General features: G+C 39.7%; 1 protein-coding gene across 4 annotated transcripts; it reads right to left on the bottom strand.

Moving 5' to 3' along the window:
- Positions 1–19,712: 19,712 nt before the first annotated feature.
- On the bottom strand, positions 19,713–46,686 carry kita (KIT proto-oncogene, receptor tyrosine kinase a). Of its 4 annotated transcripts, none has more exons than XM_036581473.1 (21): positions 46,475–46,686; positions 41,267–41,527; positions 39,323–39,622; positions 38,428–38,567; positions 37,444–37,612; positions 36,021–36,210; positions 35,682–35,797; positions 35,036–35,150; positions 31,948–32,132; positions 29,367–29,473; positions 28,570–28,696; positions 27,888–27,992; positions 27,138–27,248; positions 26,822–26,954; positions 26,653–26,735; positions 26,282–26,409; positions 24,816–24,938; positions 24,058–24,169; positions 23,824–23,923; positions 23,490–23,595; positions 19,713–23,386 (listed from the first exon to the last, which is right to left on the bottom strand). In XM_036581473.1, exons 1-21 carry the CDS (start codon positions 46,533–46,535, stop codon positions 23,210–23,212), a joined length of 2,949 nt encoding a protein of 982 aa, XP_036437366.1. In that variant the 5' UTR covers positions 46,536–46,686; the 3' UTR covers positions 19,713–23,209. The 4 variants fall into 4 exon arrangements, with proteins under 4 accessions (XP_036437366.1, XP_036437367.1, XP_036437368.1 ...); XM_036581474.1 differs by having other exon boundaries at positions 39,323–39,610; XM_036581475.1 differs by having other exon boundaries at positions 39,323–39,607.
- Positions 46,687–72,089: the final 25,403 nt, after the last annotated feature.

Raw genomic sequence — 72,089 nt, 5'->3', positions numbered from 1 at the left:
CTGTCAGCTTGCAAATCACTCCACATGCTGATGCCTGTCAGTGCGAGGAGAGCACACTAACCCACATAGAATAATGGTGCAGCTCTCAGAATTTTAATTTCTTCAGGCTAACTGCTTGAGACTGTTATTTCCCCCTAGTTTGTCAGATTGTTTAGAGTGTTCTCAGAATATTGGGTCTCCCGTGTGTAACTGCAACCTGCAAAGACTTCTGGGGTCACTGCTTTGAGCTTGTAATTGCTTGGGTTACAGTGGTTGTGTCACATTTACTGAAATCGGAGTTGCCAGTGGCTACAGCACAACAAATAAAGGCACACTGTAAGATACACAAAGAAAGGTTCTTTGAAGTGATGGAATAATACAGAGGTTTCAAACTACTGGCCCACAAGACAGCTTCATACAGCTCGTCTCATATTTACAATTTATCCCAGCATGCAAAAAAAAGCTATATAAATCAGACTAATGCTTATGTTTTTGAGTAACCGTTTAAACCAAAACCTGGCATAGCATGAATGCTACACTTTAAGTAGGCATGGTTGTATTTTAGCTAGTTTAACTATCTTAGCTATTAATCTAATTTATAACTTTAAAGAAACTATTTTTTTTTCTTTGTGGGTTCATTCTGGTTATGAAATATTGGTAGAAATAAGTCCTATGCCAACACTTCACTTGTGTTCAAGGAATACAGATGCTACCACAATAAAAGTCCCATAAAACTGTACTGTTAAGTATATGTTTCTTTAATTTAACACTAAAAGATGTATTAAACACTTGATATATTTATAGTACTACAGTGTAAAAATCTTGAGTTATTTGAACTTCAAATAATAAACTGACAGAGTGTAAGACGATAACGAATAATAAACCCTCTTTTGGAGTAAATTAGATTTTTTTCTTTTTCTTTTTGCCATCCAGTGGCATAACTAAGCGGTGGCTAGAAGGGTGGCCAGGCTTTAAGATATATAGTGACGCTGGCTCACCTCTGGTCACCCCTTGGCCATGCCACTGGATGGCAAAATTAAAAAAAGGTGGCCAGCCTCTGCCTTTCTGGTCATCCCAGTTATGCAAAATGAAACAGTTAGCCATCATTAATGAAGCAATGACCAGAGAAAGGTTCTCATACCTGTTTGTGTGTAGGTTTAATAGTTATGTTTACAGTGAACATCTGTAATCAGAACAGTTATTAATCAGCTGTAAGAGTCTGATCAATGGTCAGGACCCCACAGGACCACCACAGAGCAGGTATTATTTGGGTGGTGGATCATTCTCAGCACTGCAGTGACACTGATGTAGTGGTGATGTGTTAGTGTGTGTTGTGCTGGTCTGAGTGGATCAGACACAGCAGTGCTGCTGGAGTTTTTAAACACCTCAGTGTCACTGCTGGACTGAGAATAGTCCACCAACCAAAAATATCCAGACAACAGCATCCTGTGGGCAGCAACCTGTGACCTGTCTCTGACTTTATATCTACAAGGTGGATCAACAATGTAGGAGTGTCTAATAGAGTGGACAGTGAGTGGACACTGTGTAAAAACTCCAGCAGCACTGTCTTTCAGTCTGCTTTCCGCAGTAATTGTGTTGAGTAAATTCCATCCATCCATCCATCATCTAAACCACTTATTCTTCTGGGTCGCAGTGGGGTGCTGGAGCCTATCCCAGCTGTCATTGGGCGAAAGGCAGGATACACCCTGGACAGGTCGCCAGTCCATCGCAGGGCAGACAGACAGACATACATATACAATCACACACACATTCACACCTAGGGGCAATTCAGCATGTCCAATTGGCCTGACTGCATGTCTTTGGATCGTGGGAGGAAACCGGAGTACCCGGAGGAAACCCACGCAGACACGGGGAGAACATGCAAACTCCACACAGTGTTGAGTAAATTCAATTATTTTAATTTTTCCTTTGCCAGTGCAGTAAACTCACAGGGACTAACCTGGCCACCCCTTTGTAAAAGTTCTTCCTATGCCACTGTGTCCATCTTGATCCAAAACCAAGGTCAGCCATCCTGCTCAGCTTTTTGTACAGACCACAGAAAATGGTAGAATATTAATTGCTTAAATGTACCATGTCTAAAAGCATCAACACTCTTTATGCTTCTCCACTTATTTTTGGTATTTGTCCTGCAATTCTGTGGTGTGTTTTGATACATAGGATCTACAGGAAAACTAAAGCATATTAAAAAGATGCAGCTCTAACCCACAGCTGAGATAATATTATTGTTACTTTGGTGCAGCTCATGGTGTTCTGCAGACATGCCTGAGGTATGAAGCGCTATGTGATATGTGTTCTCTGCACACCTGTGATATGACTAATGATAGCTTTCCCATCGTCTGTCTTTCAGCCGCTGATGTATGGCATGATGGCAGGAAGAGAGGTGAACGAGGTGGAGAAAGATATGAGGATGTAATGTATGAGAGGAATGACATAAGGGTATGTGACCTTCACCATCTACATTCATCCTGTTGCAAAACACTACGGTATTAACTGTCACAGCGTTCATCTGTCGTATATACAGTATTAAAGGGGAATTCCATAGAATTTTCAAAACTTCGGCAAAATTAAATGGTTAAGATGCAAACAATGTGATTCAAAATGGCTTGACGTGAAACACTCCGTTCTAGAGAAACTTACCAAGTCAGAATTGCTCACGGTGGTGGTGATAGGAACCAGACGTTTGAAGAGTTCATAGCCTCTTAAAGCTCCCACAAAACTATTGCATGAAATGGTTCCAAATGTTTTATAATATTTTTGAGATAATATTCATGGCAAAGAGGGACATGCAACTCAGAAGATATTTATGGGTTCACTGGTGAGTTTGGATAGTAAATTAAGTTTGCATTGTAGACATTGTGACCCCTGGTTCCCATCACCACCACTGTAAAGATATCCGAGATGGTAAATTTCTCTAGAATGGAGCATTTCATATCAAACCACTCTGAAAAAGTTTGCTTACAATCTACTACTGAATTAAGCTGAAATTTTCAAAATTTGATGTAATTCTCCTTTAAGCCAGAGACTTGTTCTGCCCTCTCTAGCAGCAGCTTGCATTGCAGCTATTTGCATTGGGTTATATGGTAGACCGCCTGGTCGTATAAACGGATGGTTTCAGTTTACTGCGATTACAATCGTATTAGTATGTAAATCTATCAGCACAAGATTAAAGTAGGTAACTAGGCATAGACACTGTAATGTTTGTGTAATAATAATAATACCCTGCACATTATAATAACTGTTAAATCTATCCATCAGAGCAAAAATGTCAGTGTTCGAGAAGGCCTATTGATATTATTATGACACAGTAAAGGTAGGCCTCGCCTTGAATTGCTCCATTTTTAACACTCATAAACCCCACTTATCACATCGTGATTCATTCCTCCCTCCACTCCACACCTTAATGACCCTCTTTCACAATTCACCATCACTTCATGTATGAATTATTCACCATTTAAAACAAAAGCATGAATGGTCTCCATAAGGTCAGTATCGGCGTGCTGGAGTAATGGACGTGAGTTTGGCCTCGGAACATTCCGGGCGCGGAACTATCAGCTGTCTCCTCATTAAAGATGCAGCAGCGCGAGTGAGGGGGTCACAAAGGGCAGTGTTTCAAGTTTCATTTTTGTTGTCATTGTCTGTTTCCTCCACTGGGGTGTCCAGTGTTTGACCGATCCCCGTTGAAACTTGCATGTGACGGCTACATGGCTGTACTGCTTTAATATTCTGTACTTCATTCAGCTTCAGCCACGTGTCCCAACTACATTTACAGTCTTGCTGCAGTGAAGAATGTGGGTTTTTTTTCCAGTCAGTCTTTTCCTGGTTAGGCGTAACATGATATATCGCAATGATGACAGTAATTCACTTCATCCTGTCATCCTTAACTATGTGTTGATTCTGTATTTGCGGAATGTGTATTTTTACAAGCCTCTTTAGGCTCATATTAAAGTCATACCTATTGGATTAGTTCACTGTGTATATGAAGTTACCCATTTATCAAGGGGAATCTTTCACTTTGAAGTCTCAAATACAGCAACAACTCTTTGTCAAGGCCCTTTACTGAAAAAATGACTGATACATATGAGGCAAAATATGTTACGTTATAGCCGTTACAAGCTACAAAAAGGAATGTTTTTCACAAGCTTTAAATGTCCATGTTTAATCTAACAGACAATAAATGCATAAAAGGGTTTTTTGTTCTTCTTTTTGATCAACTTTTGACATTTACGACCTGAGCTAAAGGCCTAGCTTTGGGAGTCATGGTTTGCCACGGTATTTTATGAAAGTGAGCATTATGAATTCACTACTGTGGTTAAGTAGGCCACCACTCACTCAAAGCCGAGAGTCTTTTCTCAGTGAGCCACAAAGATTATTTTGGTGAGCCCTCTAACCCTTTAATGCAGAGACAAAGAAGCTGATTGATCGTACTCCTTTTTAATCCACTATTCTCTTTAAAAATGTGATTCCCTAATGAACTTGTTGTATTTGCTTCCAGGTAAAGAACATTTTCCAACAAAGCCGAAAATGGCAACATTTTACAATAAGCGTACATCTATTAACGGTACTTAAAAGCAATGAGCGTTACTAAATGATAAAGTAATGGCACATCTAATCATTATCTAGAGATAGAAATATAACTACCAGTATTTTAGATTTCATGAAGTAGTTTATAATTATTACAGATGGTTAGGTAATGTCTCAGTTAATCATTAGCTAATGAAAGTAATGATAAGTAACACATTGTTTAAGATTTTCTTAAGTACTTTATTAATGTGTTAATTAATGTGACTTGAGACAGTAACAACTAGGCACTAATGAACATTTGGCATATCCCAGGCTCCGCCCACCTCCTCTCTCCAGCATTCAGCGTCGCTGGTCTTCTGATTACCGGCCCGCCTGGTTTTGAACTCTGCTGTACTCTTTGGATTCATGAGTCTAAAGCATTTGCATCCAGTCTCCCTCATCTCTCACAACAGTTTATTGAAGTCTATGATGATGTCAAATAAAGTCTTAATTAATACTTTATAACTAAATCATTCAAACAAAACACATTAGAAATAAACCGTCATGTAGCCATTAAAAAAAGTCTCATGTTAACCTTTAGTAATGGTCTAAATATTTATTAAGGTAACAACTGAAATGCATGAAATTAATTAAGACATTATTAATAACATTTAATAACATGTAAAATAATGATAGTTATTATTACTAGCATTAGTTCATTATTACTTGACATTACATAATCATTTAGTAATGACTACAAACTTCATAATAAAACTAAAATAGTTCTTACGTCTCTCATTGGTTAATGATGTTGCTACATTGCTTAATCTTTTAGTAACGCTTATTACTTTCTGAACTACTGTTGTTGTATGTACTGTTATTGTAAGGCCCAAAAAATTACAGATTTATACATATTTTGTTGTGTCTGTCCACCTAGATCTCATGGGGAAGTGTGAGATCTGTGAAATTTGGTAAAAATCACAAGCCTCCAACAACCCCCATGACCCAGGCTCTTTGCTCTCATTATGTATATAAATACACTTACTTTACTTTTTGCCTTTCATCGACATTTCATTAATGTCAAACACCTGCGACCCCCACGAAACTTCAGTACATCACAGCCTGTCTACACACTTTAAAAAGTCCATATTGTTCTCAAATTTCTTTAGGCAGATTTTCTGTTTCAAAGGACAATTTAGATGTTGGTTGATCTTACTTAAGATCCATTTAAGTAGCCTTTTTAAAGGCAGCCCACAAAATCTGGTCTTTATTTGCTGGGGCTCTACAGTATTGGCCAACAGCACTGGGTGGTGCACTGAGTGTGGTTATTGTGATGACAGTGCACAGCACACTGAATTTTGTGAAATTATGTGAAAGCCACGGGACAATGCAAAAGAACTGTTTCATTTGTAATGGGCTATGTTTGTGTCTAATTATAATTTTTAACAAGCAAACATGATCTATTTTTCCACTTCATTCACTTTTTATTGTTACTCTGCTCTGAGTTACATCCTGAATGTGTGCATTGACTCACTCAGAAACAGCATCCAACAATAAAGGCAGCACGATACTTCTTTTACATGGTGATGGCAGACAGCAGCACACAGAAAGCTCCAGTCCTACATGCTGAATCTTTTACTGTGTCCGATGTGAACACGCACACAGCCCGTTTACGAGGTAAAGTCTGTGAATGTAGTGTCAGTGACACATTTGGTAAGACTTTGAAAGGCGTGACTTTAGGAAACACTTCTACACTTGTGTTGACTTTGTTCTCCAACTTATTCTTTGCAGTTTCTGTAGTGTCTTCTCCATCTCTGCTAAAAATGCCTTTGAAGTATATAAACATATATAGACAGAACTAATACAAGAGTAAGACGCCACACAAGTATTATAAAGATTCATAAGGGAGAAAACAACACACTTTGGCCTCTATTTGACCATTAGGATTGACCCTTACTTATATATGTACAATGTAAATGAGGCTTAGTTATTAATCTTAAGACTCGTAATCTTAATACTATTCAGTAACTAGTGTAAATTATTTGATATAAGAAAGATTTAGCAGAAGTTCTGCAAGGAAGACTCTAATGCTACGTCATTACTCCTGACCAGTCACGGGCCTACACCTGTCTTTAAAATGACTCGACTTACCTATTCTGCTGCTTTCAGTTGTCTATGTTTTGACATTCCCCTCTTTCCTCTCCATTGCCACCAGTCAGGTCCCCGTCTGGTTGTCCGGGGGTAGGCTCTGCCCCACCATCTCTATCCGGCAGGACCTGGACCGAGGACGGGGCCTACGCCAAAGACTCTTTCCTTGTCAGAAATAAGAGTGAATACCTAAACGACCTAAAGGGACTTTTAAAAAAGACACCGTTTCAGAAGATGTAGATTTTTAAGAGTAATGAACACAAGTGGTGCAGTGAACCAACTGCTGTGCTCAGACAATTTGTTCCATCTGGGCCTCCAAACCTCCACAGATGGTGAAATAAAGTGCGGATTGCCCATGCTAGAAGAGGCAGAACTGGGCCTGAGCACTACCATCCGTGCAGAGATGCAGAAGCCAAAAAGTCAAAGTCAAGGTCCATGCATGAATAACCAACTAGGGCTAAAAATGTGCTGTGTTCCCTCCAGGCAAACTGGCTTCATCTATCAAATGTGGAATCAATTCAGACAACGTGGAAGGAGTGATGGTATGTGGGTTTAGGTTTAAATTTGTACAGAGCCATGACGGTTATTCATTTCTATTTTCAAATTTCAATGGTGTTGTTTGTTAGGCAAGTTTCCAGCTGTATCATAAGGCCAAAAAGAGTTTGTATTTGCAGTGAAAGAAGGTCCGTAGGGTTTGGATTCAGTTTAACAACAGCATTGTCAATAGGATGGATAAATCAAATCCTCACAGCAATGTTCCAACATCTAGTGGAAAGCCTTCACAGACGAGTAGAGGCTGCTTCTGAAGAAATAGGGGAACAAACGCCATATTAATACTCTTAATTTCAGAAGAAATGTTCGATGAGCAGGTGTCTGCAAACTTCTGGACAGGTAGTGTAATAATTAATAAGTAATTAAATAAAATCATGATGAATTTGTGATTTCCTGAGTATTTTTAAATCATAATAGTGCTATTTATAGTATATTATCAAGCATAGTTGTGAGTAGACCTTACACCTGCTTTTACTTGAGTGGTAACTTCTTTGAAGTTACTGGTTTTAGGCTACTTCACCCACAACTCTGCATCATCACCCAAAGATGAATGTGATTCATAAATCTGTATGTAGGAACAGAGAGAGCAAGACATTTATTGGATGAACTGAACAAATAAATAAGGTCAAGGTGTGGATGAAAGGGCAAACTAGTTGCTGGCAACAGTCACAGAACAACAGAACACATAATTCTCACATATTATGATCATCAGTCAATATACTGCTGCGGTTGGAACAAAACCTTGTGTCCCTAAAAAAGGCAAATTTACAGGAGAAGGACAAAGGTTCTTAACTTTTAATGGAAGTAAATAGGGAAATATTTTTTCCAAGTAATTTGGACCATTTATGTTGGTCCATTCATAATTAAATTTTGACACAAAATAAAAGGCAACTGCTTTTTTCACATTATGTCAAAAGAATTGATAGAAATGGAGATATGAGGTTTTGTCCCCACAACGATATGTCATTCTTTTTATTATGAGAAAGTGTAATACTCATAATAACGTAGTGAGTAGGCATGACTTTAAACATAACCTTGATGTTGATATTAGGGGAGATTTTAGAAATGGGATGTTGCTTTGTGTGTGTGTGTGTGTGTGTGTGTGTGTGTGTGTGTGTGTGTGTGTGTTTGAGAAGAGGCCTACATTCTGATCAGTGTCCGTGCTGACCTCAGCGTCTACGGTATCTGTTTGGAGGATTTGTGTTACTGCCTAAATGAAACACATGAAATATATTTCAAACATGTTTTTAAAACATGTTTTGAGGGAAATGTGAAAGTATTACTGTCCCTGCACACTGAAGCGACTGCTGAAGATCAGAGCTTGATGAGGAGCTGAACTTTAGCATGTAAAGTAAAACCTCTCTAAGAATGTGAAAACATTCTCGAGGCATTCTTTGCAAGTCAAAGCTGTTCACCTGATCCTGCAGCGTTACAGCACGTTCTGTTAACACACGGTTTGTTAAGTGCGTGTGAGTGTGTGTGTGTGTGTGTGTGTGTGTGTGTGTGTGTGTGTGTATGTGTGCTCAAGTGAACATGTGGACGTGTGTTTGTGTGCATGTGTTTCTGTTCTTGCAAAACTCCTGTGGTAGTGCCAGAGGAAGTGCAGTGTGTCTAAGATAAACGAAGCACTCGTTTCACCACTCCTCCTCCCTCTCATCCCTCTATCCTCCATACCTCTCCTCTGTGGTTTCACTCACACATCTCCTCATTGCCCTGAGAAAGGAGAAGACAAGGAGAAGGAGGGAGAGAGAGAGAGAGAGAGAGAGAGAGAGAGAGAGAGAGGACAGCAAGAGAGACAGGACAAGAGAGTGAGGGGAGGGAGAGAGAGTGTGTGAGAGAGAGAGAGAGGAGAGATAGAGGTCAACAAGGTCGAGAAAGACAAGCACTGAGAGAGATAACACGAGAGAGAAAGAGGCCGAGAGATGGAGAGCGAGGAGAGAGAGAATGTAAGTCAAATGTAATTGTAATTTCATATGTAACTGTAATTAATTATGTAAATGTACCTCTTTGTACCTTTTAACAATTTATGTAATACATAAAAACGTATTAAAATCCAAAACTCTACAGCCCGAAAATAACAGTTATAACTTCTAAGGTTCAGCCAAAACATTATGAAGAGACAGATAGAGAGAGAGAGAGAGAGAGAGAGAGAGAGAGAGAGAGAGAGAGAGAGAGAGAGAAGGAACATGTGGCATTTATATATGTGTGTATGATCCCAGTCTAGGTTGACCTTGTGGTGCCCCTGTGACACCCGCTCCTCCCAGCCATCCACACACACCTCAGGCACACACACTCACACACTTCCTCAGCAGCTGGGAGAAAGCAGGAAGTGGCAGCAACCTGAGTGGACCCCCTGTACATAACACACACAAACACACACACACACACACATGTAAAGGCCCACAAACGCCCCTAATATCTCTATCTCCCTTTCCTTCCCCCCCTCTATCTCTCTTTCTATCTCTCACTTTCTTTCACACACAAAACCACTCACTTATGCTGACATTGACACCACACAGCCCACCCCACTGCCCACCCCCCTCCACACTCCAAGTTTTCAGCACTGTTAAAAGTTCTCGAAAAACAGCCCGAGGCGGTAGAAGACAATAACGGCCCCTAATAAGTCAACATCACATGGTGACCCATCCTGCTCACCGCAGGCTGGTTCTGTTGTGCTGCAGTCACTTCCCAGACTGGCCTGTGAACATGCACCCATACTGGAGTACAACTGCATACACAGTTTACTGTGAAGCGTTAGGAGACGTTCAGAGATACCCTTATGACCATGTCATAAATGTTATATCACATACACCGATCAGGCATAACATTATGACCACCTCCTTGTTTCTACACTCATTGTCCATTTTATCAGCTCCACTTACTATATAGGTGCACTTTGTAGTTCTACAATTACAGACTGTAGTCCATCTGTTTCTCTGCATACTTTGTTAGCCCCCTTTTACCCTGTTCTTCAGTGTCAGGACCCCCATGGACTCTCACAGAGCAGGTATTATTTATCATTCTCAGCATTGCAGTAACACTGACGTGGTGGTGGTGTGTTAGTGTGTGTTGCGCTGGTCTGAGTGGATCAGACACAGCAGTGTTGCTGGAGTTTTTAAACACCTCAGTCTCACCGCTGGACTAGAATAGTCCACCAACCGAAAATATCCAGCCAACATCGTCCTGTGACCACTGATGAAGAGTAACAGGGTAAAAGGGGGCTAACAAAGTATGCAGAGAAACAGATGGACTACAGTCTGTAATTGTAGAACTACAAAGTGCACCTATATAGTAAGTGGAGCTGATAAAATGGCCAATGAGCGTAGAAACAAGGAGGTGGTCATAATGTCATGCCTGATTGGTGTATATTGTGATTTGATAAAAAGTAGCACATGTCGTTTTTAAATGTAAACAAATCAGATCAGCAGTGACATCAGCTGATACTTAAGGTCTCCAAAACATTATCAGAAAAGAAAAAGTGGTATCATGCCATCTCTTTCCAAACTGTCACTCTGGAATTCATACTAGAAAAAAAATGGATAAACACCCAAAGGAGGGGCACTGAGAACATGAGAATTTAACCGCAACTGTGTGCCAAAATAATTATGTTTGCACCATTTGACAATTTATGTAATACAAGACCTGTTTCTGTTTATTTCCTGTTGAAATAAGTGTGGAGTGTCATCATTAATGAGGATTTTTGAGGGTTCTTGTGCTGTAAGATTTGCTTCGCTTGGTTTAACAGTGACGATACAGGAGTGGCTAAAAGGTCATTGTGGTTTCTTAGTAATTTACCGTCACTAGCTCTGCCAAAGGCCTAACAGGAATGTAGTGCGTTGCCAAAAATACCAACTCCTTGCTCTCGCATTTTACACCTTACCATAGCCAAGACCTTCTTCCAAGTGTCAGGGGGTCATATAGTCAGGCAATACCACACTATCCAATCTTAATGCCTGATGACTTTTTATAAATGTTTCTATAGTTGTAGACAGCAAAAGCAACTAAGTTTGTGCGTGCTGCTGCTCCTTGCTGCACACATCCGATAACATAGGAGGTTTTGCATGCATCATGTTGTATAGGCCGCATTTTAAAGATGCACTGTATGTTGAAGGAAGCTAATCAGCTGGGCCCTGTTTCCCAAAAGCATTTTAGTGTTAAAACTCCATCGATTTTGCAAAATGAGTCAGTTGTTTAAAGGTTTAGATGTAAAGAAAATCATTCAGAGTGGTTTGGTGTGAAATGTGCCTTTCTAGAGAAATTTATAGTCAGAATTGTTCACCATTATACTAGGAACCAGACGTGTGAAGCATTAAACGGCTCTGAAAGCTACATCCCATTAAGACATTACACAAAATGGTTATGAATGTGTTGCTTTGTGAGGGTTTTGTTATGAAGTTTTGGCCTAAAATGTATTTTTAGCAAAAACTATTACTCCAGGATCTCTCCTGTGTTTCCTCTCAAAACCGCATTCTCAACTGAGATCAATGCACACAAACTAATGTGCTTTTGTAGTTACTAGCCTGTAGCTACAGCCGTTCAACATGGCTAACGCTAGCAGCAGCTTTAATTTACAGTTATTTTATTGTGTGGCCAACTCTAGACAGTCTGTAAGCTAACAGCTAACAGTGATATATGAACAGTGGCTAACGATGACTAATTTATTTCACTCACCAATGTTTTTTGCCTTGATTCTTGTTTCTGTGGTGGAAAATACAACAGAGGGAACAGCAGGTTTCTTTAGCAGCTGGCATCTGAAGAAGTCTGCTGTGCATTTTTTCACTGGTCTTGAGTAAGTTAGTGTTTGTAGGTGAAGTTATTGGACTTTGGTATTTGTGTGTAGCTTCAAAACAATTAGCCACAACTTCAGGATTGCTGGTACCTGTAATGACAACTGAAAAAAAATGTATTGTGTTGTCTCCATTTATTTTTGCATCCTGGCATAGTGCAATTGTGCTCTGAACAATTAACCAGAAAGGCACAAATGTGATCCATCGCATCTCCTCTCATTAATAAATTACTCACATAAGCTATGAGTATTGATGACACTATGTGACGTAACAGTGTCAACCCAAATAACACAAAAGGTATGCAGGCCGGAGAGGTACATACAGGGCGCTGTAAGGAAAAAATAGTATCCAAAGAAGATGTATTTTTCTGAATTTAGCAATATTTTACTATTATCAGCATGACATAAAACCTTATAAGACACATCTAAGTTCACTGGACATTTTGTTTAGCAGATAAAATGTAATATTTGTAGTGTAGACATAATGACGTCTACTACTAAGTACTACAGTGGTGAGCAATTTTGACTCAGTAAATTCCTCTGAAAAGGCACATTTCACACCAAACCACTCTGAATGATATTGTTTACATCTATACCATTGAATAATTAAGCAATTTTGCAAAATCAGTGGAGCTTCCCTGTAGGATAATCCTAACTGGTAGAGAGAGTGTTCCGTGTGATGCTTGCTCTAGCATTTATGGTGCATTTAAGAATCATCTTTGTGCTAAGCTGCGTTCAGGAGCACCCCAGATTTTCTAAATGAGTAGACCTTTGACAATTTTCCATAATTGTGGCTCTGTTGTTGATTTACGTCTGAATGTGTAGCTCTAGAACTTCCATACATTTATTGTCCATATTTTTATTCGGCTTTTTGTTATGCCAGCAATGCCAACCTCTCTGTACCTCTCCGAAAGGCTCATGTTGTGAAAGTGTCATGGCACCCAGAGCAGGCAACTGCTTAGAAAAGTGTGTTACCTATTAGACTGATAAAACACACTGTACTAATAGATGTGGCCAGCTTAGCTTACTGTAGATATCTGGCACCCTGAGTATGTGTGGACAGAGCAATCGAGGCTGAGACTACGACACCCTAACTCTGAAAGTAGGCCCTTCACAGAAGACGTCACTTGCATTTCATGGAATAGAACAACCAAACATAGCTAACAACCAATGGAAGCTAGTAGTCACCAGTGAGCAGGACCCTGCGTGCAGAATGCCCATAAGTAGCTACTGATTTTCAATTATTATTAGCTATTTTGAAACCCATGACTGACTTTGTATTGAAGTTACAAACCATAGAGATTAGACATTCATGCAATGATGTTATCTGTTATCTGGAAGTGAGTCACTGTCCTGTCTTGTGTGAGCACAACGAAGTGGAAAAGAACCGACTGTTACATAAGTGCAGTTAATGTAGATTAGGTAAAGCTAGAATAGCTTGCGATTTCTTGTGAAACCCGCCCAATTGGTGTGCACTCCTGCACATCAGCTTTCTTAATCTCATCACTCCATCTTGCTTCACTGCTGTTCTCCTTTCCCCTCCCTCTAACCTCCGTCCATCTCTCTTCTCCTCTGCTCTGTACCCAACTCGGAGGTCAAACTGTCAGCGAAGCCACAGAAACCACGAGAAGGTGACATACTCATTACAGGAGACCACTCTTTCTCTCTCCCTCTCTCTCCCTCACATACACACACATGCAGTATCTAACCTTTAACAGCCACCGCTGAAACTGCCTTTACCACACATATAATGCCCTCTAACCCTCCTCGCTCTCACTTTTCGACACACATGCACACACAAATGTAAAGTTTGGTTTTAAGGGGGTCACTCTTTATAGGACATCACATGCAGTCGGACTGCCCCCAGTGCACTGTCACTTGCTGGAGAGTACACAAGTAACATTTGTACTTCTGCACCTTTTCCAGCCTGCAGCCTGCGTGAGCAATACATGCTACCAATGGAACTATTGTAGCAAGCAGGATCGGCTGACTCCCAGCAATTCCTGCCAAAATTAAGTACTGGAAAGTGGAGAGAATGAGTCTGTATTTGGGTCTGTGAGAACTTGAGGGGAACTGAACAAATAGATTTGGAGAGATGAATATCATTACTGTGCAAAAAATAAAAGAAAAATCAGAAAGAATGCACATCTTCAAAATGGTAACCTACAAAAGAAGGCAAAAACGTTCTTAACTTTTAATGTAGGTTCAGGTAACAGCATTTTATTTCAAGTAAATTTAGATCATTCCAGTTGTAAAGAGCAGCAGCTGTTTTCAAATGATGCAAAAAAATTAAACTAAAAAAAAATAGAGATACGTTTTTTGTTTGGACAGTGATGATACACTTTATGGATAAATTCATTGGGACACAGCCTTTTTCATCATTGAATTAAAGTGTTTCACTCAGTCCCGTTGCTACAGGTGTATAAAACCAAGCACATATCCATGCAGCCTTTACAAACATTTGTAAAAGAAGGGGTCATTCTAAAGAGCTCACTGAATTCAAGCATAGTACGGGAAATAGGATGCCACCGTTGTGGCAAGTCAGTTTGCGAAATTTCTTCCCTCCTAGAAATTCCATGATCAACTGTGAGTCATATTATTGAAAAGAGGAAGTGTTCAGGAACCACAGCAACTCAGCCATGAAGTGTCAAACCACGTAAAGTTACAGAGCGGGTCACCGAGTGCTGAGGAGCATAGCGCTTAAAAGTCGCCAATGCAATGCTCTTCCAAAATTCCTGTCATTTTCAGCACAAAAATTGTGTGCCAGGAGTTTCATGGCATGGGTTTCCATGGTCGAGCAGCTGCATGCAAACCTTACATCACCAAGCACAATGCCAAGATTCGGATGGCGTAAGGCACACCACCACTGGCCCCAGCGGTGGAAATACATACTGTGGAGTGATGAATCACGCTTGTCTATCTGTCAGTCTGATGGATGAGTCTGGGTTTGGCGAATGCAAGGAAGACATTACCTGCCTGACTGCACTGTGCCAACTGTAAAGTTTGGTGGAGGAGAGATAATGATATGGGTTTGTTTTCAGGCCCCTTAGTTCCAATGAAGGGAAATCTTAATGCTTCAGCAGACCAAGACATTTTGGACAATTGTATCCTTCCAACTTTGTGGGAACAGTTTGGGCAAGGCCCTTTTCTGTTCCAGCATGACTGAGCCCCAGTGCACAAAGCAAGGTCCATAAAAGCATATCTGGTGAGTTTGGTGTGGAAGAACTTGACTGGCCCTCACAGAGCCCCGACCTCAACCCCATCAAACAGCTTTGGGATGAACTAGAACAGAGATTGCAAGCCAGGCCCTCTCGTCCATCATCAGCGTGTGAGCTCACAAATGCTCTTCTGGATGAATGGACGAAAATTCACACAGACATGCTCCAAAATCTTGTAGAAAGCTTCCCAGAAGAACGGAAGTTGCTATAGCTGCAAAGGTGGGACCAACTCCATATTAATACCTAGGGATTTAAAATGGGATGTCATAAAAGCTCCTGTAGGTGTAACGTGTAGGTGTCCCAATACTTTTGTCCACATAGTTTATATATTGTGGCTTATAAAAGAAATAACCCACTCAATACTGTCTGTTACAGTGGTTCTACAACAGGTAAAGGGGGATTCCACTGATCTTTTCGAAAGCCATTTAGAGTGGGTTTGATGTGAAATGGTGCATTGTAGAGAAGCTTCTTTACACTGGTGGTGACAAGAACCAGGGGTCACGATGTCTACAACACAAATATAGCCATTTTTTTTATCATACACTATAAGTAAGATGGTTCTTCAAGGGCTTTTCAGTAAAGACAGTGGTTTTATTCAGAACCATGAGTCTATATGGAACCATTTCCATTCACTTAAATGGTTTCTTTGCATGGTGAAATGGTTTCTCAGATTGATGGAGAAGGAGGGTTGTAAATGGTTTTATGTAGAAGCTTTTTGAAAATGGTTCTATAAAGCACCAAAAAGGTTTCTTCTACTGTTATGATGTCAAGCTTTTAACAATAGAAAAGCCCTTTTTGTGCTATATAGAACCATTTTCAAAATGGTGCTATGTAGAACCATATACAACACATTCTCCATCAATCTGAAGAACCATTTCACCATGCATAGAAATAGAACCATTCCCTTTACTAAAGAACCCTTGAAGAACCATCTTTTTAAAAAGTGCATCCAAAAACAACCAGTGAACCTACACATATCTTCTGAGTTTTATATGTAATGTTGATAATGTGGGAAATGTGGTAAATATGAAAGTTTTATTTGGCTACTAATTTGCAAAAGATTGCCTAGTCTTGCAAGGCCAGATGTGACCTCTTAACAAGAATGTCTGAGGACAACCATGAGAAATTTGTGACAAAATGTGGGTGGGAACATAGATTTATTACAGTGGGAACAAACTGCCTGTGACATTTCTAAACAAATCCAACACCTCTTGAAGGCGGAGCTCAAAGTAAGGGGTGCTCATTAACACTTTCAGACAAACAACAAGCTTGCCGTTAGCACAGGCATGGAATGAAAGTTAGCGTGCTTGAAAGTTTCCCCAAAAAACATTTTCATTAGCTTTCGATATCGTTTTGCTTGTGTTGCTCTGGAAACTAAAAACATGGACTAGAGAAATCTGTGGGTTGGTTTCAAAGGGCAACGTATCCTTGTTTACAGTGGCTTTTGTCATAATCCAGCAATAAAGGTTTAACAAGTTGTCCCTAGATTTGACCTCATAACACAAAGACCACAAAATGTCCTGCATGTAGGTCGACCTCTCTGCCATGAATATGTTTAAAAATATTACATTTCAACCCCCAAATATGTGGTATAACAATATATGAGGCATCAGGCAACATATTTGTAACCATTTCACGTAATAGCTTTCTGTCTGTTAGCTTTCAGACATTTAACTCTTCAGACGTCTGGTTCCCATCACCATCACTGTGAATAATTCTGGGTAAGTTTCTCTGGAATGCAACTTTTTACATCAAACTACTCTGATTGACTTTGTTTAAATCTCAACCATTTAATTGCGCAGAATTGAAAAATGAAAAATTCCCTTCTAAAATTCAAAAATTTAGAATATTAAAATTTCCTTCAAAGTGGTTTTGTTAGATATGAAATGCGTACAATCCTCTTATTGGCTTATTGTTTTCATAAAATGGAGATAAAACACAATATAGTGAAGTACACGAGTGTTCAATTAATGATTTATTTTGCTATTATTAACAATACAGTACACAGTTCCTGTAGTTTGTTAACAAAAAGCTACCAGTGCTACCAATAACAGTCAAACATCGTTCAATGAGAAGCACAATGGATTTAATAATGCAGCATTCAAACGGATGCATTCAGTGTCTATGAAGCTTCAAATGTGGCTTAATTTCAATTCCGTACATATTACTTTAATAGTAGTTAACAAATAGTTTATAGCAGTTTCAGAATTAAGTTTAATTACCGAACAATGAATCTGCACTTTAAAGTCATTTAAGTAATCCTGTATTATAGCTCCAGTCAACTCGTTTATCTAGTCCGACACGTTTGTCAAATGACTCACTGGAAGAAGAGGAACTCTGTCATATGAGTCATATTTGTCAAACAGTGCTGATCTAGAATCAGTCTTTGCCTTTCATGGCTTTTCTGATTTATGACCAGGCAGCAGATCCTAGATGAACCTAGATCAGTGTTCTAGTTTGGAGACTGTTTGCAACCAGTGATTCCTTGTACAAATTTCCATGATTGCATTTTCCTGCCCTTCCTGGGAACAATAAAGTTCTTAAAAGCATGAATATTTTGCTTTTTCCTGTTGGCACAGGTACTGACCTTGTTAATCTCTGGGGGTTTTCTTATCCAACTCCAAATACGAAGTAACCCTCAATAGAAAATGATCAGTGAAAGGCTGGTGGTCCTGGTTCAGACGTCTGGCGTCTGAAAAAGAACCAGAGGTTTATGCAGGTGTTTCTAAACCACAAACAAACACAACTAGCGCTGGTGAATTCAGCCACTCTCAGCTGGTTGTTGAGTTAAGCGGGATCCTCAGGTGCTGCTTACTCACTGTGTGTTTTCAGCAGGTTTCAATAGTGGGAAATCCTTCTCGTCTTATCAGATGGATGAGCAAACAATGAGCTCGGACTGCGCTGGGAGACTCATAAGGACCGGATATGGAGCAGCAGAGATGGGACTTTTCAGCAAACATTTCTTCTGCCAAAGAAGACCACATACAAAAGCAGAGAGCCCAATCAAGGCCTATAGCTTAAATCGAGTACTGAAAATGCAACACAGTAAGGCTCAATGGAAGGAAAAGAGCATCTGTTTGGTACGTTTTCATTATCTTGTGAAAACAGAACATTCTTACATTAACAAATTGGTAAATGTATCACATGAATGATTTGCATGCCAGCTCGGTCTGCTGTTCGCATTGAATCAGAGGATCTTCTGTGTGGTGATGCGTCACATCTCATAAACTTGGGTAGCATGGAATTGCCAAGTTTACCACTTGTGTTTAGGACTTTGTCAACCATTCAAGTGCAGCTTCATTGTTTTACATTCGCAAATGTATGAATTTATGAGTTTACGAGGACCATCTGATTGACGTTAATGTGTTATCAGACAACACACTGGCTAGTGATACTCCAGCTTGTTTTGAACATGGGAACATGGGATGGAGCTTTCAAATGAACTCATGAATTTCCGAGTTCACCTCAAGGACGTTGCACTCGGGCCAGCTAACAAAGACACATTTGTAAGAGGTAAAGTCGTTCACGTTCATGTTTATGAGTTGTGACGTGTCACCAGTCAGTACTTCTGAGTACTTCTACACTCTGAGTTTGTTACTTTATACCAAAGTAGAACAGCTTGGCAAAAAGTTCAGATTAAGAGACCCTTATTAGTCCAATAACGGGGAAATCTGACCCACCCATGCAGTGAAACACCACATACACGCTACTGAACACATACACTAAGGGGCAGTGAGCACACTTGCCAGGAGTGGTGGGCAGCCCTATCCACAGCACCTGAATGTGAACCGGTAGTTACTATTTGGTGCAACCTGGTAATGATTGCGAGTTGACGATGACTGTCACCAGATTTTACCATGAGTTTTGTTGGCTATTTTGAGCCCAACATTTTTAGCAAACTTGGAAAGTTTATGAGGACCATCTGAGTGCACCATTAGTGGCAAGTGTGATCAAAACATGAGCTGTCTCTGCTGTGCCTGTTAGGAACAGATGTCCAGTCTTGGTTTAGATCCAGCAGCCACTTGACTCAGGAAATATGGCTGTACAATACATGACCCACTGGGCATAAGGACGATCAAAATCCAGTGTTTTTACACAGACGGCCTTCTCTTCTGAACAGGGCCACTGCTGAAACAAATCTCCACGCATCCAACTGCTCAACACTGGGCCACAGATGGCCAGCAATATGCCACAAAACCACCCACAAAAATACACCAGAAACACTGAGGATAGAGTCCGAGACATTGTCCTGAACGAATGTGGTGACGGGGTACAGAACACGTACGGCGTATGGGTAAGCCTCAGGAAGAGTTTACAGAACCACAAAATGGGAAGAAAGTTTCATAAACACTGACAAAAATGGTTGGAGTTGCACTAAAACTTCATAAACAGAACACAAGAACTAATAGTGACAAGAAGAGGCTGTTTATAGGCTCAACATTTGGTTACATTTGCATTAGAAAAACTTTTTTTTTCCTGTTTTGCTTCACGACCAAGGACAAAAACGGTTACATTTCAGTTGTTTATTTACAGTGTATAGTAATAAGACATGACAGACACACAAGACAGGTTTTACACAATACAACTTTTCAAATGTTTTTTGTAAAATATAAATTGTAAAATAAATATACAATAATGAAATGCACAGAACGAACCTTCTCTTCAAGGGGCAAAAATACCTCTATTGTCATTAGTCCGAAAACAGACCTAGTGAGATAATCCATGCATGAGAATACGGTTTCATTATCAAGCTTCATGACCATATGTCCAAGTTACATAGGTGTACATGTGATAAGATGTAAAATATATACCAGCTGTACCAGATGTGTACTGAAGTATACTTGCTACAGGCAATTAAACTCTTAAGTAAGAACCATGACAAAGACGAAGAACTGGTAGAGTAACTTCTATGCGATGGATAAAGTGAGTATGAAAGAGTATGAAAACTTCCACAATGAAAAAAAAAGAGCCGCACTTAAAGTTTACAGCATAAGCCAGAACGTACCACATTGCCCTAAAAAAAACAAAACAAAAAAAGACGAATGACGGTATCATTTACAAATATTATCTACATAGAGCAAGTGAAGGTGTGAGGGGAGTGCCGTTATACCCACAAACCGGTGGCTGAACGTCAGTTTGTGGCGTACAGTGTGTTTGACAAAGCGGTCGTTAAAGGATAGCGGCTCTATTGGAGGAACCATCAGTGCTCTTATCACCAAAAATGACCTGCATTTAGGCTACACCGACCACACGCACAAGGACACATGCGCACACACAAGCACAGACAGCAGCTTCAGCCAGATGCCCCCTCTGAACAATGTCGCAGTATGGGAAGAGGGAGAGAGAGGGAAGTGTGGGAGAGAGAGAGAGCGAGGCTGGGACTCCCCAGATCAGCCGCCCTGGAGGTGACACTTCCGCCGGAGGAAGCAGCTGGACACAAAGAACAGAGAAGGAGAGAAAGAGAGAGAGAGCTGGGAAACTGGCTACTGACCAGGTGTCCTGACTACTGATGTAACGGTTGTCAGGACATAGTCTGAATCACTCAGTCTGTAGCTCATTATCTTAAGTGAATACTTCAGCGCTTGTCAACCTAATCTCGCTCTGCTGCATCTTTCTCATACACTCAGTTCCCACTGATAAGAATTTAGGCATTTCCCTGTAGTGAGAAAAACCTCTTAAAACAGAAGCTAATGGGCAGCTGCTTTATCACCTGCCCACAGGCCTCTATTACACGAGTCAACACATTCTTCTGTTCTTTTTCTAAGTACAGGGAAACAAAATTACAGCCTGTGTTAACTGCTTGTGTAACGAACAGGTGCAGCAGAAAATGTTGGTGTATTCCTTTAAGATTCCTTTGACCCTCAGTCTCTAATGTGAGTCTGCTCTTTGCCCATTGGAAGGTCAACAAGGAATGAGAATCCCATTAGCTACACCTTCGCCAAGAAATCCTCTCATTGGCTCTCTTTCAGAACAGCTACCCATACGTTGACACATCCACTGAGATGTCTCCCACTGGACGTCTCCAACGGAAAGCACGCACTCCATTGGCACCCGATTCTAAAGCAGCAGTAGCTTTCTATTGGCTCCTTCTTCAACAGCTCGATTCTCATTGGCAAAAGAGCAAAGTTCTACACTAAGGTTTAACTGTGAGGCACAATAGTTGGTGTTTTATGAAAAAAAAGTGTAAAAGGTCTGAACATTGATTGCTGAGAACTGTGAAAAAAAGTTCAACTTTGCTTTTGTCAAACGCCCAGGAACATCTCTAACTCTAAGCCTAACCCTAATGTCCTGACCTTAATAATTAATCTTGAGCGAAGATTCTCGAGACACTTGTTCATGATGACAAAAAAACTGAGACTGCTTTATGTACAAACAGATAGCATAAGATACAATACAATACCTTACAGCAACAAGCTTTAGCAAAAAAATAGAATTGTACAAATGTACAAAAACATATTATTCCAGCTCTTCATCACTCTCTCAACTGTCTGCTGTTGACAAAATGACTACTGCTACAAAAGCTACTTCGCTCCTCAACTAAGACTGAAGTTGACGCAGAGCTACCTAAATGTATCCGAAGGTGTATAAGATTCATATGCACAGTAGGGTTTTGACCATTCAGCCACCTCTACACACAGGTAAGTGGATGAGAACTTGATATGTTTCAAGTAGAATGTGAACTGATCTTTCAAACACAAGCCTACTTAGAACCCTATTTAGAGTCTGATGACTCCTCCAGTTTGCGACTACTACGTTGTCTTTGGGTGGCCCAAAGAACCGTGTCGAATTTGGTTTATAAAATACTTGACAAAATCCTTCAATAAAACAAACCAAGCATAATACTGAATTTAAAGCTGAAATGTTATTCAACATAGAGAATTCTTAAAGTAAACAAAGGGCAAAAGACCTTTAGCGTATCTTGCACTTCAGCACACTGAGATGCACCTCATACTGGTTGAATGAAAGTAATATTGAGAATAAGAAATAGAAGTTAATGGTAACAGACACCAGAAGTAGCAGACATAAAGTCCAGAGTAAAAAGAAAACATTGTCATTACATTATAACTACAGGAACAACAGAAGAATTAGCTAACAAACGAATGACTACTTGATAAATGAAGGAATTATGTGAGTGAAATGAGCCATTAATATTTGGTTTATGTAGCTATTGTGTCTTTGTAAAGCTATTAATAACAGCCACCGAAACTGTAGATAGGCTTAAGAGAGGAAAATAACATCTACTTCACCTTGCTATTTGAATATCGGCCAAGAACAATAACAAAACTGTACTGATAATAGTCAAATACATGTAGCTGACTAATACTGAGACAGTGTGCTAAAGCTGCCCACAGCCATTATACTGAACACAGCGCAAACATGTCTTTTTGAAAAGGTAAAGCAAAAGTCCAGTTTGAAGCTAAAAGAAAACATCTTGAAAATACATAGTGATGGTTGAGAACATACCTCAAAACCACGGATCATCTTTCAATGTGCCTCTCTGACCAAGTCCTAATAATCAAGAATAAAGTCATACAATCCATAACTTAAAATTCTGACTGCACAAAATTTTACACATGAAAATCTCTGTTACCCAGTACCTTTATGAAGTTAAGAACCGTACCATGAAAGACCAGGTTAAGTCCATGGAGCAGAAGTGAAGGTGCCACAGTGTTAGCTCTAGCAGAATATCAAAGAACATAGGAAAATGTAAAACTCTCTCTAAAACTCCAAGTCCCATGATCCTGCTGCGTCAAAGGAATGGGAAAAAGGTCGAAAGCTGTCCACCCCCTTTCTGGCGGGGGGCACTATGTACACTGGTTAGAGAAGAGAGTGTGAAGATGATGTGACTGCTTTCTGCCCTAAAAACTGAGTCAGGGTTTCAGTCGTTCCACTCGAGTCCTTGCATGCTCCCTGGGTCTGACTGAAGGCTGTGAAGTCTCAGTGGGTGACCAATACAGATCTGGACACATCAGCATGCACTGGAGGAGGGTTTCGGTGGGGTTCTTCAGACTCGTTGCTGCGTGGAAGCTGTCCCCTCTAGGTAGACATCGTCACTGGTCAGTAGAGGCTGGGTGGGAGCACTGTGGCTACTTCCAGCTGAGTTGACGAGCGGGTGTTGAGAGCTGATGTCCTCATGGGGCCCTGTCATTATGGGCAACCTGGAGCTGAAGTTCAGATAGATCTGGAAGAAGCATAAGGACAAAAGTCATTGGACCTGCGAATGAAGAATAATGGAACTATGAACATGTGCGGTCAGGGTGTATGTGTGTCTGTAAATGACATACATGTTTGGTGCTGTCTGAGATTTGCTGTTCAATCTTCTCCACTATCTTGCCAAAAGACGGCCTCTTGAAGGGTTCTGCATCCCAACACGATTGCATGATTTCATACCTGAATAAGATGTGGCACAAGACCTTGTAAACACACACGAAATATTCACCTTCTCAACTACATATTTCTAATATGAGATCAGATTTGTGTTTTATAAACCAGCATTATCTAATCCTGTCATGTCTTGCCACTGGAAAATATGTTCCATGTCCTGTAAATACAACTCCTCAGCAGAACAACAAGCCAAGCAAAGCACACAAACAGAAGCAAACAGACACAGAAACTTACATTTCACTTGGGGCAAACTCGGGCGAATCCATTCGGTAGCCTTCCTTGATCATTTTGTAGAATCTGGAGTCCACAGGCATACCTGGATAAGGACTGCTCCCTAAAAAGCCCCAGCATTTAAACAAGGTTAGGCTTTGTGCCAAGTCTATAAAAAGTCTTCTTGTCTCTTAAGGTATTTTGATTGCTCCCTTGAAAAAGTTTGATATACTTTTGCAGTGGATATTTAAGACATACCCAGAGAGAAAATCTCCCACAGTAAGATGCCGTAAGACCAGACGTCACTCTCGAACGTGTACACACACTCAAAGATGCTCTCGGGAGACATCCACTTCACTGGGAGACGGGCCTGCACAAGACAGATCCAAACCAGCCTCTTAACGCATTTTATGCATGAAAGTCTGAAAATGCTTTTAAAGGACTAACTGCCTTGTTAGAGGAATCTCCCTGCTTAAATACCACTGGTGGGTATTTGTAAAACAGGCATCTGCCTGCACCACATGGTTTTAATGAAGCCTGCCCAAACACGTAAGGAGAATAGTAGTCCAAAGTGTCTGCTGTAGCACTTGTGAAAAAGCATGCTCATACACAAATATATACACACAAGCAGAGATGCGCAGGCATGCGAGGATGCACACACTCATTATTTCTTGCAACACACATATATTACCCTACCAGTAACACACACACTTTAACCTACCAGAAGGGTGTATTAAACTAATTTGGTCATACAAGTATGTTTTGACTTGCTGAGAATGTCTAGCCAACGTTCCACATTCTTAAAGGGGAATGTTGTAGTATACAGCTTCATGCCACGCCAGTTACATCACCTTAAAGATTAATTATTCATTCCAGTCAAGCTCTTGCACAATCTGTATCTAAATTTACCATGGTGATATAGTAAATAAATAATTTTCAACATACATTTGAATGAGATATATATCTGAATAACGACTTTTCGTTTTTAATCTCTTTCGGAAATGACAAACACTTACATTGCCCTTTACCACATAGTTGGAGTCGGTAGTGATGTCACGGGCAAGTCCAAAGTCGCAGATCTTGGCCACTCTACCTTGGGTGAGGAGAATATTTCTGGCTGCCAGGTCTCTGTGGATACACTGACACACAAACATACAAAAAAACGAGAATGTCAACACAGACTGAACAGACATGTTATGAAGGCCATGAAACAATCTGTCAGGCAGAGACAAACTCATTAGCACAGAACTGCTAGGCAGACTCTTTACACGGTCATGCTAAAATACTCAGATGAATGCTGAATTTGATCTTAAACCATAGCCAAAGTAAGCAATGCCTCTTAAACATATAACACAACAATGCATTACAGTATTCCTTAAAGCTGTAATAAAACTATGCACGTTTTTCTTATTTATATGCAACCCCATAATTTGATCTCTCTGATACATCTTTTAACCTTTTAGAACTTCAAGATATATCATTAAACATTTCTGAATTCCAAATCTTTAGACAAGTTAAACTTAACAGAAACCATTTTTATCTTACAAAACTAGACATCAAAAAGAAGAATCTCCATCCAGATGATGGAACAGTATTAGCAGAAAAAAGACAGCTGTTAAAGAGTCAGATACCACTAACAGTAATGGAGGTCACTGTAGCACTAAAATACAAGCTGCTTGTCTAAACCACAACCAACCAAGCACTCCAATGCTAACCCAAAAACCATTTAACAAATGACAGGCAAGCAAGAAGAGCTCTTGTGCAGCAAAAACAAAGATGATCAGATGATGATCAGATGATCCTGAAAAACGTATTGCACTGCAGGACATACAAGGGACATAAAATCTCTAATACAAAGAACAGGCTGTTTTCAAAAGTACATGCTGTTTTCAGCAGTAAAAGTTTAAAAACCTTAAAAACCTGAGCTCATTAAAGATTTCATGTCAAATATTTCATGTACTTTTAGCAGACAGTTTTAAAGCAGTTTATACAGTCATTAAGAGAGTTTCAGGTTCTAAACCAAGCGTTGCATAAATCATTCAGAAGGCTGAGGGGATATTCAAGGCCAAATGTGTGGCTTTGAGAAATAACAACCGAGTTGTTTTTAACCTGCAACTGCCGTTTGAGAAACTGTACATAACGGCAACTGACAAGAAGTGTTTCATAGGCTACCTGATGATGGAGTTGAGAAGTGCGATACAGGACTCTGCAAATGTCTTTTGACATACTTGTAAGTGTGCTTGTGAACATGTGTGTTTGTGTGTGACCTGCAAGCTCTGTAAACTAAACCATGACTGGAAAGTCAGAAGGGAAAATATGATCCCAGAGCTTTGTGCACAATGACTAAGAGGAGTCAGGGTATCATATTGCTATCACAGGAGAGGGGGTGATAGAGGAGAGAAGGAAATGACAGAAGAGAAGAAAAGAGAAGAGAAGAGAAGAGAAGAGAAGAGAAGAGAAGAGAAGAGAAGAGGTGTCCTACGTTTTTGGATGCCAGGAAGTCCATCCCTTTGGCGACTTGATAGGAGAAGCTTAGGAGGTCTTCAGTGTCCAGAGCCAAACCATCTTCCTGCAGGACCTCACTGACCACATCACAGTCACTGTATGAGCCTAACATAGAAAAGGAGACAGAGAGAGAGAGCAGAAAGATATGAGATTCTACACCACAGAAATGTTTTCTCAATAAACAAAGAGAAGAGAACAGATGAGAAGAGACAAGAAGAGATGAAAAGAAAAGAAAGGAGAGGAGAAGTGACAAGAGGAGAAAAGACGAGAAGAGAAGACAAGAGAAGAGAAGAGAGGAAAAGAGAAGACAAGAGAACATCAGGAGGAGTTTACTACATCATACCACACCTTTATGGGTTGAACGCTGTTTCTCAGCAGACAGAACTCCCATAACTGAAGGTCTCATGGTCATATAACCATTTCTACCTTCACTGCAAGCAAAACAAAAAGCTTCAGCATGACTCACTCATCATCCTTCTACAAACTCAAAATATTTGCACATATGTCTCACACTGACTCTGGCTGTAGCATGATGTTTCTATAGTAACAGTCCTCTCCCAGTCCGGAGCAGTAGAAGGACTCGCGCTTTCTGCGCAGGAAGTTCAGCAGGTCACCAAAGCAACAGTATTCAGTTATCACCAGAGTTGGACCTGAGGAACAGTCCAGAGTCAAGTCAGCATCATTTACACATAGACATGCATACGTATCACGTCATGCACATTAAGCAGAACAAGGAACCCCAGTCAAGTAGTGACATCTGTGTTTATTTTTATCTCCTCCCCTTTTGTGAACCTTCCACCTCTCTTTATGCACCACCCCATATTCTCACTCACCTCCAACAGTGCAGGCCCCCAGTAAGTTGACAATGTTTATGTGGTTGCCAAGGTAACTGAGCACCTTCAGTTCTGACATCAGAGCCTCTTTCTCAGTGGCATGGGCACTCGCTGCAGTGAAGAATGACAGTAAACAGACAAACATAAAATTAAATGTATTTTTGAAAAATACAGAAACATGCATACATTTATATCTGCATCATTATACGTAGAGCAGTTATAAAACAGTTGAATCTTTACACATTAGTCTTTCAATTTATTCATGGACGCAGCTAATGTAAGTGACCAGCAATAAACTTAAGTGTATCTGAATATGAAAGATGCACAACAATGTGTTATTGATCTATAACACTGCTATTCTACCCTTTTTCTATTCTATTTTACTGTTATTACTATTCTTCCTAAATCTATCACTAACAGAGTTTGTTACTGATGTCTCTCCAACATTTGCAGCAATAATGTAACCTGATTATTGTGCTCTTGAAAGCAGGAGAATGCACTAAAGCTTGCTATTAACAGGCTAAAGACAGCTTTGTTAGGGCCTATGTGGATCAGCAATAGCATTTCCCAATAATACTCTACAGCATATCCTCTAATATTTAGATCTGCTGACAAATTATTTGGCATGTTCTGCGTTCATCATAAAAAAATAACTAAAAACTAGACCCAAAATGCACTAAACATCTACATTTGTTTTACATCTATATTTACATTTTCTCTTTAACTATCTTCTTTATTCTCCACACTCACGTTTCAGCATTTTGACAGCCACGGTCATCACTGTGTCTGCCTTGGACATTCCGTAGGCTGTGGCCTCCACCACCTTTCCAAATGCTCCCGAGCCCAGAGTTTTCCCTATGGACACAGAACAGGAACAAAATTCTGAGTGACTTTTCTTACTTGCACACTTGTTCTAACAGAGGCTTCCTTTCATCACAGATCAGTGCATATTGACCTGAAAACAGATATACTGTGTTATTTTGGCTATGGTGTGCTGTTGATGTCTTGTTGGCATATTTTGCACGGCCTTGGCAAAAATTCAAAAGCTATCAGCGAAGTATGGATAAATGGTATGTTGAGAAATCCTCGGTGGTGCGGTTAAAGTAGCAGTATGTGTCTACTCTCTGTGTCTGTTGCCTATAGCGGACTACTTAATTTGCCTCTCAAATTGGAGCTGTGTTCCTAAGTGTAGCTGTAACTGTCCCAACTAATTCTAACAGGCATAGGCAGACATTGTGCTCTTTGTATGCCTGGGAGTTAACAATCACATAAATAAAGAAAACAATACTGTACAGTACACAAATATGACAGGTTCACAAACAGTCTTTTTGGTGCTAGTAAAAAAACACAAGGAAGTGGAGTGGACAACCACATAACGTAGTATTGACCACTGATACCAGCTATAGTGACGGTAAACAGAAACCCAATGTACCGAATCGCAGCTTGTCTCTGGGAAACTCCCACTGGTGGTCATATGGAAGCTGGGTAGGATCAATATACACATAATTGTTGCCATGGATTCCCTCAATGACTTTCCACTGAATCTGGTACTTAGGTTTCTGAAGGAAAAAAGAGGGTTGCATTTTGGGGAGGGCAGAGAGAGAGAGATAAATTAGAGACAAAATGAAGAAAATTTAGAGAAACAGTTCATAGCCTGGACAGTTATGACAACACTGAAAAAAACATGGGACTTCTGCTTTTTGCCATAGTACAACTGATTAGCAGTTCTAATCTCACACTGAGATAGGAGCCATTAACAAATGACTTATTTTGTTGGTAAAATAAGTTCTCCTTAAATAGAAATAGACTCAAAAAGTCTGCTCTGAGGGCTGCTCTATAGTGTCTGGTGTTTGTGTGTGAGTGTGTTTACGCAGTAGCAGTGTTTGCATACGAAAAGCAACGTATGTAGCAGCTACACCCACTGAGTACAAGAGCAAAGCAGTACAGCCTTAGGTCTATTGACCCGGTAAATAAAGTGTGTGTGTGTACACTGCTCCTGTGCGTAGTGGGAGGGCAGTCACCTATAACAAATACAGTACAGCTGAAGTCTGATAAGGAGTATAGGTCACAGAAATACATTTAAATATCTTCAAGAGTTGCTTTATGGCACCTTTAACAGAACCACAGTTAGATCTGACTTAATTTATATGACTGACATTCATATACAGTGTTAATATAACCACATATTTTTTATAAAGCCAGTACTTTTTGCAAAATGTAATGCATTACCTGCAAGTACTTGTAGGTGAGAACGAACAGGATGAGGCAGAGGATTGCTGCTGCTGCAACAAAACCAATGAGCAAAGGAGTGAAGAGTTCTTGATGAACAGAGCGCTCTGGAAAAAACATACCCAACATACATATTAGAATCCCAGACAGAAGACACATTTCCAAAGTCTCATCCATATGTCTGATGTATTAAGACAGAGGAATTTTTAGAACACTTTTACATAAATATTCCCATATTTAAAATATATGTCATATATATATATATCTCCATAGAAAAGCATCACCAGTTATATGGAGCACTCTGGTGCAGCCACACATAAGTCTTTGAGATGAGTTGGAGTGGCATTTGTGATCATAAGGTGACCTCACTACTGCTCTTGTGGCTGAATGCAATCAAATCCTCACAGCAATTAAAAGGAAAGCCTTTCCAGAGGAGCAGCGAACTTCAGCAAGAAGGGGCAAACCCCATATTAATATCCTTGATTTCAGAAGAAACACTAAATGAGCCTGCAGTGACAAACATTTAGACATGTAGCGTAAACTGTAAATATATTTAGAGATATTTAAGTTGTAGCGCTCATCTAAAAACATACTGGCTGGTCATGTTTTTGTATTTGAAAGAAAATAAAGTGGTTATTTATGAAACAAAGAAGATTTTCTATATTATTCATATATATGTATAGTAAGTGGTCACATGCAAAAGAGTTAAATGCATTAAAGTGTCCACATTCAAATAAAAACAGCACGTGATTTGGATCATGTGTTAGATACGGTAAGCATACTATACAGATTACACATAAACTCCTGCCTGTGGTGGCTTTGCGTGACAATGGCCTGTTGACTTTTTACACGTTTCCTAATAGTGGCGCTATTTCTAGGCGCTGTGCTCTGTGTGTGTGTGTGTGTTATTGTTTTTCTGCTTTGTACTCTGAGGTGTAATAAGCTCTTTAGCCATAAGGAGCTTTCTCTCCATTTCAAATCAGAGAATGCAGACTCGGCAGGAAGTAATCCCCTGTAAACCTGTCACTGGCTTTTTACCACCCTCCTCTGCATCCCTCCCCCCTCCTCTCTCTCTCTCTTTCTCTCTCTCTTTCTCTCCCTCTATTGTCCCACTGTGTCCAAAACAGGGATCTCTACAGATCATCCCCCCTCTCCTAACACATGCAATCATCCACACACACGCCGTGAGCTGCTCCACTGCATAGGCCAGCTAGAGCCTCACAGCACCAATCATTCTCCTGGCATGGCAACTTCAACCACTGGAGTTTAAATGAGTTAGTCTTGCCTCACTTAACATGCTTTTCTGCTAGCAAAAGGCACTCAGACAGCCCCCTCTACACCAATCCCCCAATCCTCCATGTCCCAGAAGCTCTCCATATCAAAAGAGCTCCAGGTCGCCAGGTAGTCCATCATCTCAGAAAAGTTTGTTTTCTTGACATTTGGCTAACAAAAACGTCAAATGCTGCAAGAAAATCTAGCTAAACAAGCTGACAGTGAACTTTGTTTCTCCCTGCAGTATATGCACACAACAACAGTGCTTGGTGAACCTTTAAGTTCACTCCTGCCACAAAAAAGCTGGAGGATAATCCCTTACAGTTAGCTAGTGATGCTGAGTTTACAAAAAACACAAGATTACAGATAATGCACCCCTGTATCTCTATTTATATAACACACTGATTTAATCCAATGGTTCTGCCCTGCTAATCCTGTAAAGGTCCACTGCAAGCAGAGCAAATGTTTTGCCAACAGAGGTATGGGGGGGTGGAGTGGTGCCCTACAACAGCCAGATGATTTAGATTATCTGTAGCAACCCTGGAAATACATGGCAGAAAAAACAGGTAAGGGAAGAGAGCAGGAGATCTGGGACATTTCTTCTGCTGAGATGCTCAACAATTATTGGGAAACCAAGAGCAGATGGGGCCAAGAACTCTTTGGCAGCCATGGCCAGGCCAGATCAGGCACGCAGATAGACAGACAGAGTGGGATAGAGAAAGCTGAGAAAAATCCAATGAAGTGTGACTCCAGAAGTAAAAGACAAAACAAACAAATCCTACATGGAAAAATAACACACTCTGAGATGAAGAACTAACAGGGATTGCAGTTCTGTAGACAGTTTGTAACATAGCCAGCTGCCTCACATGGGAATCTAAAAAGTGGCTAAAACAGCTTCTGTCAATACTGGACAAAGAGACTACAAAAGCATTAAGCCTCAAGGAAAATCTTAAAAAAAGCCACAGATTTTTTTTTCAATTAGCATGATATCAGGTGCATAACGGTCACTGACTCCTGCTAGCTCTTAGTTAATGCAACAGTGACAGGGGTAGTATTCTTTTACCAGTTAAATGCATGAAGTTCTTTGTCAAACGCGCTCTAGAGTGAGCATGCATTCAAATAAATCTTTAAACAAAGAAACCTGAGATTGTCAAACAGCATTACCAACCGGTTTCCTGGATACAGTCTGGGTCTTGTCACCCTTAGTGGGGATCATCTAAAATCTGTATTCCAACAGATTTTACGTCCAGAACTAGGGGTAAAACCAGGTGTGTATTTTGAGTGTGCGTTAATTAGTGCGTGTACTCACCACTGATGGAGAACAATGTGTAGACGATTTCGCCGTCAGCTGAAGCCACGCACTCCAGGGTGGGGTAATTGCTCTTGGTGATGTTTAGCCGACTCTCCACTGCTCCCTTCCCAAAGGGCGGGTTGTTCATGGTTACTGTGACGACATCCTCCTCCTCTTGGGTGGCGTTCAACAAATTGGAACACCTGAGGTTTCACATGACAAATCCCCATTCAGTGACTTGCTCAGTGATACTCCTGTTTTTTTACACAACATTATTCGGATTTGGCAGTTAAGATTTCCAAAACGTTAAATGGTAACTGAGCATGTTAAGTTAACTTTAGCTTGCTAACATTAGCTAAATGCTAATGCAAGTCAAATTCAGTAATGTGAGATTAAGTGCAGTAATTTGTTGTTTCTGTTTAGTGCAAAATATTAATGATTGATCTGAGGTGATACTGAAATACATAATGAAAGTCCATGCTTTTAGATCCATGCTTTTAGATCAAACTTTCTTCCCTCTGGGCCACAATACAACATTTTGCCTTGTTAAACATGACGTATCAGCCAATTACACTGATAAAGATACTGATAAAGAAAAGGAATTTGTGTTCAATACATATTTTCACATGCTAAATTCAAATATGTAATCATTCTTGATCTATTACTCACAGTTTTGTATGAGGTTTTACCTTTTTAAATATAAAATGTTAAGTAGCAAATCAATATACGTAATCCACCCAAATTTGGACAGATGAAGAATTTCATCAAGGTGATTGACCCAAATGGTGCTGGATTTATATCCAGTGTATCTGAAGAACACATTTTCTCAGATAAATGATGTCAAGATCAAAGAAGGGATTTTTGTAGATCCTCAAATGAGAGAGGTGACACAAAATGTGGAGGTGGAAAATTAATTGAATCTTTCAGCTGCATGGCTGTCATTCAAGAACATTACAAAGATTTTTAGGGACCCGTAATGCAGAAAAAAGCAACAAAATATTGAGTGACCTATTGACATCACACATAAACATCACCATCATCAACAGAGAGATCTTTCAAAAGCAAAATACAACAGAAGATCTTGTTTTTTTTGACATTTTTACATAAAACCAGATACAGATTTGAAAAAGCTATTAGAATTACCCTTTAGTTCATGTGACAAAATATTAATTTTTGTCACCCAGTGTTATTAAAGTCTACCTGAGTTGAATTCAGAGTTTTAAAAGAGGGAAAACACAAACCGGGTGCCCAGAAAAAACCCAGGCTGGACATCCTTGCCTTAACCTTAGATTAGGGGTGCACAACTCCAGTCCTGGGGGGCCAGTGTCCAGCACAGTTTGGTTATTTACTTTCTTCAACACACATGATTACACTCATTGGTTAATTGCTGGGTTGGCTGGGTTTATTTGAGTAGGGGAACTGCTAAACTGTGCTGGACGCCGGCCCTCCAGGACCAGAGATGTGTACCCCTGCCTTGATACTATCATATACAACAACACAGCATGGCAGTCTTAGGGCACAGATCACAGATTTTTTATAGAATCAAAGAATATCCAACTCCTACATACATACCAAGGAACTGCATCACAAAAAACAGGTACGATGTAAATGGAAGATGTTTATGGAAAAAGCTAGATATGTGATAAGGGTCTTGCGCTGCTGTCGTCTGTTGCAGCACAGTCAACAAGCTCATTTTCAATATGGCGCTCTAAATCTAACAATCCTACTCCATCTTTGGTTTAATGAGTTACAAAACTCCACAAAACACTGTTCCATAAACATGACTGCACTTCCGCTCATGATAAAATAGTCAATTCAAAATTCACATTTATGCATCATACAGATTTCAGTCACACAGTAATGATAATAAAGCTTAAAGCGAAGAATTTTCTCATTATAGTCTCATAAGCAACAGAACTATGTTGACTTCATCTGTATAAATGATCAGATTGTCAGTCTGGTGCCAAACACTAGTGTTTTTTGAACCAGCAGGTTCAAAAAAGTATCGGGTTCAAAAAGAGGTATTCGGAAGGCTAGAAGAACGTTTGTGTTTTGAAAAACCAAAATGGTCAGGAAGCTGCATAACAGCCTGAGGCACAACATTCCACACTTGTGGCATACCAAACGACAATGAGCTTTAACGTCAGTCAAGCAACAGCATGTGTCAGTCTCAGCACAGAGGTTTCTGCCAGGCTTTTCTTCTTAAACTGTGCATGAATCTTTATTTGATAAGGAAACGCTTTCTGGCATGCATCTATTTAAAAGTATAAAAGCATGAAAATATGAATCATGCCTAAATCACTCAATGGGATCCAAAAAGATCCAGAGCAGAGATGTGGATGAGTAGGTTATCCTGGATGCACATAATCATGCTTAAGAAGTGATTGGACAATAGTCGATGACTCACTATCTGCTAAGATATGCATAGGTGTTTCCACGGGCACCAGGTGTTCACTCTGTATTGTGTCATCCAAGAATAACCACCCCTTTAAGAACCCACTGTTCCCATGTCATCACATGGCTGTTAGTAACCAATCATAAGTTCACTGCTCCAATCACGATAGAGTCAAATTACTTCATTCCACCAATGGCAGAGTTAATCCGCTCTGCCCAATCGTCAAACATCATGTTAGCCGATTAACTAATCTGAGCAACGTCATGATGTGGCCTCACCACGGCTATATAAAGAACATGTAAAATGTCACTGCTAGTGGACTTACGTTAGGAAGAATATAACTTGACAAAAAGAAATCAAAATATCAAAAAAAGTTACAGCTAACACAGTCAAACTCCACTTTAACTGAAATCAGCATCCACCAAATTCAAAAAAGGATAATAATATTTATGGTGTTTACACTGATGGAAAAAAAACTTTGGGACATCTACAAAATATTTAAACCTGACCTGAGGAAGGGAAACAAAACAAACTGTCTGAAAACACTGTGGAGATTTTTAGATTGTGATCTGGATTTTTAAGATCTAGATTATTCCCATGTTTTGACTTCCATCTTATTTTTTCAAGCTTGAGGATTTTCTACAGAGGAGAAGAGCTGATTATAGTGTTCCAAAGGCTAGAACTGCTGTTGACTCTGGTTTTGGTGCCTACCTGGCATACGGTTGGTCACAGTAATACCATGTGATCTGAGGCGTGGGATAACCCTCGGCCACACACCGCACTTGTCCATCAACCGGTCCTTCATGAGACACAATTGCTGGCTTACCTAGCAATCAAAACCATGTACAATTGTCAGCTGTTTATATCTAGTAAAACCAAGATTTTAAGGTTAACAACTAGTCAAGTCAAGTCAAATTTATTTATATAGCCCCTTTTACAACAGATGTTGTCACAAAGCAGCTTTACAAAGCTTTAACTATTTGGTAGCTTCTGAATTTCCACACGAGTCATAGTCATAGTAACAGTATCAAGTGCCAGATACTTTTATAATACTGACTTTGCCTAATACTCCTCATAATAGTGAATGGTTTGGCAAAAAATCACATGTTTGCCTAAATATTATTCTCTCTCACCTGTCATTGTTTGCTCAGTACTGCATTGTACAATAATGAACAGGCTTACGGTTTGAAAATGACTAAGAACTAATGGGGTTCTTTTAGACAATGCAATGGCAAATAAAGCAACACAATGCTGAGAAATCATTTGACTAACTGAAGCAGAACAAATATGCCCACTGCTTTCTTTCACACAATGGAAAAGTCAAATATTTATTCCTTAGAATAAGTAAACAACTTACTTATGACATGAACTTCAAACATTTGGTGGACTGTTGCGTCGCCATTTGCGGACATAAAGGTGTAGACTCCGCTCTCTGATACTTTTAAACGCACCAGCTTCAATTCACAGCTATAACTGATTAGAAAAAAAACAAAAAAAAAACAGTACAATCACTGTATTCATATTTAAACACTGGTGAATAAAACAAGACAAATACAGCACAATGATGAAATTTAATGAATCAGCATTACTTCACTCTTCTGAACCCAGCATTATTAGCATCAGCTGTTATTGTTCAGGTTTGCTATTGATTCACTAACCCAGACTCAATATGGATAATGTGCATGCGTGTGTGTACCTGTGGTGTGCGTGTGAGTGTGTGGTGATGACGTGGTCAGTTGTGTTGGTAAGACGTTGTCTGTTGTAGCTCCAGGAGAAGGTGTGTGGTTTGGGGTAGGCCTCCATGCCCACACGCAGTGATAGACTCTCTCCTTCTCGCACCCTCCATGTCCCATTTACAACACGGGTCAGGTTAATGAATCCTTTACCTAACACACAAACACACAATTTGAAATGTTTTGTTTTCTAGTGCTGTGTCTCCCAGTTGTGGTCCTGCAGTATTGTGCAGTTTGGTATTCCCAGCTCTTAATTATTTTAATTCACATTTTTTTCTGGCCATAGCAAAAGCATTGTTCAATTCCATGTCAGTTATTTATCAGTCATAGTTTTAAGCATTTCTCGACATCAAAGTAAATGGCAAAAAGTCAAAACCTGTTCGTAGAGGCACTTATAGAAAAGTTACCAGAATTTCACATGTGGTTTTCGCACATTTCTCACGTAAAAATGTGTTACAACACATGAAAAAAATGTGTGATCACATGTGTTTCCTTGCTTGTAACATCTTATCACTTATTATTCAGTAACTACATGTTCTGTGATGCAGACTGGCAAACTAAGTCATTCTTAAGTGGCAGAAGTATGTAATAGAAGTTTCGACCTGCCGGTCTTGGCCATTTAAGGGTTAAATGTGTAATTACATTTGAATAGTGCAGTGAAATGAAAGTAATAATTCTCAACTTTGAAGGGATAAGAAAAAATTGCAGATAGAAATCCTCACACGCATAGTTCCAATATGAACGTAGATTTCCTGAAAGCTCTGAATGCCAGTGACTTGAGATTAGTGCATACACATATTCAGTGAAGTGTAATCTTAAACTCCAGCACTTGCATGAAATTTTAGCAGATGATTAATTGCCATGTTATTGGTCATTTTGCTTCCCAGCTATGTTTACTAGGTAGCTAACACTGGTTGTACTGTCAAACCGGCACACTACCCTGTGCATACACATGCTAACACAAACATCTCCATTACACAGAATCATGTGTAGAGTACGAACAAAGCTTTTTTTCTTAAGAGTGAAAATATAAGCAAATAAACCCGTGTCCTGCTAGCATGCATGATAAACACATTGGAATTAGGTACATTGCTATGACATTAACAAACATTACTTGCACTGCCCTCTAAACATGCTACAGCGCCAAGTTAGAGGTTTTTTTTGAGTTCCATGATGTCTCAATGAATGCATTTACTGCTTCCTTTAGTTTACATTCATTTTCCCAAAGAACCCAATTCATAATATGTTTGTTGCAGCTTAATATTATAGTAGAATCTGACTGCAGAAAACAACTCCAGTGAGATCCAATAATTGTGATCATTTCAAATAATTGTGATCATGTTGTGAGCATGTTATGTGTATATGCTCTAAGGTAGGCAGTCTTACTGAAGACATTGACCCAGACTGTCTCGTTGCTGATCCCCCTGTAGTTTTGAGCTTCACAGCGGTAGCTTCCAGAGTCATGCAATGTCACAGCCCCTATTTGAAGGGTGGCTGTGCGTTCATGTGAGATGGGCTCCGTCAAAAGACGAGACGTTTGCTGCATCAACGGAACCTGGGCAGATACAAAGGCGAAATGCATGTGTCAAAATAGGGCTGGATGATTTGAGGAAAACAGCTAATTCAGATTTTTCAATGTGATTGTTAATGCAATTTAATTGTGATTATTTTCTGTAAATTAAGGTCCTGTCCTTTTTTGTAGTGTGTCAAGGCTGCTGGTTCTCAAGCTCTGCATTGGTAGGTGAAGTTTCTCCACTTAAAACTCCACTAATTTAAACTGCAGTATGAAAACAACGAATCTTTCAGCCCTACGTCAGAGTCAAAATGTGTGTATGTGTGTCCCAGTCTGGCTGCATTGTACAGCTGCCAACATAGGAAAATGCTGGTACTCTATCATGGTCTCTACATCAATGTGGACTTTATAAACAAGCAAATAGAGTGAGTCATACAGAGATATGATTCTGTACTTGCAGATATAAGTGTGTAAATTTCAATAACTAGTACATGAAGTACAAAAGTACATGAGCTATGTTCACTATATATCAGTGGATGCGCTATAATTGACTGTGTTGTAGCAGCTTAAGTCACAATGTATTGCAGAACACAAAGATTTACATGCCTCGGATGAGATCCTGGTCAAATTACTCTATATTTACATACCCAGCCCACAAGAATGTTGAATTATGTTCAAGCTCTTTTAACCACACACTGCTACAAAGAAAAAGTAAATAAAAACCTGTAACTAAGCTCTTTCAAGTCATAATTAAGTATATATTACATTGAGTACAAATGGGTCATTTCATTAAAGATAGGGGTGTGTAAGAGTTTGGACGTTACAGGCGTACAAAGGAGAAAATAAACGGTTCTTACCACTCCGGTTGGCGGGATCCAGCTGATCTTGATGTCACTATTGACGTTGGAGGTGGAGCAGGTGAGGCTGAGTTTCTGGCCCTGGGTCAGAAGCACTCTGCTGGGCTCATGGAGTGTAATATGTGGGGGTGCGTCTGGAACTGACAAGACGAAACAGAGCATTACCATCAAGGCAGAGAAAGGACTGCATAACTACCAGCAGGTCATAATGCCCATAAATATTAATAAATCATGAACTAAGAGCAGGGGTGACCAGTTCCAGTTCTGCAGAGTCAGAGTGCAAACCATTTTGGTGATTTCTCTACTCGAACTGCTCAGAAAGCTTTGCAGAAAGTTGGCAAAAGGCCTATTAAGCCTAAAGGAAGCATGACACAGTTTTAAGTCATTTCAGGTTTTAAAATGATGTTTTGTTGTAGCTAATAAAAACTAGCCAGTTTGACAATAGCACAGAAAATGTACATGAAAACTACCACCATACTAATGTTAGCTTGATTACACAATAAAAAAATACATATAGACATAGGGTATAGATCTATACTAACAGTATGGCTTGCCATAAAAATTATATATGATTGAAGTACTAATCCATTCCAAATGTAGGTATTTTGACAGGCACTGAATTGTGTTTGTAATTCTCATTAGGTTGAACGTTCTGAACAGCGTGTCCAACTTCGGCAGACTTTGTATGAAAGAGGGCACTTGTGGCCAGAACATGCACAGGTCAATTAACTGATTAATTGAAACAGGTGTGTCTGAGCAGGAAAGATCACCAAACTGTGCTCCATTAAGGCCTTCAGGAACAGAACTGCTGACTCCTGTTATAGACAATCTGCTATGTAGAAGAGAGTAAAACTATTGCAAGACTATTAAAGAGGCAAAACTTCTTCACACTCACCCAATCGCACATTAAGTTGATATCTCACAGATCTGACTGCCTCTCCTTTTAGGGATCCTAGGCATACATAGCATCCTTCGTAGGCAGGCTGGACGTCCCTCAGGGTGATGCCCGTCTCAGTGCTGGCAGTGTACCTCATCCCAGCAGGCAGGGGCTTCCCATCACAAGTTTCCAATTTCAAGTCAATCATGCTGGGGTCTGTAGCCAGGCACGGGATGGAAGCGGTGTCACCTGCCCCCGCCATAATGTCTGGTATAATGGACTTCCTGAAGGGGTTGTCAGGATCTGCTGAGAGGAAGGCTAAATCAAAAACCAATGAAACACAACCAGGGGGCTTAGATTAAGAAATGACAGTGCATGAGAAAGAGAGAGAAAAAAGGAAAGGCAAAGAGAGAGACAGATAGAAAGAGAATGTGGACGGAGCACAGGAACACAGGATAGACCAAAAGAGTGAGAGCAGATACCCTCAAACACAATACACAGCATACAGCAGCCTACATGTGATGGCACATACACCTTCCTTTATACACTCCACAATGTGTAAACTATATACCAGCTATTATATTTTCTACTATATGCTCAGCAGAGTCTACTTATGATGTCTACTCAAGGGCCTATTAGGTTGGACCCCTACGTGGAACTACGGCTAACCCTGAGAGAACAATGGGCAAAAAAGGGTCTGTTGAATTCTTTACAGAAATACTGTAGCAAAGTCCAAACTGCAGCACTTTGCTAAAAGATCTGTATGCAGTTCAACAGTGTAGCTCATTTCAGCACTATTTCATGTGATTAAATAAATTTTACTCCATAAGTGGGAGTAGATGTGTGTGTGTGTGAGCTCCAGGTGTGTTTCAGCTCACTGGACTAGGCAGCTGGTCAATGCCTTCAGAGTTTATACATGTTGAGACTCATACTACCTAATGGTGCATACATATAAATAACACACACAGACATACAGACACGCACTCACACATATGGACACATAAGCACTATTCAGAAGGGATTAGTTTCACATGGTGAGATTGGGTAATATAATTATTACTGGTGTTTCTCAGTGATTTTAGTCCCATCTGAATCAGTCAGTATTTTTATAGACTGGTTACTCCCACATCAATAAATACTCTGCTGGATTTTACCTTCTATAAGACAAAAAGCAAAAATCACCCCAATTTACATTAATGTACATTTCCATTTTGGTATATACTCCATCATGTCTTGTTGATAAGACGTTTTCACAGTTTTTCTTAAATATAGATTTGGGGATTTTTTTTCTGACCAATATTGTGACTGCAATTTAAACTGTGATTTTTAAAATAATTTTATAACAGTTCCAGGCCTGTTATTTTGGCCAAGAACACCAGAAAATCAACATTTTTCTGGTTTGAGGTTTGAAAACTGCAATTTACTGCCAATTATTTGTGGTTTTGTTTCACAGCAGACGGGTGTTGCTTCTGATTAGTCTAACTCATCTACAGGCAGCTCATAAGCTCCATGTTATTATGCCTTCTTTTATGCATAGATGGCGATTGCTGGCTGTAAATTTCCAAGCTAATGACAATACTAATGACACACTGCATTTATCCAAGACAAATAGGTCGATTAGTGGTTCCCAACCTACTCTTCAGGGCCCCCCATGGTCCCCATTTTTACTTCATCCCTTCCATCTGTTATTCATACTGAGTTCCTTTCAGACATTGTCTGGTAAAATAACTACCTCCCATTGTAAACGTCATCCAGTCCAAATAGCACTACACACAGGCACAACTTCGGACATAGACTCATAGGCATTAGATGGCATGACTTACTACGCACATTTGAGAATTTCTAATATTTTGCTACAAATATTTTGCTTTCTCTCTCTCTCTCTCTCTCTCTCTCTCTCTCTCTCTCTCACAGACACACACACAAAAATTCAGCCCTCATACACTTCTGAGCTCTACTTACCTTGAACAAACACATAGATGGAGCTCTTCTCTCCTGAATGCTCCTCCTGGCACACATATCTGCCCATGTTGATTAACCTTGCTCTGGTCACATGGATGACTGACATGTTGCCCTCCCTATGCTCCTCTTTCAGAGTCCGTCCTGGACGATCCTCTCGTTGCCACCGCACTGGCCCGTCGCTCTGGCAGCTCAGGTCAAATCTGCCGTTCAACGGCACAGCGAGCTCGGGCCCGTCCGGGAAGATCGTGAGACTGGTACTGCCTGAATGAAAATAATGACAAATTGGACCACCAATCAAGAACCATCGCTAGAAGTTCTGTTTCTGACTATTCCTGTAGAAACAACCTAAACAGTACAAAACAGATCCAGAGTGATTTAAGACAACTTCTGCAAATCACCATGTCAAACCCACGATGATATCCTCTGTGAAATGTTATTAAAGGTTGAAAAGGTGAATTAACTTTTGCAGTACCGGCCCAATTCAACAATGTAACAGGTAAAGCCATTTGCGACCACAGAATGGACAGGTTCAGAGTAACAGACCACGGCAACTCCCCAAAGGCAGACACACCCAAACTGAGTCGAGGAACAGATATATTTGCATATTTGGTTGGTTTTTCCCCCAAGAACTCCCTACAGCACTTCTAATCTAACAATTCTCCCATATCATTCCTCAACCGTTCAACACACAATGACATTCATTTTTTCCTCTTCTTACTTAAGTAAAGATGATAAAAGCTTTTACTTCTAACCACTAATATGGGTAAATGTATGCACTTCTTGCACATTTTAATAAATTTCACTATCACAACTAACACTTGTGGAATAGGTTATCTTACATGTTGAACTCGGTAGCCTACACACAAGGAAAGAAAAAGAGCAACTGAAAGTGTGGTCCTAACACGGATACGAATGTTTGCACAGAAGGATGAGGAAGCACACCGTGCACAGCGCAAGGTAAAAATGTGGAACTTTTTTTTTTTTATATGACACAAAAGCAAACAAAGCCTTTTGCAGCAGCCTTTGCGTACACAGCAAATAGTCTACAGTAGAGAAGCAGTTAAGACTGCACTCTTTTCCTAACACACTTAATGTTCAAAATTCGAGGAAACAAGTCAAACAGGTGACTTTCAAGGAAATCTGAGGCAGCCCCCAGGAGGGCATCTACTCAGAATCTACTGTGCGGTGCACACAGCAGGAGAACAACTAGCCAAAAAAATGACCATTGAAAATTACGAGCTGTCAGGCAACTTCCTTAAACAGTATTTGCGAGAAGATTTAGAAAGCATCAGCCGAAGGCCATGGTACCCTTTCCTTTGCTAAGTCATTGTAGTGTTTACATACTCTTCAAGCACATCATCACTAGTCTGACAGGAAGAGGGAAAAGAGAAGGGTAAGAGGGAAAGGTGAAGCTGTGGGTAAAAGGGACAACTGTCTCTGAGGGAAAAAGTCAACATCAGGTATGTTCAGTGTGTGCATGCACTAGGATTACCTGCTGCTGGCATGTTTACTCTGGTTCACAAGTTCCTGGTTTTCAGTAAATGTTCTATTGTGAGTTTTGACTGGTTCCTGTGGGCTGCTGTTGTTCTAAATGGATATATGGCCCTGTGATGGTTTTCAGTAAACAATGGAGAGTGAAACCCCCTGAAGCTGGGAAAAGCACCTCCACTAGAGGTCCTGCACCATTTACCAGTTCACTTATGGACCACATGCTGCTACTGCTGCTGCCTTTTTGAGGTCAAATGTGCCGACAGCTAAGGTGGATGTAGAACATGGAGTGATAAAAACAACCTCATTATAGAACAGTTATTTATGGTCATGTTAAAAAAAAAAAACTAGCACACACCAGCTGTAACGGAAAGCAATGATGAAACACACTGAAACAAGTAATGTACTGAATTGATTCAAATGTGTACATTATTTCGACATGAATACAATACATCAACACAATCATTGCTTAAAGTAAATTAACTAAAAGACAAAACTGTATTGTGTGATGTATTCTGTAATATATATGTATACCATGTGGTACATTTTATTACTGTGTAAATAGTGTGCACATTTGAATTAAGTCAATTTACTTTTGTCAGTGCAGGTTCACATGATGATTAGGCCTTTTGGCAGTTAAAACCTTAGTAAAACTGTGAGTAACCACTGAAAATAATTCCTGGAAACAATTCCCCATAGTATTTAACCCTGAATTAGGATCTGATAACAGAAATGATTATTGGCTTTGTTCTCTCTGATAATCACTATGATTATGATGATGTGTATTGCTAATGTTAATGGAAATTCTCACAAATTCATTGGGCTGGTCCCAGGCACCTATTTCCCAGGCATTGACTGTTTTCTCTCATTTCTTGTGTGCAAACAAACAAACAAATAAAGGTTTAGTCTTTATCCAAAACATCAACATAAATGATTCCCCCTGCTCAGAATGGATGGATGAACAATGAGACGAGTGTGAAGACCTGCAGAGATCAGCAATCCCTAGAGAAAGAGAGGGAGAAAAAGAGAGAAACAGAAAGCAACAACCCCGAGAGGTGATATTGCTATGAGAGCTCACTCGTCTGCTTTTCCGAAAAAGACTTCAGGCAACCACACTGAACCATGGAGAGTAGGAACACACACAAACACACACAGGTGCAGAGGTTTGTTGGTGTGAGCTCATGTTCTTCTTTCATAATGATGTCCCTTTGACTTTTGGCAGCAAAAACATGTTTGAACAAGACATTCAGTTGCCTGAAGGAAACAAAACAAGATAACATCACGAAAAGTGTGCCGCCTTTTGATGTAGAAAGACTGATAGGGAGCTGGGCCAGGTAGCCATCTCTGAACCTTCATCCAATACAACGATGAAAGGCATTGGCTTCAAAACAACATGACGCAGAACTACAGCTTTCAAAACCAGTGTTTCTGAGCCATAGTCTCGGAGTAGCCCTACCCTGCACATTTTAGAGTACTTCCTGCTGCCAATACACCTGTTCACCTCATCTGCTATAAGAAGCCCATCCTGTAGTATATATGAAGCACAGCTGTAAAGGAAAGACAAAGACAAAATTCCTTGACTGCAGAAGAGAATACAAGTGACCCATGTACACACACTTAAGCACCACACATACACACATATATACACACAAAGATATTCTTAATATTTAAAGCAGGAAGGGAGGGAACAGATCAGACGTTAATTAAACCAGCACATCTAGGGTATCAAATCTTCAAGGTTATCAAAAACCTGTGACATTCGCTGCATCCCAATGCATATAAATGTATATGTAGATAAACTAACTTTCATTGAACAAATGCCATTAAACTTTTTTGCACATGGTAGTTTATTTACTGTTAATTTCACAAAAGAGACACAGGAAGGAAAAGTCCATAAAAAACAGGCGTTAATGAGGAAAAGTCTCACTTTTAAATAGGCCCATTTCATTTTCTTTAAATAACAGGCAATACTCGTTATTTCCCTTTTAACTGAACGAATAAAAAGTCCATCTACTTCCCTCAGCGCCAGCTACGCGGCCTACAACAAGCACGCTGTAGGTAAAGCGGCTCGCGCGTCATTATGCGCAAACACCACGTCTGTATTCCTATCTTTATGGGGTATCTCCATAGACTTCTGTATTACTGAAACTTATGAGGCCCTGCCTCACCTTACCACCTAAACCAAATCCTCCGAAATCGTTTTAAAATAAGCCTTAATTTTACCTCTCCTCCTGCCAAAACTAAAAAAAAACTCGTAGGGACCAGCCAAACAGGCGCGTTTTCCGTCATCCCCCGAGTCCCCACAAAGTTTTAAATACGTGACCACGCACACACAGAAGCGCGCGCCACCCCTCAAAATTTCTGGCAACGGCGCTGCCATTCAGCAGATGCAGCGCAGCTTATTAGCGTCATGTCTGTTATCTTTTGTGTCCGCGAGGACTTCGGCGAAGTCCTTTGGATATGAAAACGCTCCACCGAGTTCCAGACTGAAATGACCGCTGTATGCAAAACCGCGCTCCCGCTCTCATTTGCGTGCTTCCACAGAAACTCTTAAGCTATCGGGAAAATGATTGAGTGTCGACGACCCACGACTTCAAAGACACATTCAGAGCGAAAACGAGCCTCAGGCGTGTCCGTGCGTGTCGAGATACACGAGCTTCAATCCGACCAGGTTAATAATAAATTGTGAGAGCGTTACCTCACAGTTATCCGCTCACCGTCCGGCACCAACGGCTGAGCTCGCTCGGTTAGCTTCACATTACGCCCCACAAAAACTCGGACAATCAGCTCGCTCACACTTATTATAACCAGAATTAAAGGGGGAAATCGCTGTTTTTACGACGTCTGTTTATCCGCTCTGTTTTATGAATTATTGAGAGAGGCGCTCGAGCCTCTCCGTTACCGTCCTCAGCAGCGGCTCCGCGCGCAGATCCGGTTTCTCTCGGCGGCTTCCAGTAACAAGAAAAAAAGCAGCACTAGAGCTCACACACACTCTGACAAGTGGTGCGTTAAATAACAACACACTTATTTGTGTTAGCCGTTTCAACACTTTTTGTGTCATATTAGGCATATTAAGTCTCCAACTAAACACAGAATGTGTTGTTTTTAACACGTCTCGGCGACCCCTTCTCGCTTCGGGGTCAGCGATGAGACTTCCGAAGCAACAAGTTGTTACAAGTTTCCTCTGAGCTAAGTGAGCTAGCCCGGAGACCCCAGTCAGCGCCCACGCGCGCACAAACTCACGAACGTACACACACGCAACAGTTCAACGGCTGAGGAGAGGAAAACAACCTGCCGCTCTGAGCTAAACGAAGACCACCACAGTGTCCCGAGGAGCAGTTTCACAGAGCTCATCACCGCCTCGCACTGCAGGAGGGTGAAAGTCTGTCTAAGATGGGCAAATAAACGGCTAACGCGGACCGACCTGCGCTAACGCGCTGCTAATCACGCACAAGAAGATCGAGCGGGCTAATCTAACGTCTATGAACCCGCAGAACCGGGTCGGAGCGGCTGAGGTTCTCCTGCAGGAACTTAAACGAGCCCGGTTTGGAGAAATGTGTTGGCTCAGCGCTGTGCTGAGGGTAAAGGGGGATCGCAAGTGCAGTCCCACCATCCTCTCTCACTCCTGAAGTTTTCAACAGCCACAGCGGCAGAATCTCTCACTCCCTCACTCACTCTCTCACTCTCTCACCCCTCACTGAACTCACTGAATGAACTCACCTGGTCGGAAGACAAACTGCAACAGGACACTCAGCAGTACCCAGCGGTATTCCATAGTCATAATTCCATCTATTTCGCCTGTGTGGGGGTCTGCAGGCGCGCGCGCGCGTATGTGTGTATGTGTGTGTATGTGTAAGACAGTCCACTCGGTAACCTCGCGCTCGCTAATGCAGCTGAAGAGTAAGCAGTGGCGCGAGGCTGCTTCTCCTGATGCAGACGTGCTGGTCTTAAAGGGCCAGCGCTGTTTTTACCCGAATCAGTCATGTGTTAGTGGGCGCAGAGGCAGAGCGTCGATTAAATGGGCGGGGCTTTGGCACTTGTTTTCTTTTCTTTTCTTTTTTTGTAAATTTTATTTATTTATTTATTTAGTTAGTTATTTATTTACTTCGTACTGTACATATTTGACTCCTGACACGCATCACAATTACAAGGTGTCAACAGCGCGACTCGATGAAAGTCGGTTGAGTTGATGATTAAATCCCTATTAAGTCCCTATAATGTGGACTGATAGGACTATGATCCTAGCATAAAAAGCTTTTACTAGAGCCAAATGAAAGTAAGCCTATGGTTTTATAACTGAAAGCGGCTGCAGGATTGTTTTGGCCTTGATAATAAAACCTAGTAATGAGGTTTTAGAAATGCAGTTAAAGTGACTACAGGGTAATAAATCAGAGGTGTCTGCTAAACTACTTTGGTTTTTATTCCAAGCAGGCAGGAGCACACCCGATTCAGCTTGTTCAATTGGTCTCTGTCTGTACTCTCTGAAGACTTTAAACATCTATACTTTTTTGATTTGACATGTATTTAAACCTTTTATATTTGATTTTTTATTCATTTTTTTTAAATTTGCGTATAAAAATGTACAAACCTGTACTGTTCTCCTGAAAAAGTGAATGTTGGGCACCTTTAAAATCCATTTAAAGTACAGAATTGGACCTTGGGGGACAGAAATGTACCTATAAGTGTGCTCCTGCTTTATTGGAATGAAAATCTGCACACTGACCCTTGGCAGATAAGAACAGTACATAACATACCGTATATGTTGTATTTATAGTGATATGTGTATATATACATGAATATATGTCTTCATATATTCATAGATATATTTGAAATTGTGTATATATTGTTCATATAGTTATATATTTCATAGATACATCATATTTATGCTTTTAATTGCACATTTGCACTCTTCGTTTTGCACTATTGCTACTGTTTGCACTTCTGGTAGATGCTAACTGCATTTCATTGCCTTGTACTTGTACTGAGCAATGACAATAAAGTTGAATCCATCTATGTATCTATCTATATTAGACACCCCTATTCTCATTTAAGGCTGAGAAACTGCTTTTAGGACACACAGAAGGATGGCATGGCATTGGAATTTCTAATGCGTAACAAATTCCATCTTTTGTTTATTTTACATAAACATAATCTACAGCAAGCAACAACATCTAACCTTATTCAACATTCATCTTTCTTGGATGTTAGTGTTGGAAAAAGAACTGCCAAAACAAAATATAACAGACCTCTGAGGTTGTCATTCTGTAGTCAGTGTTAGGAACTCTGGGTCTAAGCAGATTTGTCTATAAGGAAAATAAATGGCGTTTTCAAAAATCACTGCTGTCCACATCCTGTTGTAAACAAAAACATTCCAAGGATGAGAGATACAAACGTATGTACACTTTTCCTCTTTATGTTACTCGATCTTCTGAAATGTGAGGTCGGTACAAATATGGCTATATGCAGCTAACATTGCTGCATATTGAACGGACATCATAAGACATCATAAGGCAACCTCACCAAAACCCCCACACTGATCATCAAGCTTTGTCAAATGTGATAATTAGGTTGGTAGCCTATAGTTTGAGTAGCTGGTATTGATATATAATAGTGTTCAAGTGCATCACACATCATTTCAGTGCACAGGAGTACTACCTTATGTGTAGCATGCATGTAGCATTATTCATATTTCGACTACTAAACAACCCTATAATGTATAGGGATTGGGACATTTTTATCACATGGCACTGACTACAGAAAGATGAACCTGATGAATTTCAGAGGTCTGTTGCCCCACAGACACTGAGATTTCCACAAAATCTTAAACTGACTGCTAAAAAAATATGCTGAACATTGCACTGAATATTATAATATATAATAATAATATTATAAAAATATTATAAGTGGGTACTACTGTTGATTTTCTCAGTGAAACTGAAAATAAGTTAATACATCCTTTACAGAGAACACACTTCTGTACGTTTTAATGCAGGCATTTTAATCCCAGTTTATTTGCTGAATTTAACACATTTTAAATAAATAAATAAATAAATAAAATGGGGTCTGTTTAAACATTGTGGCACATTTTACATTTTATTTAATTTTTTCCAATGTATTAAAGTCAGCAAATAAATAGAGTCTGTGTACTAAAAGGTGCAGAAAAAATGCCATATTGTTCCCTATTTCCCAGTTTGTTCCCTATAATGGATGTTAACCTATTTTCACATAGAAAATCAACTAAACGTATCATTTAACTCTGGGTGTTTGAACTTTTGAATACCACTGTATACATAATCAATATGCAAACAAGAGACATCTCATAAACCTCAACTGGGGTACATTTCCTGTAACACATTTGCTTATTGAGTTCAATAGTGATGTCATAAAAATCACAAATCATTTTTCCAAGCTATGTTTATTAACAGTAAGCTATAACACTAAGTTTTTAACAACTTGGTACAGTACAAAGTTCAACAGTTATTTGTGTGTATGTGTATATGTGCGTGTATGTGTTCATTTTATAATTCAGGATTTCGTTAGTGTTTATTTCCAGCAGTATAGATGAATGGTATTCAAGTGTTACACATCAGCTTCAGGCCTCTGTATTGAAGGCTTTTTCAGGACAACAAGGCCTTAGTCAGTTACATGGTCAGATGCTAGAAGGCCCCTGGTTCATTTTACTTCCGATCATGCTTGTCCTAGGCTCCCCCTGAGCTCTGCACTGTCTCATCCTGATTTCCATGACAGCTTGGCCTGATCATTAATCATTTCTGTGTTAAATATAGGACACAAATACAGACATTATCTAGCTAAAAGAAACTCTGCAGTGAAACTCTAAAAGAAACTCTGCAGTGCCAAGGTAAAATCTTATTCACAGTAGAACATAGAACACATATCAGATGTTGAAAGTGAGACATTTTACCATTGTGTAGCATCCCCTTGTCTTTTAACAATGGTCTGTAAACATCTGGGAAGTGAGGAGACCAATTTCTGGAGTTTTGGGAGAGGAATGCTGTCCTATTCTTGTCTGATGTAGGATTCTAGCTATTCAACAGTCCTGGGTTTTCTTTGCTGGATTTTTTTGTTTCATGATGCGGCAAATGTTTTTTATTGGTGAAAGGTCTGGACTGCAGGAAGGCCAGTTCAACACCCGGACTCTTCTTCTGCGAAGCCATGCTATTGTGATGGATGCAGTATGTGGTTTAGCATTATCTTGCTGAAATATGCAAGGCCTTCCCTGAAAGAGACATTGTCTGGATGGGAGCGTATGCTGTTCTAAAACCTCTATATACTGTTCAGCATTGATAGTGCCTTTCCAGATGTGTAAGCTACCCATGCCATAGGTGTTAATGCGAGCCCATGCCATCAGAGATGCAAGCTTTTGAACTGTGAACTGATTACAAGCTGGATGGTCCCTCTCCTCTTGAATCCGCAGGACACGGTGTCCGTGGTTTTCTAAAATAATTTCAAATTTTGATTCACCTGACCACAGAACTGTTTTCCATTTCACCTCAGTCCATTTTAAATAAGCTTTTGGCCCAGTGGCATTTCTGGATCATGTTGACATATGGCTTCTTTTTGCATGACACAGCTTTATCTTGCATTAGTGGATTGCACGGTGAACTGTGTTCAAAGACAGTGATTTCAGGAATTGTTACTGAGCCCATGTAGCGAATTCCAGGACAGAATCATGCCTGTTTTTAAAGCAGTGACGCCTGAGGGCCCGAAGATCACAAGCATCCAATATTGACCGTTGGCCTTGTCCCTTGTGTACAGGGATTTCTCTAGATTCTCTGGATCTTTTGATGAGATTATGTACTGTAAACGGTGGGATATCCAAAGTCTTCGCAATTTTAAGTTGAGGAACATTTTTCTGAGATTGTTCCATAATTTCAGTTTTTTGCAGATTGGTAACCTCTGCCCATCTTTGCTTCTGAGAGACTCTGCCTCTCTAAAATGCTCTTTTTATACCTAGTCATGTAAGTTAGTTGCAAATTACTTCTCCAGCTGTTTATTATTAGTACCGCTTACTTTTCCAGCCTTTTGTTCCCCCTGTCCCAACTTTTTTGAGATGCGTTGCTGCCATCAAGTTCTAAATGAGTTGATGTTTTTCATGAAATGGTAAAATGTCTCACTTTCAACATCTAGTATCTGTTCTATGTTCTATTGTGAACAAAATATGGGTCTATGGAATTTGCAAATCATTGCATGTTTTTATTTACATTCATTTACATTTTACACAGCGTCCCAACTTTTTTGGAATTGGTGTTTTATAATTTCAGTGGATTATGGTACAATTATGTTTCCTGACTAAAGGTACTGAGGGTACTAAAGGTATCCTTGAGGGTACAACCCCAGCGACCTTTTTCTGAGAGTGAAGGATAAAACATGAATCTTTCAAAAGATATTCCCTCAGTTAGTATTTTGATGATGGTGCTAAAGAACATTAGAGTAAAATCTTCCATAGGTGTCTAATTGGATTGAGATCTGGACACTATGAATGCCACAGCGTACGATTTACATTATTTCAAAATCATCTAACCATTCAGTGACCCCTTGTGCTCTGTTGATGAGGGCACTGTCATCCTAGAAGAGACCCCTCCTATCAGAATAGAAATGTTTCAGATAAAAAGGTGATCAGTCAGAATAATGTTCTATTGATTTGCAGTGACCCGAACTATGTCAGCTCTTCTGTGTTCTCTAATATATCACACTAATGAACGAGCAGCACCATTAAATTTTACTTTTTTTCATATTTTAGAATAGCAGTGAAGGCATTGACACTGTGAAACATCCCATGAGGAACTAGATGTTGTAGTTTAGATTCTTCACCTTGCATCAATGCAGTTTTGCATATTCTTGGTTTTCTCTCAAGCAGCTTCATGAAGAGCCGCCTGGGAAGTTTTTCCAACAAATATCAAGCACTTAAGCAAAAGCCTTTAGATCAGTCGGTCCCAATCCAATTTTTGTGTTTTCACTAATCACCTACAACACACATGAACCAGCAAATGAAGGTCTTGTTGAGTAGACACTGTTGAAGTTGAAGCAGCTATGCTCAATGAGGGAAAATGCTTAACTGTGCAGAGCATGAAGTAAGACAGGGAACCAGTAGAACACAATTCCTCTGTGTTCAGCCTTTTCACTGCTTGTCATTACTACTGATATAACTCTACATGAATGTTATAAATGCATTTTTCAATATGCGTCATTTTTCATAAAGGCTACTTAGGTTAACTTTTATTTTTTAGTAATTTTATAACTTTTTTTGTAACCCTTATAGCAAATGACGCCTATTGGAATAAGCATTTACAAACATTTATGTAGGGTTATGTCAGTTGTCATGACAAGATATATTGGTCTCATGTGGCCTTATGAACAGCACCCTACAGTGTTACCTAACCTGTGGTTTCCTAAATGAATGCAAACATAATAAATATTTTATTGGTTACTCTTAATGATTATAAAGATCAAGATATCAAGTTTTAACTGAGTAAAGCAAGGAAGGACGAGGCATCCTTCTTTGTCCAGGGAACTGCCCTTAATGTTTACTTGTTAACCTTCATCAGCAAAGCAGTTTTAATCCAGCCCCAGTGTATGCAACTCTACATATCAAATACATAAAACTATATGATTGGTCACTAATGCTGTCATCAATGACTGATTGATTGATTGGTTCATTGATTGATTGACTGGTTGGTTGTTGATTAGTTGATTGGGTAATTGCAGCTGAATAGGCTTTGTAAAAATGACATGAATCTGAAGTGATCAGGGCAATCAAATCCATGCCCCCCACCCCCCCCACACACACAGTTTGCTGCAGTCTCAACCACTATTCTTTTAAGACGCCTTACGATAGATGCTGGAACATTGCTGGGAAGATTTGATTGTATTCAGCCACACAAACCTTCAGTGAGGTCAGATACTGATGTTGGTGGTTAGTTCTGGATCACAACTGGCACTCCAGCTCATCCATGTTGGATAGAGATCCATCACTCCGGAGAATGCAGTTCCACTGCTCCACACCCCAATGCTCCTATTTAGTTGGCAACATATTTATTTAGAAAACAGTATGTTAAAATAGCTGTATTCACTAATTTGAAAGTGCATCTGGATATATTTGGGCAAAGCAATTCTGGGTGGAAACTTTTTCTCACTGATTAACATTTCACTGGGCATTTTTGGGACATTTCTGTGTACTAAAATGCAACTTACAAAACAGTATAAATGATACAAACGAATACTTACGAATTAAAGCAAACAAGCAAGTAATAACAAGAATAAAAAAGCGAAACAAAAAATACTACAGTAAGAAGAAATAAACAAACAAATAAAAGGGAGAAGTGGGAAACTTTTGCATGCCATATTTTATCTCACATCGGCATATATTAAAGCCTTCTGTAAAGACCTTGAAGGCCTTAACTGATCGCCACTACTTGGAATACTCTAAACTCTTAATTGTACAGGACATGCACACACCAACAGCTCATACAATTTCCCAGATGTTTGTGGAGAGAGCTGATCGATGGCAGGGTCAGGTGGTTAGCTTTAAGAGGAACGTGATCTCGATGTAAATTAAATCAGACCATTTCAAACGATTAACCCTGTCCTCTTACAGCCACATGAATATCCTCTCATAACAACACTCATCGATTCTCAAGCCTGGGCCAGACTAGCCTGTCCTCCAATCTATTACAAGACCTGACATTTAAGCACAACATACATGACCCATGGGAGAGCTTGCTACTGTTGAGGTAACGGAGATCCATCATATCACTATGGAGCCCTCAGGTGCACTTGCGAACACTGAATACATTGTGGATAATGTTCCATGTCTAAACAGTGCCTCCTTAGGGGACCTGTTCAAGACAACATCACAAGATAGCGAATGCTATAAAGAATTTATGAAACCACTTTGGTTCTGTGAACGCATGCGGGTGTGTGCATTTGTATTTATGTCACATTTTCTGTTCTGTTCTGTTCTTTGTGGTCAGACTCAAAACCAACCCAGCTTCGCTTTTGGGACACGGGCGAGTGTGTGCATTCACACACACATAAGGGCCACGCTGGCCGCAGACACAAGGGCCTCTGTGTGCGATTGTGCAGCCACCCAATGAAAGCCTGCAGGCAAAGCAAAGAAAGAAAAACTATTTTTGCACTATTTAATCACCCCCTATCTCAATCACATGACGCATGGCTTTGCTACAAGTGTGTATGCGAGTCCCTGTTGTGAAATGCAATAAAAGCCACAAAAAAGTGTGTATGTGCGTCGCAGCAAGTATGTGTTCTTTGCTGCATCAGTTGGATGCAAGCTAATGCACACACAGCTACACGCACCTACAGGAAGCCTGTTGGTGTGGCCAAGCCACGTATCTAACCTAACACACTACACAAAGAGACATATCTAAAAGAAGTTCATCCAATGAATAGTATTTAGAACTTGCCTATGTTGGTTTATGTTAACCCTTGTAAGGTGTTCAGGTCTGTGGGACCCATTTTCAATGTTTAAAAGTAATGCAATTTATTATTATTTCAACCTCAGATTCCTTTGCCTTTGCTCATTTTCTGTGAAGAACATACGAAATAACACATTTTCAGTGTCTTCACACTGTTCACCCCCCACACATTTATATTACACATGTGGTGTTGGGCTGAACCCGCAGAGAATAAAAGTGTGGAAGTGCTGTGTCCTTCACTCTGTTCTCTTCCTACATGGCCTGCTGTTAGTGTGTGTGTGTGTGTCTGTGTGTGTATGTGTTTGTATGTGTGTGTGTGCATGTGTCTTAGGGTGGACAACATGGACAGGTTGCTGACTGGCTACAGCTGCTAAAGGAGAACCCCATGCTGGCAACTTGTGATATTTTAAACATCTGGTATTTTTACACGAATTGTTATGGCCGTGTTGATTTAAAAACAATAATGCGGTGGGTCCAACAGACCACTGAGTAATTAACATACCAACACCACACAAGGGTTAATTTCAGGTTCATGTCCATAAATGAAGCTCCCACTGGGGATGCAGGGAAACGTTTCAAAATTCAGTTTTTGCCCACCTGCCCTCAGTGTAGAGGTTGTGGAAAATGCTGAAGAGGGTAGGTCAACTCTTTACTCAGCAGCTGTCATGTACCAGACGCAAGTAATTGAAATGATCTTACTATTACATAAGCCTCAATGTATGTGGTGTATCTGTACCACAAATGTGAGGGATGTCATATAAGAACCACTCTGGGGGGAGGGGGGATGAGTGAGGGTGGTGAGGAGTATAATGTTATCATGTCAGGTGGCCAGAGCTTAGTTATAGCTATTAAAAGTCTGAATAATGTAAAGGTTTGATACTGATTTCAGGGTTTTCTCCTAAAACCTTTATGTTGTATGGAGACTCTTATTTACAAAACAGGTTCTCTAAAGAACTATTTATTGGAAGGTTTTATAGGGAACCAAAATTAGTTCTTGCACCTTTTCTGGCATCTTTATTTTCAAGACTATGACAAATGGACCCACAGAGATGGTTGAAAAATTATATTTTGTTCAAATAATTTTCTTTAAACTTTAAGAACACTTTTTCCTTTTTATTATTTTGGAGGTTGTGGTCGAAGAGCGAACGCATGCTAAATCCTAAATAATCCCTGTACATTTGTTCATATCGTTTCTACAGTACTGTGCAAAAGTCAGAGACCACCTTTCATTTATTAAAAATGACTATTAAGTATAAGTTATTCTTTTTTCAGGTGTTACTTCTGAGGACATATAAGATGATCCGCTAGGCAAAAAAATGGAAAATTTGAAAAAAAAAGAGTTAAAAAAATTATTAAAACATAGTGAATGAGACTCCTAACAACTCCGCAAGACCCGGTAGACACCAGAACTGGCATCATCAGATAAACAGCACTTAAAGCTTTAATCTTAGAGATAGAGGAGGAAAACAAGCTTCCCTCTTGCTTTACATCTGAAAATAATTGTCTATTCTTCCACTGTGAGAAGAAAACTCAGCGCTATGGATCTGAAAGGATGTGTAGCTGCCAGCTGTTAGAAAAGCAGAAAAGAAAAAATTTACAAATCAAGCAAAAATGCTGCTGGTGTTCTGAGAACAAAGGGTCTGGACCTCAACATCACTGAATGTGTTTATGATTACTCTTATTGTGAGAAGCAGAGCAACCAACTTCTAAGACTGAACTTTGAAGGTGTGGAAAAACATCCCTGCAGATTTCTTTGAAAAGCTGAAAGTCTCCTGGGAAGAGTGGAAGCTCTAATTAAGGGAAAGGTGGACGCTGTAAATACTAAATACTTCTATATTACATTTAGCTGTTGAAGCTTTTGTTCAATTTTCTGTTAAAGGCATGTTTTCTGTTTTTTTCTGATGCTGAAAAATGAACAACTATTACTTAATGGTCATTTGACTGTTGTATTTCTAGTTCTTCGTTTTCAGTCTCTTACAGTTTTGTGTTTACATTGTATTGTTTACTTAATGTGTTGTGTATTTTATTATGTAAAATGTAGAACATGTAAATTTAACATTATACAAGTTGTTATCGTTGTTGTTATCTGATTGCTGTACAACAACTCCATGTAATAAAATAACTCCACTGGTGTTTTTTAAATGTAGCTCTTCAAACTCTGGGCCTCTCATTTTATACCTGGGATTATAACATCTCAACCAATCTCTCAACCAACCTCCTTCTCCAGTCTGGCCTTAAAGAGACAGTGTCTCGGGGGCGACAAAGTGGGCTTTGAGTTAAAGACCTCTTTTTAGAGAAATGCATGTGATTTTGTGAAGATTGCCTAAAGCTACCAGTGTCCCTTCTCCTAGACCCACGGACCATAAAGACACCCTATTGTTCACATTTGCTGTCCAAACTGTGCCTCTGTCTCTGTGTGTGTGTGTGTGTGTGTTCAGATGTTTGTCTCTCCGTCATGATGGATAGAACAGGGAAAGATGGGTAGAGAGTGAGGGAAAAAAGAGAAAAACAAGAAGACCAAGTGAGTGCTGACATCTCTTTTCAGCTGACCTTGTTTGGAAGCTTCGAGAAATGCAACACTGTGCAAATGTTTAAGAAAGGAGGTTGTTGTGGTTGTAGAGTATGACCGCTACATTTGCATGAAGCAGGCATAACTCAAATATGAGTCAGAGTATATAAGCTTGTTTATGAGCATTAAGAAACATGGACAATTGGACAAATGGACAAATACTCATAGGTCTGAGGGCAGTGTTGTTGCAAAGCGCACTAGTATACTAGTAGCTTTCCTTGTCATGTAGATCTACTCTTCTGAACATATCTTCCTGTTTTTCCCCGTAAGCATTGCAGTGTTAAGGCCATCTTGCCTATTACAATACACGCATCTAATACAATTCATCTGCATCTACAGTTGTATGAAAAAGTGAACGGAAATGTGATATGTGCAAAAGTCATGGCACATTTTATATACATTTTTTATGTTTTATTTTATCTCAGTGTTAAGCAAAAAAATAAAAATGTGCACTAAAATTTGCAGAAAAAACTTTGCTTGTTCCCTGTAGAAAATGTGTGAAATTATTAGTACTGGCAATTCAATTCAGAACCATTGACCAACTGTGTTTTGCACAAAGAGGAATTAGACCTCTGTATTTATCCCATCTGTGCAGTGAAACACCCACATACATGCACACTAGTGAACACACACACACTAGGGGGCAGTGAGCACACCTGCCTGGTGCGGTGGGCAGCCCTATCCACGGCGCCCGGGGAACAGCTGGGGGATAGGTGCCTTGCTCATGGGCACATCAGTCATGACCTGTCGGTGCAGAGGATCAAACCAGCAACCTTCCAGTCACAAGGCTGGTTCTCTAACCTCCAGCCTAATAGTATTAGTCAATAATATTTGTAGCAGTAGTACTAGTGTTTGTAGTGGTGGCAGTAGTAAAGCAATTGTAGGAGCAGTATTAGTTGTGACAGTGGTAGTAGGAGTATTTTTATTATTGTTATTGTTAGTAGTAGTAGTAATAGTAGACATGGTGGTAGTATAAATAGTAGTAGTACTGTAGTTGAGGTAGTAATAGAAGTAGTAGTGATAACAGTAGTATTAGCAAAGGTAGTGGCTGGGGTAGTAGTAGTAGCAGAAGTAGTAGCATTAGTAGTAGAAGTAGTAGAAGTAGTAGTAGTAGTAGTAGCAGTGGAAGTAGGAGTAGTAGTAGTAGTGGAAGTAGTAGGAGTAGCAGAAGTAGTAGCAGTAGTAGAAATAGTAGAAGTAATAATAGAAGTAGTAGTAGTAGGAGTAGTATTTGTAGTAGTAGTAGCAGTAGAAGTAGTAGTGGCAGTAGAAGTAGGAGGTAGCACCAAGGAGTAATAATAGAAAACATACTAGAAGTAGTAGGAGTAGTAGCAGTAGTAGTAGGAGTAGTAGTGGTTGTAGTAGTAGTAGTGGTGGTAGTAGTACTAGTAGTAGTAGAAGTAGTGGGAGTAGTAGTAGTCATAGTAGTAGTATTAGTGGTAGTAGTAGTAGGAGTAGTAGTAGTAGCAGCAGTAGTAGTAGAAATAGTAGAAGTAGTAGTGGTAGTCATAGTAATAGTAGTAGTAGAAGCAGTGGGAGTAGTAGTAGTGGTAGTGATTGTAGTAGCAGTAGTAGTAGAAGTAGTAGGAGTAGTAGTGGTAGTCATAGTAATAGTAGTAGTAGTAGACATAGTGGTAGTAGTAGAAGTAGTAGTAGTAGTAGAAGTAGTGGGAGTAGTAGTAGTCGTAGTGGTGGTAGTAGTAGAAGTAGCGGGAGTAGTAGTAGTCGTAGTAGTCATATTAGTGGTAGTAGTAGTAGGAGTAGTAGAAGTAGTGGGAGTAGTAGTGGTAGTCATTGTAGTAGCAGTAGTAGTAGAAGTAGTAGGAGTAGTAGTGGTAGTCATAGTAATAGTAGTAGTAGAAGCAGTGGGAGTAGTAGTAGTGGTAGTGATTGTAGTAGCAGTAGTAGTAGAAGTAGTAGGAGTAGTAGTGGTAGTCATAGTAATAGTAGTAGTAGTAGACATAGTGGTAGTAGTAGTAGTAGTAGTAGTAGTAGTAGTAGTAGAAGTAGTGGGAGTAGTAGTAGTCGTAGTGGTGGTAGTAGTAGAAGTAGTGGGAGTAGTAGTAGTCGTAGTAGTCATATTAGTGGTAGTAGTAGTAGGAGTAGTAGAAGTAGTGGGAGTAGTAGTAGTAGTCGTATTAGTGGTAGTAGTAGTAGGAGTAATAGTGGTAGTAGTAGCAGTAGTAGTAGAAATAGTAGGAGTAGTAGTGGTAGTCATAGTAATAGTAGTAGTAGAAGTAGTGGGAGTAGTAGTAGTAGTAGTAGTGATTGTAGTAGAAGTAGTAGGAGTAGTAGTGGTAGTCATAGTAATTGTAGTAGTAGTAGTCATAGTGGTAGTAGTAGTGGTAGTAGTAGTAGTAGCAGTAGCAGTGGTAGTATTTGTAGTACTAACAGTAGTGGGGGCATTAGTGGTAATAGTAGTATTAGTTGTAGTAGTGTTATTTTGTTTAATTAGTCTGCTGAAGCATTCATCATTGAACTTAATAATAATTTCAAACGATCAAAAATCTGTCTGAGTGTATTAATTTGTCCTGAGTGCTGCATAAAATCTTTTTTCTTTCTTATCAGTATTTTAATGTCAAACATCAAAATTTCCAGCTTGCCTACATACTTTACCTTATGTGTATTATTTCTCTGACTTTGATTTCTCAGTGTGATCTAAATATGTACTCCATTTGGGATGATTTTGGACTGTTTTGCAGCTGTTTAATGTTACATAGCATTCATTTTTGAAATCTGATTAAATGCAGCCCACAAAATCTGTTTTTTAATTGGACAGTGCTGGGTTGGTCAATAGAGCTGGGCGACACACTGCAAATAAGTAACTGAATTTGGTGTTAGCTGTTGCTGTAATGACACTGCAAGGCACACCAGAATCTTCTCCACTCTACAGTGCTTTCGTACTTGTAAGTGACCTGTGATGTCATGAATAGAACTGTACATCAATGAAACAATGTGAAGCATCTTACCAGTTATTAGCTTTTTGGCAGGACACCTCTAGACTCAACTTTCCAGCTCTCCACCTCTCCGCTACAGTGGCCATCAACAAGGTAAGCCACAAGTGCCTAAAGTTCTTGACCATGGTCTATGGCCTCTCTCTGGGCAAAGAAACTTTTCTTGTACTTTGAAAAAATATCAGGAGGTTTTCTGTTTCAGCTACTGATTAAATACTTTCCTCATTTTCCCACATTTGACTGCCAGATGTAATAAAACTGACTTCACCACAAATCCAGAAATGCAGTCGAAACATATTGTGCAAGTTTGAGGGATTTGAAAAAGTCACAAAGGCAATCAGCAGCATGCAAATAACAGAGGAACTGAAATATTTTTCTCAATTCTCAGGTTGTTTTTGGCGTGTGTGGAGCATTTCCTTCTATTTCATTTCTTTCACAATGCGGTAGCAAACAGGTCGGGTTTATTTTCGGTGAAGTAAAGCTGTCAGTGCGGCCCTAACGAGAGCAGTTAACACGTCTGACCCGGAATGAGTGGGAGAGAGAGCGTGCGCGAGAGAGAGAAACAGAGTCTCACTTTACACATACTAGCTTACCTCATTTGTGCACGCAAGATCACTGGTGTCATTAGTGCCCTATAAAACTCTACGGTTAGGTTATTTGAGCAGAGGTCAGGGTCCAGTTTTTACCCGTGTGAAAACAGAAGCAGAATGTTTGGCAATGTAAAATATTGCTGGTAAAGAGAGGCCTGAACAAGATAGCAGCTTTGAGCTCATATATTTCTCTTGTGCTTGAAGGTGGACTCAATGAGAACAGCTTAGCTGACAGAAAACCTGTATATTTGCCATCAACTGAGACAGGCTGACCTGAAATGAGAGAGCTGAATGACGGCCTAGTTGCTTAGTCCTCTCTCATTTTGGCAATTACATCTTAATCAATCAGCCATCACAGAGAAGTTTCAAGGGCACGACAGTTGCTTCCCAGAAGCAATGGAGTTTTTGAATGTGTGTAACTGCACTCCTATTACACTCCTCCTCTTATTCACACGGATAAAGACATATGAAATGCACTTTTCATGTCAACAAGTTTTCAATACTGAAAACTGACAAATTGCTCAAACGTTTGATCTGTTTTTTCATTGTGAGGCTGCTAAGATTACCCTGTATTTGTATTTATTCACTAACTTTGTAATCTTTCTAAGCTAAACACTGTTAAATTCCTTTCCACATCGATCACAATGCAGACTAGACACTCATATTGTTTCATTACAAATACAATTATGCACTTCCCACTCTCTCTCCTTCACGTCTGCATCTTGCATGCGCTGTATTTCCTGGTACACTAAAAGTATAACTGAACATGTGTGACTTTAGAACTTGTGTTGTTTTTACACATTTAAATATGCCCAAATATCTAATAAAACATAATTTGCGAATTCAAGACACTCATTACCGATACAGATGTTTAATTTCGTGCACACGGCACTGCAAACAGAATGGGACGGTCTGAAGTAGCTGCACATGAGCCTAAGTTCACCATGTCCAATGCCAAGCGTCGTGTAGAGAACCCCCATACTGTAAACCCCAATGTTGAAATTTAATAATTGGACAGAGTGAAGAAAACCTAAAATATATTCACAGTTAAACAGGATGAGTGTGTTCAACAATCTCTTCTTTTTGACTTTGTGAAATAGGTATTTTTTTTATTTATGTATTTATTTAGCCTTTAATTTAAACAGGCAATTCATTAGGAATGTATTCTTATTTAGGACTGAAGAAGAGGGAAAAACAAAATAAGAATAAAATAACTACAAAAAAGCAACAAAACCCAGTGAGAAGATAAAAAATTGACCCCTTGATTTAATGGAGTCCTATCTGCAGCTTTTTAAGTAAAAATAACTGCCCATAATTGACTTTCTGACACTTCAATGATATGAGTTTTACATCTGGTGTTATATTAGTAGACACAAAGTCAGCTGAAAGGTAGAGCTTCCCAGCATAATTAGTGTTTTGGTTTCTGTTAGCTAGCTCTTTTTTCACTTGCACTTGCTTTTTGAGTGCATTTTGCATTATATTATAATTACACAGTCAATAATTAGTAGTGGATACCCTCTGATCAGCTTCTGCTTAGACTGACACATGTACACAAAACTAGTCCAATTAATGAAATGGGTGGTTCTAGCTGTTTTGTAACTTAATGTTTGTTACTTATGGAGTAAGTATCTAAGTAAGTGGAAGAATAATTGTTCTTCATTTTTCTAGGATATAAATGTTAACTTGGTGCTTTTACCAGCCGAGTGTTTGCAGTGAAGCACAGCAGTTAATCTATCTTAAATATTTTCACCATATGCCCATGCAGATTTGAGTAGTCATGCAATTTTGAGTTTGAGTCAACTTTATCAATAATTTAAGTATCATGTAATTAAATAAATGTATGTAACTAACCTTAAACCCGTAAGTTCTACAAATGTTTGCCAACTAATTGCCTTAATTATTTTGAGTTTTACTAAGTGATGGTGATCCAGAATGAATCCTTCAACATCAGTACCTGACCTCACTAATGATCTTGTGGTTGAATGCAATCAAATCCTCACAGCAATGTTCCTACATCTAGTACAAAGCCTTCCAAAAAAGAGTAGAGGATGCTCTATTAATACTCTTGATTTCAGAAGAAAGGTGTCCACAATCTTCCATATAGTGGAGTATATGTGTTTGCATGTTGGTAGTTCAATTGCATCCACAGGCAGCAACCAATAGATCAACCATAGCCTCAAACTGACATACAGTCATCTTCAAAGGGTCAGAAGGTCACTTCCAAATCCACAGTGATGACCATGCTGACCGGAACATGCTGACACTCGTTCTAAGTTGTGAAGCTTGGTCTGAACACAGCTCTGAGATTATGCTAGTGTGGTCAGATGACTGTGTGGTCACAGTTTTGATGAATGGCACCATTACCTGACCTCTCTTGCAATAAGTGTGGCTAATGTGGGGAGGCTGGTCGATCGGTTAAAAGCCTCCATCTCATCAAAACATGGACTTACTGTCCTCACACAAAAGGGTCTATAAACAAGAATCAGCAAGGGTGACCAGAAATGCATCATGCTGTGCCCCAGGAAAACAGCAACAAACAACATATCTCTTTTTGTTTTCTTGATCCAAGCCCAGTGTAAAGCTGTATACAAGCAGGGAGAAATGCAGTGAAGCCCATAAGTAATTGGACAGTGAAACAATTGTTGTTCTCTTAGGTCTGAACTCACTTATACCTCATTGAAAAAAGTGGAGAATTATAAACTTTTAGAAGAGGAGATATTTTATTATGACGTAAAAGTGCTAAAATTTATGACTGCACTGCAAAAAAAATGTTATCTTGCCAAGTAAAATGATCTTAAATATACATTTACATACATACATCATCTAAACCGCTTATCCTTCTGGGTCGCGGTGGGGTGCTGGAGCCTATCCCAGCTGTCATTGGGCGGAAGGCAGGAAACACCCTGGACAGGTCGCCAGTCCATCGCAGGGCATCTTAAATATAGCCAAGAAATCTAATATTTCTCCTGTTGAGATTGTTTTAAGCTTACTTTAGGGTTACTGAACATTTCTAGACATTTTTACTTGTTTTGAATCTCACTATATTAAAAGATAATTGTGCTTGTTTTAGGAAATGTGCTTGAAACCAGCTGAAGTATCTGTCAGTATAGTGAGATAATTGTACTTAATAAATGTCAAGTAAAAAAATTCTGGAAATCAGCTAGATTGTGCACAACCATCTCAAAACGGGTAATGTTAGATGTATCATATGTGTGCTTAGGCAATAATATTGATATTTTACAAAAAGAAAAAATACTTCACATTCTTTTCATTTTTGACACGTGTACATACATGTTAACTGCAAGCAAATATAATTAATTGCATAACTTATTATGTAATTAATCATGTAATTTCATATGATTAGTACTGCAAAATGAGGGTTAAATTGCAAACTGTTGTCTTTAATCTGAGGATATCTACATCTATAGATAAACACAAGAATTGCTGCCTATTTAAAAGATAGCCTTATCATTTTTTGGAAAGCATAAATCATAAGTAATTGGTCAGTTGTTTGTTGTGGCATCATTCTTTCGTATACAAGAAAAATCACAGACTAAAGTGCTGGAGCATAGAGCCAGCAAAAATGGCCTCACTGTCCAGTTACTTAAGGATGTTGTAGTGTAAGAACAGTAGAAAAGAAGAGTGGAAGAGAGGGAAGCTTCACATCAGCGGGTTGTGAGATCTAAACTAGGATTTGAGCGTCGTCCAAAAAAAGCCGGCCAAACAGAATAAAGATGAGAGGATTACATACTTTCTGGTTTTCTCTCTTCCTTTCTCTCACTCCATTTCCTACCACTTCTATCATTCGACTTCAATGGTAGGAAAACAGTTCAGCCAAAAATGCTATCAGTGAGGGGAAGACCCACCAATTTGCATTTCCTTTGTTTAAGTGTCATCTGTGTGTTGACATTATGCTAATTTGTGGACATTGTCTTCTATTCATTGTCAGCTGTGTTAGCATGCATGGTTGACACCTTAAGGTCCATGAAGTCAACATTTATCTTAAGCATTATTCAAATTTACTGGCAGAGCCTTCATAATTACTGTTGAACAAAGCCAATCGGATTTCTTTGCTTTTTCACTTCAAATCGATGTGAAAAAGACACTGTTTGTGTCCTGCTTATCCAATGAGGAAAATGAGTGTGAAAATAGATTTTCCTCAAATCAGAAGGCTTTAACCACTCTGTCACAGGGCCTCAGTGGTCTTCACGCCTTAGAGAAAGCACTGGAAGAAATAAACACTCAAATCAAAAAGGACAGAAACTGCGATCCAAACATTTTCACAAACTGATTGAACTCATCAAATGAATTTAGAATGATTAATTTAACCTGGAGTTTTATTTTAACCACTCTGTTGAATGCAGCATTGAGAAGATAGGAGATGTCAGGCAGATGCAATTGTAAACGTACATTCACATTCACACAATACCACGTTCTCAAGTTTCCCACACACTTCTCTGGTTTATTTAGCCAAAGACTGACAATAATAGTACTGAATGATGAATGTCAACAAAAAGGTTGGGGGGGGGGCATAATATTCCAGAAGTAGAATTAAACACAGCACTGCGTGGGACTGGAAGTGATGCTATAAGAGTGATAGCACAACTGCTGTTTCCTTTAATTGTGTTTCCTTTCCAGTGTGTTAAAAAGCCCCCGTTTCCACAATGATGCCGTGAACACACAGCCCAGTTCTCATACAGCAGGACACGCAAAAGCATTCATTGGCTGTAAAACTGTCACAGTGATGTTTATATGCTTTCACATTTGCTCGGTACAAGTGCAGATTTCTCTCTCTGGTTTGGGGCTGGTGTATGATGCCATGCCAGAACAAGTTTGCAGGCTATTTATGGTAGTCATATCTTTATCACCTGTATCTCACGCAACCTGTAGTATATTTATAGCAGGTCTGCCAGGACTGGAGGTGCTGGCAAAGCTAAAAAATATGAAAAATGTTGGTGTTTTGACAAGTTTCAAGCTAGAATTTCCTTGAAATCTGATTAGGGTTCTAATAAATCTTGGCTAATTGCAGCGTTTCATAAAAACAGGTGCCTTTAAATGGTTAAAAAAATTTGAGTGTAGAAAAGGTCAAGGTTTTTTAGGGCCTTCTGAAAACATTTATCGTAAACAGTGACCACTTTATTGTGGTGATGTCAGTGAGTGTTCTGAAATGCTCATAGCTTATCTTCGATGACTGATTGCTTTGTTGAAGTCATTGCACTTTTACCCCTAACATTAGACTCAGATGGCTAGGAAGATAAAACATGATTAACTTTCTGTTCGAACACCACTACAATACAGCTTTTTGGCCTATCTGTTGTCCTACTTACCCCATTTGACTGCTAGATGTCTTTATTTGTTATGCTTAGGGGTGTTTTGAGGCAGCTATGTTGCTATAGCCTCTTCTGGGCTTTGGTTGGTCTCAAAGTAACCAGGAGGTGAAAGAGAAGAACCATCAGCCTCCAGCACCACAGCCAAACTTCTCCTCCTTAGATATTTACAGCCGCAGTGGAGAGTCTTCTCTGGCTTGTGCGGAGAAAAGTGGAAAAGCGTTCTTTGTGCGGAGGATGAGGAAAAAGAGGATGTGAGGAGATGAAAGCGAGCACCTGTCAGCCAAAAAACAGCTGCGTCATCCCTGCTTTGTCCTAGCAACATGCTAGAAATGCGAGCATTGTGCCTAGAAGACAGACAGTGCTTGGGTCTGTGTTTAAGCACAGAAAATGGCTTAGGAACTTCAGTGGGGTTCGGAAAATACCACGCGTTTCATTGTGAAATGGTGAACTGCTAAAGCTTTAAAAAGCTAAACAGCTAGTGAGCACTGAAGCGCTAAATCTGTTCTATGCTTGGCAGTGGCGTGTGGTGTTTGGAGCCAGCACAAGTAACAAAACAGTTTTTTCCCTTTTCAGTAGAAAGTTCTGGTAAAAGTTAGTTTTCCTGCTGTACAAATAACTTCCTGTTAAGACTGTATGAATGTCCAGATCCATAAGCTCAATTTGCTTGTCCACCATCTTGAAATCCAAAGTGAGGCTGAGGTGGGAAGATTCTTGAGGTATGAAAGGCAGCTGCTGGACAACTGATCTTGAGCTTTTGCCCAATTTTACAATAAATGATGTTCCACTTTAAATGATGCAGCAGTTACATTCTGGCAACTCCAGCAAGCGTAACTATTGAAATAACTGTAGCCGACATAACCACTGTGACTAACAGGACAAAACTGTCCTCCTGCTTCAAGGATGGATTTTTAAACTTGCAAAAAAGGGCTGACATACAATCGCTTTTGTCGTTCTGCATCTTATTTTTATTTTCAGCCCATGTCCAAGCAATAGATCATGAAGCTAGAGCAGTGTAGGCTAAGCTAAGATGTTAACATGCAGAAACAAGTCCTCAAAGCTTTGATGACAAACTGCATTAATTACAGCTCTATACATTCACACAGTCAAATAGGAGCCAAATATGTAATAATATACTTCAGGAAAAATGTTTTTCAGTAGTGAAATAGATATGATGAGGCTGAAATTGGCTTCCTATTCACCAACTTCACGTTCAAATTCTCTCGTTCTACCTTAAATGGTGCAGCAGTTTCATTCTGGATCCTCAGGTGAAAAACAGTTCATATATTTTACTTCACTGATCAGCTCTCAGGATTGGCTAAGTTAGAGAAATATCAGCTGATCACCCAATATTTGGGCTGAAAAACGGCTGATACATAGCCGATTGATCCTTCCATCTCTAGATTTTAGTTTTCGAATACTGTACAGTTTACTATCAATTGGAAATATTTCTTTTTAAACTTACTCTGTCCTTACAATCTGATACCAGAACTTTACCACCTCAGCCTCACTTTGGATTCCAAGATGGCAGTTAAGTGTATGGCCTATGTATTGCTAGCTTACAATTGAGCTATATTAAGTGATATAAATCCACATGATTATGTAGACTCAATCTAGGGTGATATATATGATAAAAATGCACCTGATTATATGTTGATAAGCCAATACCTAAATCATGGTTTTACTCTGATGAATATGCAACATAGGCTAATAGACTTAGGCTGGATTAGGCCTACTTAAAACACCTAGTTTCTACATTTAGTCATCACATCATGTGAAAAGGTTATAGGCTAAGCATGCTGTGTTAATTCCTTGAAAAGGGGAGATTTATGTGCACCCAAGTTGTTAAGACCTGTCAGGGGATCTGAGGAGATTTGGATGTAGTCAGTTGCCTTTTGCGTGTACCAAGAGATATGTGGAACATGCAAAGAGCAAAAATGGATTCTAGATCAGCACTCTTACTTGCTGAAGTATGACCCCTGGTCTTACTTAGCTTTCTTACAGAATAAGACCACAGAAATGCCTTTGGCTTTTCCCCCCACAAAATAGGCATTGTTCTTGGTCGTTTAAGGTTCTTAAAGGAATACTCCAACATTTTTTATAAAAAACAAATGTTTCTGAAATCAGAAACACACAGCTGTAATACTAACAATCAAGATAATGGGCAAATAACAATCTAAAAATCTGATGACATGATGTTGTTAAACTGTTTAGATGCTTGAAGAACAGTTTAAACCTGAATCTGATGCTGTTCTAGTAACTCTTTCTTTTATAGTTTATTGAGTTCTTAAGTACTAACCAAAGTGCTAGGTAATTATGATGGCGAGTTCAAAGACAGCACTGCAATACACTACATTACACTGAAATGCCCAACAGGTTCTAGGTGCGTGGAACAGTCTCCTAAGTGCTGTGTAATTATTATGGGTAAAATGACAATAAGTAACCAAACAGTAAAATCATATTACACTGAAATGTAATGCAAAATATCACATAATTGGATAACCCCTTCAGTAACTATAGGGGCTTCAAAGCAAATTGGCTGAGCTATTCTTAGGTTATAGAAGTCTGTATTAAAACTTTGGGCCCCCTGGTGGTCCCTGGCCATTTAAGGGGTTTAGGAAAATATTGAACTACTAATACAGATACAATGACATTTGCTAATGACAGACCATATCAACCCATACAAATAAACCCAATGTTGCCATGTAACACAAAGCAAATTCTTAGCAAAGATACAATGTAAAGTGAAACTTGAGAAAGATATCTGAAATTCTAACATGATAAACTGAAAAGAATAAAACGGATTAAACACAAATGCAGAAATACAAATATATACACATACACTCACAACTCCATCCCCTCTTATTTGCTCACAAGGGGCAAAAGACTAGCATCTTCAGGCTATAGCTGGAATTGGTGCTCACATGATATTCACACACACCCACACACTATGCATGTGGGGAGGGGAGTGGTGGTGGTGGTGGGGGGTTTCAGGTCAATGTTCCAGAATGCAACAATAAACAGCACTGTTGCTGCCCTTACAGCTGCAGATCTAACTGTAATAGCAGAGGCATCGAGGCTACAGGCCTTATTTCAACTCCCAGGGAACAAGGCTACCTGCCCTCAGTCCCACATATCTCTATAATCACCCTGTGAAGTGCTTACTGTGCTTATTCTGTAAATTACATATCATTTCTTTAACTACAGCTATAACTCCCCTTTACAAAGTATTAATATTTTATGCAAAATGATCCAACAGAAATAATCCAAAATGCAAAGGGTTTTGTTATGACAGCCACAGTATATATACAGTGCCCTCTGGAATTAATGCTAACCTTGGTGAAGATGAGATTTAAGGGGGCTGGGGAAAATGTCTGTTGTTAAAAAATACATTTTTCTTAGAAAGTCTTACAAATACAGTCTAACTGATAAATGAATGAAAAAATGAATACAGTGTAATTTCACCTTTTTCAAGCACGCATTAGTGTTTATAATCCTTTATTAATTGCTGATCCCTGATGGTGATCAATGGCCTCTTGTTTCTCTGGGTTTTAAATATTGTAGCATGTTCAAGAAATGTTTTGGCACGTTAGTTGTGGGTTATGTGTTCTTCAGTATTCAATGCACTTGGTTTGCTTAGCTTTGGACGATTGTAGACGATGGGATTCATCCTGGGGGTCAGGGAAGGTAGTTTGAGTATATGTGTGTGTTTTTGGAGAGAACGTGTGAGCTGGAGACAGAGCAAGCTGTTAGAAAAACTCCCCTTATGTAAGTACTGGCTGTGGCCGACAACAGCTGGAAAATAAAGCACCATGACCTGTGCCAAAGCAGTGTCTCTTTTAACAGCAGCGAACACTACAATATGAAGTGACACCTTTAGTCATCCATCATCTTGAGGAATATCAATGCACAACAAAATGAACAAAAAGTTGTTGACGTTCATAAATCATGGCTATCAACAACTGTTTCACAGCTAAAACTACTCGTTCTGCTTTTGGGATATTGGTGTTTTAAACAACTAGAACCATGACGCACTTGTGTGAATGAGGATGCAAGTGTAGTTAGCCTGCTCAAGTTTACTTTCAATATTACAATAATATGAATAAATACACCAAAACACAAATGAAAATGCACTCACTGAAAATCTGACATATTCAAAATGCCATTTTTCACACTGAACAGTCAAAATCCCAGCTTACCCAGCAACAATAACTGTGGTGTGTCTGCTAAGCATTGTTCCCTCCTGAGCCACCAACACACTCTCAAACACACAGTTACAGTTTTTGGTCCTGAATTTAGGCACATATAATCAGGAGAGGTATGAGTTTATCAACTCTTGCATTAGCAGTGATGATCTCAGAATTTTGGAGATAAATGTGAAGAGGATCATTAGGTGGATTTAAGAACTGAAAGCACATCACCGTGACTTGTTTTAAGCTTGGAAGTAGCCAAGCACACACTATAGGCTTATTTAAATATGGTAAATGCAGTTATCCAAATCTAAATATGGCACAATTATTAACCAGTTTATCAAACCAGAAATCACTAGAATATTGCAGCGACCCTCTACTGATGTTGGCTCTGAGAGGCTCAGGACGCATTGCTATACATACACACCAGGAGCGGAAGCTTATTGTAGGCACATGCCCTCCTAAAAAGGGAATTTAATGTGTTTAGATGTCGTTGTTTGTTAGTGTAAAGATGTGCTATGTGTTTATTATGTTACTCTGTGTCAGGGGGTTTTTTGCATGGGGGGTTGGTTTACCACCAGGGTGAAGCCTGTGACTAGTGGTGACCTCCTCCACGAGATCAATGCTTTGTACGTACCTTTCTGCCCTGGTGTTCCATAAACAGCACTTCTCATGGTGGAATCATGACCTCCCATGTGTCTTACGCTACGCTGACGCTTCAATGTTAAAGTTATGCCGGTCATGTGTTCTGGTCATCTAGAGAGTGAGCTCGTGTTTCCTACTGCAGCGTTTGAATGACACTTAGCAAAATCTCACTCACAGTCATACTCAAGGCTCGATTTGATGCAAGGGTTGGAAAGAAAAACAAAATCGCCTTACTTGTAGAACTGTCATGTCCCCTCAACACCCCCTTTTGAATTCAATCGTTATGTGGTCGATTTTAGCTTCATCTATATTTGAAACTTACACCCCACCCCAAATTGTTAGAACCTGCAGTGTGCATTGTGGAGAATTACATTCTATATATATGTGTGTGTGTGTTTGTGTGTGTTTATGTATTAGGGGTGGGAGTCTCTAGGCACCTCACGATCCGATTACGATTCAGAGGCTGCGATGCGATTATAAAATGATTATCGATGCATCTCGATGCATCTTTTTTTTTTTCTATACAGCGTTTCTATTTTCTCACTGTGTGAGGACTTGGTAGTTTTAAAGCAAAGTATTTGTAATGATCCATAATGAATTTACTTCCAATATCTTTTATTAATAAGTCAAATGGAAGTGATGTGGCAAGTGAACTGGAAGGCTCTCATTCACTGCCTTTGGAGCACATGAGGCGCTGCTGCCACTCATCTGAGATAAAATGCGCAGTTACGGTGAAATAAGATCCAGTGGTGATGGATGACCGCGCAGCGCGTTACTGCCGTCCTGCCTGTTTTTAGTGACTTTATAACTTTGGTTTTGGTCTCGTTGTAGAGAAAGGGGCGGTGATCGCTGTGTCAGTAAAATATCTTTGAGACGTTACGTGTGCAACATTGCGCGAAAGCCCTGTTTCGCAATGACTGAGAATTGCCGTGCAGCCTGCAGGTCACACAGCAGCGATGCGTTATTCGCATTTATAAGCAGCGCAGTTGGTTTCCTGGTACGTTAAATCTACAACGAGAGACTGTCAAACACTAAAAAGTTGCGAAGATGAAGTCGCTTCTCTTCCGAATGTTCTCGTTCCACCTTAAATGGTGCCGCATTTACATTCGGGGCCTCAGCCAGAATTTAAGGTGGAACGGGAAAATTCAAGCAAGAAGCTGGAGAAGAAGCGACTTCAGCCTCGTAAGACAGCCGAATGTTGAGAGACATTTTACAAGAAACTCTTCTAGTTTTTAATAAAGGTTTTCTGGCGGAGATGGGAGGAAAGCGGCTGTAGGCGAAGCTTAAAGCAGAGCAGAGTAAATCTGCGCTCTCGTTTATATTGTTTAGTCTATACTAGGACATCATCACATACTGAGACATACTGGACATTAAATGTTGTGGCTCCCAAGGTGGTTCGCAATGCATCTAAGGATCGATTTTTTCCCGCACCCCTAATATATACATATATATATATATTGTTAGTGTGTGTTGCGCTGGTCTGAGTGGATCAGACACAGCAGTGCCAACAGCGTCCTGTGGTCAGCGTCCTGTGACCATTGATGAAGGACTAGAGGATGACCATCACGAACTGTGCAGCAGCCGATGAGCTATCGTCTCTGACTTTA

Source organism: Colossoma macropomum, unplaced genomic scaffold, assembly GCF_904425465.1.
Source record: "Colossoma macropomum unplaced genomic scaffold, Colossoma_macropomum, whole genome shotgun sequence".
NCBI lineage: Eukaryota > Metazoa > Chordata > Actinopteri > Characiformes > Serrasalmidae > Colossoma > Colossoma macropomum.
This window is presented reverse-complemented; position numbering and strand designations above follow the sequence as displayed.

Bases quoted from the DNA above. Each gene is read 5' to 3' on its own strand.
- kita (XM_036581473.1), bottom strand. From the start codon at position 46,535: ATGACTATGGAATACCGCTGGGTACTGCTGAGTGTCCTGTTGCAGTTT. The intron at 24,939-26,281 runs GTAGGACACCTC...TTTGTGTGTCAG, and splicing joins ACTTCCTGGCATCCAAAAAC to TGTATCCACAGAGACCTGGC. The intron at 24,170-24,815 runs GTAAGTGTTTGT...TGTCTTGTGCAG, and splicing joins ACTATGTGGTAAAGGGCAAT to GCCCGTCTCCCAGTGAAGTG.